The 72,089-nt window shown below is 41.3% G+C and overlaps 3 protein-coding genes across 3 annotated transcripts in view; all 3 read left to right on the forward strand.

The window, feature by feature from the left end:
- The window catches only part of sec63 (SEC63 homolog, protein translocation regulator), a 30,818-nt gene extending 24,997 nt beyond the window's left edge, over positions 1-5,821 (forward strand). Inside the window, exon 20 of the mRNA XM_061900717.1 lies at positions 4,627-5,821. Coding sequence (XP_061756701.1) covers positions 4,627-4,770 — 144 coding nt within the window. The 3' untranslated portion in view covers positions 4,771-5,821. The remainder of the gene's footprint in view (positions 1-4,626) is intronic.
- An 8,252-nt stretch (positions 5,822-14,073) lies between these two features.
- scml4 (Scm polycomb group protein like 4) lies at positions 14,074-46,307 on the forward strand. The gene is made up of 6 exons (XM_061900718.1): positions 14,074-14,200; positions 38,599-38,833; positions 39,454-39,583; positions 42,408-42,611; positions 42,683-42,822; positions 45,416-46,307. Exons 1-6 carry the CDS (start codon positions 14,124-14,126, stop codon positions 45,539-45,541), a joined length of 912 nt encoding a protein of 303 aa, XP_061756702.1. The 5' UTR covers positions 14,074-14,123; the 3' UTR covers positions 45,542-46,307.
- A 2,604-nt stretch (positions 46,308-48,911) lies between these two features.
- LOC133553002 (mitoregulin-like) lies at positions 48,912-54,230 on the forward strand. Its single transcript, XM_061900719.1, has 2 exons — positions 48,912-49,138; positions 53,941-54,230. The coding sequence occupies exon 1, from the start codon at positions 48,966-48,968 to the stop codon at positions 49,134-49,136; it is 171 nt and encodes a 56-aa protein (XP_061756703.1). The 5' UTR covers positions 48,912-48,965; the 3' UTR covers positions 49,137-49,138; positions 53,941-54,230.
- Positions 54,231-72,089: the final 17,859 nt, after the last annotated feature.

Consider the following 72,089-nt stretch of genomic DNA (forward strand, 5'->3'; position numbering starts at 1 on the left):
ATTTTATTGTCGACTAATCTTTGCCGCCATAGTGGGTGAGTGTTGACAGAATGAGGGAGGAAGAGTGCATGTCAAGTGTGAGGGAATGGTGGTGTAACAGGGCTAGTGTCTGAGAATGAGCTAGTGAGTGGAGAGAGTGTGTAAGTGGAGGACATTGAAAACAGCAAAAGAAAGTACAGTGGAACCTCGATTTATGAATTTAAGTGGTTCTTGAACATGGTTTGTCCATCCAAAAGTTTGTATAGTGAAGTAAAGTTTCCCATAAACAACATAAATATGAATGAGTTCCAGCCTTGACAAAATTCCATATTTTAGTGAAGGTTTGTACACAATATAAAGTGCTATACTGAAGTATATATCAACGACACATAACAAGGGTGTGATGGATCAACTTTCTATTTAATAACAATTGAGCTGTGCTTTAAAAAAGTAAAATCAACCACATTAGCATTGTCAAAAAGGAGCTTAGGAGGTCGGGACAGACAGGGAAATGAGCGAGCAAGCGAGCCTTCTGTGTGTGCCTGTGTGTTTTTTATTGTGCTGGTGGAGAGGAAATATTCCCCCACCCAGCAGTTAAGTCTCCTCTGGCACAGTTTTCTACTAAAGTCCAGTCTCTTCACAATCAAAACTTGCAGTGGCACTGAGGCTGCTTCCTTAAAGGCCTACTGAATCCCACTACTACCCACCTGGCAGTCTGATAGTTTATATATCAATGATGAAATATTAACATTGCAACACATGCCAATACGGCTTTTTTAGTTTAATAAATTGCAATTTTAAATTTCTCGGGACTTTTTTCTTGAAAACGTCGCGTAATGATGACGTGTACGCGTGACGTCACGGGCGGTTAGGAATATGAGTATGGCGTCACATTAGTGCCAAAAATCCAAGCGCCTAAAAACTGTTATCACGCGCTGATTCTCCACTTCGCGGGCGCGTGTGTTGTGCCTTAGCACGCGCGTGCGGTGCCTATATGTGCGCGTTTCGTCTCGATCTGGCATCGCTCCTCGCGCTCTCATGTTTGTTTTGGCACTTTGAGGGCGGGAATGGTTAGACGGCCCATTCTTTCTGATTGGCTCTGAGCGCTGTCAGTCAATGGCAACGTGGCGGCCATCTTACCTCAGGCAGCTGGCCACGCCCAGTACATAGTTTTCAAGGAACATGTACTATTTAAATAACCATAACTTGCTCAATTTTCAACTCATTTCCAAACGGTTTGATTTGTTATAAATGTCAGGTTTTCATGGGGCTATCATGGCTGAACAAGTAAGTCTTACACTATTATCTCTCAGATTTAATTTGCCTAATGTATGGAGCTAGCTTTTTTGTTGTTTTTTTAAATACATATTTTTAACTCTGCCATCTGTACTGATCTGGGCTGATATCTAATTTTCCATAGTTTGAGTTGTTTGCAGAAGCGTAAATACTTTTTACAGTAATATTAAAACAATATTCATTAATTGTAGTGTTAACCTGTCATTCATTATTCTACTAAAATAGTAATTGCAATCATAACATCAATAATTAGGTCCATATGCTAATAATGGGTTCCTGATATGAAGTACGCATTGATAAGTGGGTTCGGGTAGACTGGTGTAAACTTAAAGTAGATAGAGGAAAGAAAATTAATAGTCCCCCATTGTGGCATATTTACAAATATTAGATGAATAAAAATATTTTTTTAAACAGACAAGAGAAGAAAGAAAACATATTTGAAAATATAGTTTCCATCATTGACTGACATCTGTGGACTGGTTGTATGTGTATGAAAAGAGATTGATCTTGACACTTCGTTAACTATGTGATGTTCTCTCAACAGATGAGACATTACCTTCTTCAAAGACTTTTAGAATTTGTTTGTGTGAAGATCAATATTTCTCTTTTCATACACATACAACCAGTCCACAGATGTCAGTCAATGATGGAAATTATATTTTCAAATATGTTTTCTTTCCTCACTTGTCTGTTTTAAAAAAATATTTTTATTTATTTAATATTTGTATATGTAAATATTGAATGTATGCCACAATGTGGGACTATTCATTTTCTTTCCTCTATCTACTTTAGGTTTACACCAGAGTCTACCCGAACCCACTTATCAATGCGTACTTCATATCAGGACCACATGATTAGCATATGGGCCTAATTATTGATGTTATGATTGCAATTACTATTTTAGTAGAATAATGAATGACAGATTATCACTACAATTAAGTAATACGGTTTTAATATTACTATAAAAAGTATTTAGGTTTCTGCAAACAACTCAAACTATGGAAAATTAGATATCAGCCCAGATCAGTACAGATGGCAGAGTTAAAAATATGTATTTAAAAAAACAACAAAAAAGCTAGCTCCATACATTAGGCAAATTAAATCTGAGAGATAATAGTGTGAGACTTACTTTTTCAGCCATGATAGTCCCATGAAAACGTGATTTCCTTTCTTTTTAATCCCAGGGAACTGCCATTGATTGATTGATACTTTTATTAGTAGATTGCACAGTACAGTACATATTCCGTACAATTGACCACTAAATGGTAACACCCGAATAAGTTTTTCAACTTGTTTAAGTCGGGGTCCACGTTAATCAATTCATGGACCTTTCATCATAGATATAAATAAACACTCCATGTTTCTCCAGCGTAGCGGCCATCTTACCTCGGACAGCTGGTCCCCATCATTTTATTGTTGTCAATGGTACATGTACTTTTTAAATATACACACACATACATACAATACTCTGACATTTATAACAAATCGAAAGGAGGAAAGAAAATTAATAGTCCCACTTTGTGGCATACATTCAATATTTACATATACAAATATTAAATAAATAAAAATATTTTTTTAAACAGACAAGTGAGGAAAGAAAACATATTTGAAAATATAATTTCCATCATTGACTGACATCTGTGGACTGGTTGTATGTGTATGAAAATAGAGATATCTTAAAACTTCATTAACTATGTGATGTTCTCTCAACAGATGAGACATTACCTTCTTCAAAGACTTTTAGATAAAATTCAATTGGCATTTTCCACAACTCCACTAAATTTGGACTTTTTAGAATTTGTTTTTCGACAAGAGCTGTATTATCTTGATACATATTGACGATGACCCGATCTGCTATACTTCTGATTGGCCCTGAGCGATTTTCGCCTGACCAATCAGAAAGGAGGGGCCATGTAAGAATAACCGCCCACAAAGTGCCAAAACGAAGACAGCGAGCGCGCACATAGGCACCACACGCGCGCAAAAGGGTGTCACGCGCGCGCACGAAGTGGAGAAATAGCGCGCGATAACAGTTTTTATGCGCTTGGATTTTTGGCACTAATGTGACGCCATATATGAGCGCTGCACACACACACAGCTAAAAGTCGTCTGCTTTAACGGCATAATTACACAGTATTTTGGAGATCTGTGTTGCTGAATCTTTTTTCAATTTGTTCACTTAATATTGGAGAAGTCAAAGTAGAACAATGAAGTTGGAAAGCTTTAGCCACACAAACACACGGTGATTCCTTGTTTAAAATTCATGGAGTTGAAACTTTACTATGGATCACAGCGGACATGGATCCCGACCGAATGTCAACCAGCAGGTTTCAGGGAGAAAATTGTGGTTAAAAAGTCGCCACTTACCGGAGATCAGCTGAGCTTGCGCCTCCCGTACAGCTGCCGTCGACTTCCCTGAGACACTGCGCGTCAACACTCGGTCCTGGACGTACACTTCCGACTATCAAGTACTGTTAATCTCACTAAAACACTAGCAACACAATAAAAAGATAAGGGATTTCCCAGAATTGTCCTAGTAAATGTCTCTAAAAACATATGAATCCGTCTCAATGCAACGCGATTGCAGTCGCGTTTTTTTTTTTTTTTCTAGTCCGTCGCTTTTTCATCCTCGCTCAAATTAATGGGGAAATTGTCGTTTTCTCGGTCCGAATAGCTGTTTTTGTTGGAGGCTCCCATTAAAATCAATGTAAATATATGAGGAGCCATCAACATGTGACGTCATCTTCTGCGACTTCCGGTAGAGGCAGGGCTTTTCTCCAGTTGCGAACTTTATTGTGGATGTTCTCTACTAAATCCTTTCAGCAAAAATATGGCAATATCGCGAAATGATCAAGTATGACACATAGAATGGACCTGCTATCCCCGTTTAAATAAGAAAATCTCATTTCAGTAGGCCTTTAATCTTTCCCAATACCGGAGTCCTTGTTTAATTGCCACTCTGGTCTGTTGACTTTGTGGGACTTAAAACGAGTTAGCAAAATAGAAAATAACCCCAAAAAGTGCCCACAAAAAGAGCTGAGATGTAGAAGTGAGTGGAGGGCTCTGCCACCTCTTCAATGTGAACCCTGCATTTTGCCTGCCAGGCGTTTTTGCGAAAAGACACAGTTCGCTGACGGAGGCGTACGCAGCTCGTACAAAACGTCTGTTAATCAAAACCTTTGGTAAAAGAGAAGTTTGTAAATCGAGTTTCCACTGTAAGTCCGTGTTGGAGAGAGAGTGTCACGTGATAAACGAAGTGTTAGAAAACAAGTGTGTGTAATTAAATGTTGGTTCATGTGAGTACGTAATGATCATGTGCGTGTGTTTTAACGTGTGATATGTTGTGTGCAGCTGGAGGTGCACGAGGCCAAGGCCATGTTGGACAACCATCCCCAGTGGGACATCCCTGACACAGAAGAGGAGGACGAAGAGCAGGAAGACAGCGACGGCATCGAAGAGAGCGATGACGACGACGATGATGATGACAACGACTGAACACGCACACAAACACACACGCACACTAACAGCGACACACTTTCTCACACACTACCGCGCACCTCCTTACACACGCCCATGTCAGACTGGCCACCTCCTACGTCCTCCTACAACACTCTCTGACAAAGACTCAGCTGGGACATTTGCTCGCCTCTTTTTTACTCTGACATTTACAGCCGCGTGCGTGCGTGTGTATGTGTGTGTGAAGGGTGTTTCTAATAACCTTGTCAACGTTTGTACAGGTGTGACAGTTGGTGTGGACTGGACACGACCCCATGTCAGCTTATATGTGCAACAACAAGCTGTGTTCCTTTTGCCTCAAGTTGTCACAATCACCCGACAACAATTAATGATACTTTCTATGTACGCTTCAAGCTGCACACCCTCTTAGCCATGTCCAGAGTGGCTGCACACCACTTCAACAACTTAGCAAGTGAGCCCTATCACCTCCTGTTTTCTTGTAGCACATTCCAGTGTGTGGTCATGTGGTCCTGGTCCACAGAAACCTTACTTTATAAGCCAACAACGTCCACTTGGGTGCCATGCATCCACCATTCTTTCTGCTAGCAGTATTGCTTCTTTTGTGTGTGCGTATGGACCTCTGGTGTCCCCCTGAGGGTCAAAGTCACTGCTTGCAGTGTGCAGTTGATTGAACATTAAAAGTTTTTTGTTTTTGTGTTAGAAATACACTTCCTTCTCTATTCATAATGCAAAACGCCAGTGTTAATCTGACCTTTTTTGGGGGGTTTTAACAGCTTCACTCGTGTTCCATTGAGATACTACGCTAGCAGGCGACCGTAGTGTGTGTGTATACAGTAAGGCTGCACAACAGAATGTAGCATCAACAATTTTTGACGCCGTGTGGACAAAAAGCTCAGTGAGGTTAAAAAAAAAAAAGACCACGAAGACTCACTATAGTGACAGACCCTAAAAGTACTCGACTATCTTCTATCTGCCACTCTTGTTTACAAAGAACTGTCATTGTAAATGAAAAAAAATATATTATTTGTATTTAAAGTCATTTCAAATAAAATCTTTTAAATGATGAAAAGCAGATAGTCTCTCTTTTGTGGTGTGGAAAATAAAATGTATGAAAATATGGTTCACAACCGGTACAGATTCAGGACAATAAAAATGTTTCTCTTAAAAAGAACATTTGCACTATTTATAAAAAAAAATTGTATAATTGAAAATGTATTAAAATAACTACAAAAAATATAAATGTATATGAAATATGCAAATTATGTGAAAATGGCCTGAAAAAGAAAAGTATGGGGGAAAATAGAAGTAAATGTATTAAATAATATATACATACATATACATATTTACACACATATATACATGTGTACATACATAGACATCATATATATTAACATACATATATAAACATGTATATACACATATTTATACATCTATACACACAGATATATAGTATATGTATATATACATATGTATATGTATATATTTTTTTATAAATCCAACAAAACAATACACAGCAATACCCTAACAATGCAATCCAATTCCAAAACCAAACCTGACCTAGCAACACTCAGAACTGCAATAAACAGAGCAATTGAGGAGACACAAACACAACACAGAACAAACCAAAAGTAGTTAAACAAAAATGCATATTATCAACAACAGTATCAATATTAGTTATAATTTCAGCATAGCAGTGATTAAAAATCCCTCATTGACATTATCATTAGACATTTATAAAAAAAAAAAAAAAAAAGAATAGTGTCAAAGTAGTGGCTTACACTTGCATCGCATCTCATAAGCTTGACAACAAATTGTGTCCAATATTTTCACAAAGATAAAATAAGTCATTTTTGGTTTGTTTAATAGTTAACACAAATTTACATTATTGCAATCAGTTTTTAAAACATTGTCCTTTACAATTATAAAAGCTTTTTTTTTTTTAATCTACTACTCTGCTAGCATGTCAGCAGACGGGTAGATCCTGCTGAAATCCTATGTATTGAATGAATACAGAATCGTTTTGAATCGGAAAAATATCGTTTTTGAATCGAGAATCGCGTTGAATCGAAAAAATCGAGTTATAATCGAATCGTGACCCCAAGAATCAATATTGAATCAAATTATATACTGTATATATGTGTATATATATATATATATATATATATATATATATATATATATATATATATGTCTTGATTGGATTATCCGGAGAATAGTGCTCGATACCGTGGTAGAGCGCAATATGTAGGTGTGGGAAAAAATCACAAGACTACTTCATCTCTACAGATCTGTTTCATGAGGGGTTCCCTCAATCATCAGGAGATTTTAATGGAAGCATTCACATACAATTGTTTATATAGAGCACAGAGTGGGTGGGTACAAGCAGGCGTAGGGTGTGGTGATTGGCTCATGTGTTACCTAGGAGGTGTTTCCGTCTATGGCGGCATGTTGAAATGATTTCACTGCGCTTGTTGAGGGATGATAGATCTGGATGATATATAATAAACAGTTTCTCTTTTAAGCATAGGTTGCATCTTTTATTACCACTGTTGTAAGGTGTGCTGGATGCAAGAATTTGCCATGTTATTGAATATTCAACATTATTGTCTTTGAGGTTCCAAATGTGTTTGCTGAGTTCTGTAGAATTCTGCAAAGTCTGGTTTCTAAAGGAGGCGTTGTGATTATTCCATCTTGTTTTGAACGCTCCTTCGGTTAATCCTACGTATGTGTCGGATGTGTTAATGTCCTTGCGTATTACCTTTGCTTGGTAAACGACTGATGTCTGTAAGCACCTTCCGTTGAGAGGGCAATCAGGTTTCTTGCGACAGTTACATTCATTATTGGTTTCAGAGTCGTTTAGTCTGGGGGTAGGCAGTCCTTTTGCAATTGCTTTGTTGTGGTTTGAAATGATTTGTTGCATGTTATTCATACAGCTGTAGCTCAATTTAATGTTGTTCTTGTTGAATATTTTTCTTAGGGTGTTGCCTTTGGGGAAGTGTTTGTCGATCAGAGTGAGGAACTTGCGGCCGATGTTGGTTGAGACGTCTTTGCTGAATGGCGGATTATACCAGATGATGTTGTTTCGTTTTCTGCTCTTTTTTGGTTGGTTTCCTGGGGTGGGTTCATAGGTGAGGGTGAAGTTGTATCCGCTTTCATCAAGTGCTTTCTGGTACGGGGGGGTTGCTTGGTCAAATTCAGCTTTGCTGGATGACAGCATCGATAGCATTTTATTAATTCCGGTAGGTATTCTTTTCGTGGTGGTGGGTGGGTGGTTGCTGTCGTGGTGCACGTATTGGAGTGTTGTGTTGGGTTTCGTGAATGGTTGGTAGCTGTTATTTCTCAGGTTGAAAGTGACGTCGAGGAAGTTGATCTATCATCCCTCAACAAGCGCAGTGAAATCATTTCAACATGCCGCCATAGACGGAAACACCTCCTAAGTAACACATGAGCCAATCACCACACCCTACGCCTGCTTGTACCCACCCACTCTGTGCTCTATATAAACAATTGTATGTGAATGCTTCCATTAAAATCTCCTGATGATTGAGGGAACCCCTCATGAAACAGATCTGTAGAGATGAAGTAGTCTTGTGATTTTTTCCCACACCTACATATATATATATATATATATATATATATATATATATATATATATATATATATATATATATATATATACATTATATATATACAGTATATATATATACAGTACATCCATCCATCCATTTTCTACCGTTTATTCCCTTTCGGGGTCGCGGGGGGCGCTGGCGCCTATCTCAGCTACAATCGGGCGGAAGGCGGGGTACACCCTGGACAAGTCGCCACCTCATCGCAGGGCCAACACAGATAGACAGACAACATTCACACTCACATTCACACACTAGGGCCAATTTAGTGTTGCTATACAGTATATATATATTTATATATATACATCTATATATGTATATATAGATGTATGTATAAATATATATATACTGTATATATATATAGAGAGAGAGGGATACATACATAGAAAAATATATACGTATATACAGTGTAGATATACATATAAAAGTACACAGACAGCGTAACATTTTTGACTGTTTCATTGTAGCCATTTGCTAAAATCAAAACAATTAATTTTATTTCTCATTAGTAAATGCTCAGCCCCCCCATCTTGACAGAAAAAAGTTCAAATGTAGCAGGGACAAGGGGTAGAAAAATGGATGGATGGAAATTTTAGTTAATTTATTAAAAAAAAAAAAATCCCATGTACCGTATTTTCTTGGGATGCAACTCAGTATTCTTCTTCCTCCAAACACGACGAGTTGAGTTTATACCAAAAATTATACATGGATGATACAGCAGAGGATTGGGAGAATGTCATGTGGTCAGATGAAACCCAAATAGAACTTTTTGGTATAAACTCAACTCGTTGTGTTTGGAGGAAGAAGAATACTGAGTTGCATCCCAAGAACACCATACCTACTGTGAAGCATGGGGATGGAAACATCATGCTTTGGGGCTGTTTTTCTGCTAAGGGGACAGGACGGTTGATCCGTGTTAAGGAAAGAATGAATGGGGCCATGTATCGTGAGATTTTGAGCCAAAACCTCCTTCCATCAGTGAGAGCTTTGAATGGTTGACCAAATACTTATTTACCACCATAATTTACAAATACATTCTTTAAAATTCCTACAATGTGAATTCCTGGATTTTTTTTTCACATTCTGTGTCTCACAGTTGAAGCGTACCTATGATGAAAATTACAGACCTCTGTCATCATTTTAAGTGGGAGAACTTGCACACTCAGTGGCTGACCAAATACTTTTTTGCCCTACTGTTTGTATATACAAGGCCACCGCTGCTGCCCACTGCCCCCCTCACCTCATAGGGGGTGATCAAGGGTGATGGGTCAAATGAAGAGAATAATTTCGCCACACCTAGTGTGTGTGTGTGTGTGTGTGACAATCATTGGTTCTTTAACTTTAACTTAACAATATGTATACAATACATACATTTGTATCTCTGTTAATAAAACCCAGTTGGAGCTGAGACCTGTTATTTTTAATCTCCTTTTTAATTAGTTGAATTGTCTCAGTAAAGAATTGCATAAAGTCATCAGCTGAGCGGGTGGAAAAGTCATCATCATCATCATCATCATTTCTTTTTATTCCTTTCATGAAAATGCATACCGGTATATACAGGCCATGTACATTTCACACTTTCATTGTTTTTTGTTTTGTTGTTGGGTTAGCGATGCAACTGTGTTAAACAAATATTTAGGATTGTTTTTTGCGGCCTTTTTCTAGCCTTATACTTATAGTATCAACGGCGTTGCGCAGAGCACCCTTAATGTTGTTAGTGAGGCTATCCATAGAGCCCACATCATTTAGGAATGGGGCCATTTTTGAGGGTAGTAGGCCAGCAAGGGTCCTAGTTGTGGCTGCGTTAATGTTACGGCTGCAAACGCATTGGTTATTAGTAGCTTATTGACAATGAGTCAGAACTTCATCCATCCATCCATTTTCTACTGCTTGTCCCTTTTGGGGTCGTGGGGGGGTGCTGGAGCCTATCTCAGCTGCAGTCAGAACTTCGAATTTTATAAGGTAGTGATCGGAAATTACTTTAATGTACGGAAGTACCATAACTTTAAAGTTTGTGAAACCTCAAACATGGACTAGATTTATCATATTACCGTTGATTGAAATGAGTGGGTTGGGTTCGCTGGGTGGCTGGGGCCGCACTCTGGCTCCCACGCACACTGGGAGTCAAATATATTGTACATAAAAACACACATATACTCACACACACACACACACCGTTATTCATACACACAAACATACATACATAGGTACCTACGCTCCCACATACATACACAAATACAGTACATACCTACATACACGTACTCCAAGTTCGTCCATCTACGCGCACATTCACGGTACAAACATACATACACACATTCTGTTCATATACAATTACATATACATACATACACTCATGCACATTTCATCAAACATATATCAACGTTGTTACCCTAGAGCAGTGGTTCTCAAATGGGGGTACGCGTACCCCTGGGGGTACTTGAAGGTATGCCAAGGGGTACGTGAGATTGAAAAAAAAACATTCTAAAAATAGCAACAATTCAAAAATCCTTTATAAATATATTTATTGAATACTACTTCAACAAAATATGAATGTAAGTTCATAAACTGTGAAAAGAAATGCAACAATGCAATATTCAGTGTTTACAGCTAAACAATTTTGTGGACATGTTCCATAAATCTTGATGTTAAAGATTTATTTTTTTGATGAAGAAATGTTTAGAATGAAGTTGATGAATCCAGATGGATCTCTATTACAATCCCCAAAGAGGGCACTTTAAGTTGATGATTACTTCTATGTGTAGAAATCTTTATTTATAATTGAATCACTTGTTTATTTTTCAACGAGTGTTTAGTTATTTTTATATCTTTTTTTCCAAATAGTTCAAGAAAAAACACTACAAATGAGCAATATTTTGCACTGTTATACAACTTAATAAATCAGAAACTGATGACATAGTGCTGTATTTTAATTCTTTATCTCTTTTTTCTCAACCAAAAATGCTTTGCTCTGATTAGGGGGTACTTGAATAAAAAAAAATGTTCACAGGGGGTACATCACTGAAAAAAGGTTGAGAACCACTGCCGTAGGGGAAACTGGGTAACACATGGCATACTGACAAAGCTTAACCCATTGTTACTATAACAATCTACAAGATTAATATAGGTTGCCTCTCTCTCTTCCCCTCCATCTTTCGGTATTCCTTTTTTTTTTCTTTTTTTTTTATTTCATTTATTTTTTTAAATTATCTTTCTAGCTATCATTATGTATACGTATTGTTGCATTTGAACAACTGCATTGTTGATAATAGTGGTAAACTATTGGTTTTGTTCATGATCAATAGCTCCAGTTGTAGTGAAAAATGCTCATTGTCATTTCTATATTATTATTTATTTCACTAACAGCTTCATTGCTATCACTTTTCCGATCATATTTGTACATATCGTAAGTGCTGGTGTTCTATTGTTGTTGTTGTTTTTGTTTTTGTTGTTGTTGTTTTTGTCTCTCTGTCTAATCCCCCTCTTATCCCCACAATTTCCCCCTCTGTCTTCCTTTTTTTCTCTTTCTATCCCCTCCTGCTCCGGCCCAGCTGCACCAAATAATGATATAAATACATTTAATAAAGTCAGATTCAAATAAGGCAACAATAGAAGTACCCTACACTTCTCTTTTGTAAATTAAATCTGAACAGCCGATATGGGCATCTACATCAAATATATGATTTGCCTGAGAAGCTGAACAGAACAAAAAAAAAAAAAAGAGAGATGTGTGGGTATACGTATTATTTGTGTAAAACCACTGCGGTCAATTATAGTCTGGAGCGCCACTCACGGAGGGTCTGACGGGATATTTATATGGATATCAAAATCCCTATTATAATTATATTATCTGCGTATGTGATGGGACACAAGTAGGGGATTTAATTTTTTTATGTTTCATTGCCATGCATGTCTTAGAGCAGACCTGGGCAAAGTAAGGCCTGGGGGCCACATGCGGCCCGTTGAGCTTTTCAATTCTGCCTGCCGGACATTCCCAAATCATTTTTTTAGGTCTTTAAGATGGAATGTGTAGTTGCCATTATGATGTGCAGTGATGTTTTCTAATGACCGCAAGTCTTCAACTATACAAAGTATTTCAATACTTGGAATTTGTGCTTATGGATGATACACTAGTTACTATGGTCATCAAATTAGTTGCTATGGTCATCTAATTAGTTACTATGGTCATATAATTAGTTACTATGGTCATCTAATTAGTTACTATGGTCATCTAATTAGTTACTATGGTCATCTACGTCACAGCAGCTCAGACGAGGCACCAAGCAGGGGCAGGAAGCGTTTCCATAGACACGGAAGGAGATTTTTACAACAAAGTTCTAATGCTTAGTGATATATACAATAGAGTATAATAAAATAAAAAGTACTTTAAAGTAGAAAGTACCCATCTGAGGGTTGGGGAGGAGACGCTGCCCCAAGTGGAGGAGTTCGAGTACCTGGGAGTCTTGTTCATGAGTGAGGGAAGAGTGGATCGTGAGATCAACAGGCGGATCGGTGCGGCGTCTTCAGTAATGCGGATGCTGTATCGATCCGTTGTGGTGAAGAAGGAGCTGAGCCGGAAGGCAACGCTCTCAATTTACCGGTCGATCTACGTTCCCATCCTCACCTATGGTCATGAGCTTTGGGTCATGAACGAACGGACAAGATTAAGGGTACAAGTTTCCCCCGCCGGGTGGCGGGTCTCTCCCTTGGAGATAGGGTGAGAAGCGCTGCCATCCGGGAGGAGCTCAAAGTAAAGCCGCTGCTCCTCCACATTGAGAGGAGCCAGATGAGGTGGTTCGGCATCTGGTCAGGATGCCACCAGAACGCCTCCCTAGGGAGGTGTTTAGGGCATGTCCAACTGGTAGGAGGCCACAGGGAAGACCCAGGACACGTTGGGAAGACTATGTCTCCCGGCTGGCCTGGGAACATCTCGGGATCCCCCGGGAAGAGCTAGACGAAGTGGCTGGGGAGAGGGAAGTCTGGGCTTCCCTGCTTAGGCTGCTGCCCCCGTGACCCGACCTCGGATAAGCGGAAGAAGATGGATGGATGGATTGGATGGAGAAAGTACTTTATTGATCCCTGGGGGAAATTCAGCACATATCAGATGTATCAGATTGTAGTTGGGTTTATTTTGTTCCCCTTGCGTTCATGTTTCACCATTTGTTGCATTTTTTTGTGTTTCACTTTATTTCAAAATACATTGATCGAAAGGTGGTGTGATGTTCATGTGTAGTCAAAATTCAGTGTTTTATTCTTCATAGAAAAATAAAAAATCCCATTGTGTTTCTCTAAGGCGGTCTGTCATAACGTTTTTAGCATTCAATCCGTCATTATTGTGAGGTTTTGTATTAGTGTTCCTAAAAATCCGATATACCGGCCCCGGGACATATTTTTTTCTCTAAATTTGGCCTCTGAGTCAAAATAATTGCCCAGGTCTGTCTTAGAGTGTTTTTATTGCCGTGGGTTTTAATTGCATGTTTTTACACTTTTTGGAATTTGATTGTATTTTTAATTGCATGTTTTTATTCCTTGTGGACTTTGCTTGTATTTTAAGACCTTGCCCCTTTTTAGCTTGTTGCCCCTAACAATATAGTACATGTCATTTTGCCCAATCGAACGACACCTGAAATCAGATGCACCTGTGGAGCATTAGGACTGCACACATTTAAAAGGAGAGAACAGGCAAGGCAGGGGAGAGGATCGACAGGTTTTGACAAGAGCGACCGGGTGGACACACGCAGGCTGGGAATGAATCCCCAGGACTACACAACAGACCCCGCAGACTACCTGAGCGAACCCCAAGAAGCCCACAACATGCCTCCAAAGTAAGTGTCGTGCATTGTGGATCTGTGGGGGTGTTCAACTGCCTTGGGTTACGGGTTGCGGGCTTGTGTGGTTCTGTGGGAAGGAGCGATCGGGACCCAGAGACCTGCGGTGACCCCCTGGAGCGACCGATTGTAATAAAGTGTGAACAAGCATAATTATCTATCCTTATTTTGGGACGATTGCTCTCACTACATTGGGCTCTTAATACTTATACCGTATGTCCTTGAATTGCCGCCGGGGCGCTAATTAATTTAAAACCTCTTCTCACTCCTGCGCTTACCAAAAGCATGCGGTAAAAGTAAGCATGCGCTAATTATTTTAAAACCTCTTCACGCTACGGCACTTACCAAAGGTATGCAGTAAAAATTTGAGTGTGATGTAAGCTTGGACCTTAAATCCTACTGAATAGCTCTTAATCTTCTTCTTTTTATGCGATTTCAAATTACCAGTATTGAAATCAGCCTCCTCCATTTTGAAAATGATGAAGTCCACTTCCAAAGACATGCACCTGGGGATAGTTTGATTGGCAACATTAAATTGGCCCTAGTGTGTGAATGTGAGTGTGAATGTTGTCTGTCTATCTGTGTTGGCCCTGCGATGAGGTGGCGACTTGTCCAGGGTGCACCCCGCCTTCCGCCCGTTTGTAGCTGAGATAGGCACCAGCGACCCCAAAAGAGAATAAGCAGTAGAAAATGGATGGATGGATGGATGACAGGGGAAGTGTTACTCTTGACGTCACGAGTTTGACCAGGCGGTAATACTAAGCATGCGCTAATTATTTTGGGAAGCGAGTTTGACCCGGCAGTAATTCAAGGCAAGCATATACTATATGCCCTGCGGCAATTCAAGGAAATACGGTATTTGTTTCAAGCAAAATTTTATTACATTTTAATATTCTACCACTCGGGTCCATTACAGGTGCATCACAAGATTAGTAACAAACTCAGATAATTCGCTGATAAAGTCCGAATAGGACCCATGGGGACGATAGATGGAGAAAAGCCAGATGGAGAGGTAGCGGTGTAACAACCCTCATAGTAAGCACCTCAAATTACTTATATTTAGTACTTAGGTTAAGGTTTTCATTGGATATTAGTGCGGCCCTCTGCCACTTTTTAAAGGCACCCGCAATATGTGCACTCGTATAGTTAGGAGCAGATACCTTGTTGAAGGCCTACTGAAATGAGATGTTCTTATTTAAACGGGGATAGCAAGTCCACTCTATGTGTCATCCATCCATCCATCCATCCATCATCTTCCGCTTATCCGAGGTCGGGTCGCGGGGGCAACAGCCTAAGCAGGGAAGCCCAGACTTCCCTCTCCCCAGCCACTTCGTCCAGCTCTTCCCGGGGGATCCCGAGGCGTTCCCAGGCCAGCCAGGAGACATAGTCTTCCCAACGTGTCCTGGGTCTTCCCCGTGGCCTCCTACCGGTTGGACGTGCCCTAAACACCTACCTAGGGAGGCGTTCGGGTGGCATCCTGACCAGATGCCCGAGCCACCTCATCTGGCTCCTCTCGATGTGGAGCAGCAGCGGCTTTACTTTGAGCTCCCCCCGATGGCAGAGCTTCTCACCCTATCTCTAAGGGAGAGCCCCGCCACCCGGCGGAGGAAAGTTATTTCAACCGCTTGTACCCGTGATCTTATCCTTTCGGTCATGACCCAAAGCTCATGACCATAGGTGAGGATGGGAACGTAGATCGACCGGTAAATTGAGAGCTTTGCCTTCCGGCTCAGCTCCTTCTTCACCACAACGGATCGATACAACGTCCGCTTTACTGAAGACGCCGCACCGATCCGCCTGTCGATCTCACGATCCACTCTTCCCCCACTCGTGAACAAGACTCCTAGGTACTTGAACTCCTCCACTTGGGGCAGGGTCTCCTCCCCAACCTGGAGATGGCACTCCACCCTTTCTAAGTGTCATACTTGATCAATTCGCGATATTGCCATATTTTTGCTGAAAGGATTTAGTAGAGAACTTCCACGATAAAGTTCGCAACTTTTGGTGCTGATAAAAAAGCCTTGCCTATACCGGAAGTCGCAGACGATGACGTCACACGGAGTGAGGGCTCCTCACGTCCTCACATTGTTTATAATGGGGGCCTCCAACAAAAAGTGCTATTCGGACCAAGAAAACGACAATTTCCCCATTTAATTTGAGCGAGGATGAAAGATTTGTGGATGATGATATTGATAGTGAAGGACTAGAAAAAAAAAAAAAAGGCAATTGCATTGGGAAGGATTCAGATGTTTTTAGACACATTTACAAGGATAATTCTGGTAAATCCCTTACTATTGTGTTGCTAGTTTTTTAGTGAGATTAAAAAGTACCTGATAGTCGGAGGGGTGTGTCCACGGGTGTGTTGACGCCAGTCTCTAAGGGAAGTCGACGGCAGCTGCATGGACGGCACAAGCTCAGCTGATCTCTGGTAAGAGGGGACTTTTTACCACAATTTTCTAATAATAATAATAATGATAATAATGGATTAGATTTATATTGCGCTTTTCTATTGTTGGATACTCAAAGCGCTCACAGAGAAGTGGGAACCCATCATTCATTCACACCTGGTGGTGGTAAGCTACATCTGTAGCCACAGCTGCCCTGGGGTAGACTGACAGAAGCGTGGCTGCCTGTTTGCGCCTACGGCCCCTCTGACCACCACCAATTATTCATTCACCAGTGTGAGCGGCACCGGGGGCAAAGGGTGAAGTGTCCTGCCCAGGGACACAACGGTGGGGACTTTGATGTCAATAGGTGGGAAGCAAACCTGCAACCCTCACGTTTCTGGCACGGCCGCTCTACCCACTACGCCATGCCGCCCCTTGCCGGTTGACAAGTGGTCGGGAACCATTTTCGCATGACCGCTCTGATCCATAGCAAAGCTTCACCTCCGGGAAATTTTAAATGCGGAAACACCGTGTGTTTGTGTGGCTAAAGGCTAAAGCTTCCCACCTCCATCTTTCTATTTGACTTCTCCATTATTAATTGAACAAATTGCAAAAGATTCAGCAACACAGATGTCCAGAATACTGTTTAATTGCGCGATGATAAGAGACAAGTTTTAGCCGCAAATGGTGCTGCGCTAATATGTCCCCTGCAACCCGGGACGTCACACGCACGCGTCATCATGCCGCGACGTTTTCAACAAGAAACTCTGCGGGAAATTTAAAATTGCAATTTAGTAAACTAAACCAGCCGTATTGGCATGTGTTGCAATGTTAATATTTCATCATTGATGTATAAACTATCAGACTGCGTGGTCGGTAGTAGTGGGTTTCAGTGGGCCTTTAAAGCGGAAAAAATTAATCTGGTTTGAGCAAAGTCTCACTGAGACCAATGACATTTAGATTCTCGTCTCTAATAACCTCATTAACTAAAAGCTCTCTGGAAGACAATGATCTGATGTTTAAACATCCCATATTATAGGTGTCAGGATGGGGGGGGTCGCAGCTTACTGCGGGGTCGTTCTCCCAGGAAGGTAGACGGATTACTCGGGACATGGCGTGAAGGTGAAAACATGATTTAATTTTAACACTAACAAAGTACAAACCCTGTTTCCATATGAGTTGGGAAATTGTGTTGGATGTAAAAATAAACGGAATAATTGATTGATTGATACTTTTATTAGTAGATTGCAAAGTTCAGTACATATTCCGTACAATTGACCACTAAATGGTAACACCCGAATAAGTTTTTCAACTTGTTTAAGTCGGGGTCCACGTTTATCAATTCATGGTAAAGGAATACAATGATTTGCAAATCATTTTCAACCCATATTCAGTTGAATATGCTTCAAAGACAACATATTTGATGTTCAACTGATAAACTTTTTTTTTTTTTGCAAATAATCATTAACTTTAGAATTTGATGCCAGCAACACGTGACAAAGAAGTTGGGAAAAGTGGCAATAAATACTGATGAAGTTGAGGAATGCTCAACAAACACCAATATGGAACATCCCACAGGCGTGCAGGCTAATAGGGAACAGTTGGGTGCCATGATTGGGTATAAAAGCAGCTTCCATGAAATGCTAAGTAATTCAAAAACAAGGATGTGGTGAGGGTCACCACTTTGTAAGCAAATTGTTGAACAGTTTTAGAACAACATTTCTCAACGAGCTATTGCAAGGAATTTAGGGATTTTACCATCTACGGTCCGTAAAATCATCAAAAAGTTCAGAGAATCTGGAGAAATCACTGCACGTCAGCGATTATATTACAGACTTTTGATCCCTCAGGCAGTACTGCATCAAAAACCGACATCAGTGTGTAAAGGATATCACCACATGGGCTCAGGAACACTTCATAAAACCACTGTCAGTAACTACAGTTGGTCGCTACATCTGTAAGTACAAGTTAAAACTACTAACAAAGCCAAACCCATTTATCAACAATATCCTGAAACGTCGCCGGCTTGGCTGGGCCTGAGCTCACCTATGATGGACTGATGCAATGTGGAAAGGTGTTCTGTGGTCTGACAAGTCCACATTTCAAATTATATTTGGAAACAGAGGACATGGTGTCCTCTGGAACAAAGAGGAAAATAACCATTCGGATTGTTATAGACGCAAAGTTCAAAAGCCAGCATCTGTGATGGTATGGGGGTGTATTTGTGCCCAAGGCATGGGTAACTTACACCATTAATGCTGAAAGGTACATACAGGTTTTGGAGCAACATATGTTGTCATCCAAGCAACGTTATCATGGACGCCCCTGCTTATTTCAGCAAGACAAGTGTTACAACAGCGTGGCTTCGTAAAAAAAGAGTGTGGGTACTTTCCTGCCCCGCCTTCAGTCCAGACCAGTCTCCCATGGAAAATGTGTGGCACATTATGAAACGTAAAATACGACAGCGGAAACCCCGGACTGTTGAACAACTTAAGGTGTACATCAAGCAAGAATGGTGAAGAATTCCACTTTCAAATCTTCAACAATTAGTTTACTCAGTTCCCAAACGTTTATTGAGTGATGTTAAAAGAAAATGTGATGTAACACAGTGGGTGAATATGTCCTTTCCCAACTACTTTGGCACTTGTTGCAGCCATGAAATTCTAAGTTAATTATTATTTGCAAAAAAAAATAAAGTTTATGAGTTTGAACATCAAATATCTTGTCTTTGTAGTGCATTCAATTGAATATGGATTGAAAAGGATTTGCAAATATTGTATTCCGTTTATATTTACATCTAACACAATTTCCCAACTAATATGAAAACGGGGTTTGAATATGTATGTCTATATATATATATATATATATATATATATATATATATATATATATATATATATATATATATATATATATATATATATATATATATATATATATATATATATATATATATATATATATATATATATATATATATATATATATATATATATATATATGCATGCATGCATGCATGTATTTTAATTACAGCAAGGTGGTCTTGCCGCTGGGCCTTAGGCCTGTCGCACCTCCACCGGTGCCTGTGGTGGACTGTGCATGGTAGGGGCGTCCTCTTCCCTGAGGCAGGCCTAAACCTGATCGCATACCAGAAAAGGTTTTGCTGCAGGGTCTTCACCTGGGGACCACCTCTCATTGATGTTTCGACCCTTCGCCCAGAACATCTCCCGGTGGCGGGGCAGTGAACAGGGACGTCTCCCTGACACCCCCTGCAGCAAAACCTAATTAGATGTTGCTCTCCAAGCCTTGTCGCGTCGTTTCAGCCAGAGCCAGTGGCTAGCTTTCTCTGCTGCTTCTGAAAGCTCCTTGGTGGATCTGCTCAGGGTGGCTCCACGTCGTCCCAAGTCCTTGAGCAGGCGTGGTGTTGTTCTGCCCACAAAGCCTCTGGCTCCCATCTCCACCGGATACAGCCTCACACTCCATCCACTTTCTCTATACTCCGCGACCAGGTCTGCATACTTTGCCTTCTTTATCTCGTAAACAGCTTCCAGCCCCTCCTCCAATGGCACTGTCAGCTCAATCATTACTACTGATTTCACAGCTGCAGACCACAGCACCACATCTGGTCTTAAGGTGGTGCTGCATATCTCCTGTGGGAACTGGAGCTGCCTACCCAGGTCAACTTCCATCTTCCACGACGCCCCTGGTGTTAATAATTTGGAGGATGGTCTCTTGCTGGAATGTGTCACAGGTTCCCCCTGCCTTTGGAAGTGGATCCTGCATTGGCACTCTGCTGGACTCTGGTTGTTTGCCTGCTGACGACTTTTCTCCAGCATCTCTGCCAGCTTGCTGAGCACTTGGTCGTGCCGCCATCTAAGCCGACCCTGTGTCAGCGCCATTTTGCAGCCTGACAGAACATGCTGGAGTGAGGCATTGATGGTCCCGCAGAGGTCGCAGGATTGCTCTGTGCCAAGCCATTGGTGGAGGTTTTTACGGCTCGGGAGGGTGTCGTATGTCGTCCTGATGAGAACACTGAGCTGAGCCTGTGGTAGTTTACAGAAATCTTCCCAGCTGATTGCTCGGCTCGAGACACCTTCCCAGGTTGTCCACCTCCCCTGCTGCCCTTGTGCCACAGACCTTACTCTGAGCTCCTCTTGCTCAATCCTGGTGACCTCAGCAACAATAAGGTCCTTCCTCTCCTTCCTACCTGCCTTGGACCATAGGATTGGTGGATCGGTCCATCTAAGGCCTGCCCGGCCTGTCTGGACCATGCCCACGACTTCTTGGTGTTGCAGTCTCCCCATTGCCTTCTGGACGTCCTCCTTGGCCCTCCATTTCCTTTCAGTCTCGACTCTGGCATTTCCATCCGCCACTGCCCTGTCGGAGGAGTCTCTTAGCTCCATCACCAGCCTTACCTTCTCCTGCCTGTAGCCCAGGGTGATAGATTTCAGGGGTAGCTGGAGTGAGTTCCATCCATAAAGGCCAGCAGCTGAGAAGCACCGTGGCAGGCCAAGCCATTTTCGGATGAAAGAGTTGGCTTTGGCTTCCATCCGGCTTACAGCTGATGACGCTACTTCGCACAGCTTCACAGGCCACATCATCCTTGGGTACAGGGTGAAGTGGTAACACCACACCTTGTATTTCCCAAGTAGCTGGCTTGCATCGATCTTAGACAGGCCCTCTGAAAGCTGCTGGAGGATGATTTTTCCCATGTCCTTGTCTGAGAAACCAGGTGTATATAGTCTTCCCAGGCTTCGGATGGGCTGATCCACGATGCGTGGGATGTCTTCTCGGCTGATGGTGAAGGTGACTCTGTCGTTTCTCTCCCCCTTTCGCATTGAGAGGCTCCTTGACTTCTGAGGCTTGAACTTCATCCTGGCCCAGGTGATCGGCTCATCCAGCCTCTTAAGTAGCCTGGAAGTGCATGGGGCGGTTCGTAGCAGGCAGGTGATGTCTTCCATATAGCTCCTAAGGGGCGGGAGCCTCTGGCCTGCAGGCAGCCGGACACCACCCACCACCTGCCTTTCCCCGATCAGGATGACCTCAAAAGCTGCCACAAAGAGGATGGGGGAAATGGAGCATCCAATGGTCACCTTCTTCAGTGCAAAGCACATGTGCATGTCCTGGAAGTAGATCTTAAACATGGTCCTGATGTAGAAGGATTCCGTGGCATAGTCTATGAGCATGTGTGGCACTGAACCATAGGCATTGGCTATATCTAACCATATGATGTGCAGATCTTTCTTCTCCCTCTTAGTGGTCTGGATCTGTTCCCAAATCATTGACCCATGCTCTACGCAACCAGGAAAACCTGGAATCCCGGCTTTCTGGCAGCTGGTGTCAATGTAGTTGTTCTTCGTGAGGTAGGTAGTCTTTCTTCTAGCCATCACAGAAAAGAAGACTTTTCCCTCCACATTCAGTATGGCTATGCTCTTAAACTTCTCGATGGTCTTAGGGTTCTGTTGTTTGGGAATAGAAACTGCCACTGCCCTCTGCCATTCGGATGGTATGGTGTGCTTAGTCCAGGCAATTCTCATCAGGGTCCATAACAGCTTCAACACTCCAGGGCAGTTCTTATACAGCCTGTACAGTATTCCGTCCAGTCTTGGTGTTGAAGCAGATCTTGCCCGCTGGATCACCTGCCTGACCTCGCTGAGCTTGGGTGGTGCTGTATCAAACATGGCTGATGGATCTGAGGGTCTGGGAACATACCCTGGGGAGCCTAGCGGGTTGTTCCTTGCTGGGTCACTGTACTCAGTGCAGATGTGCTCCTCTAGTTATTATTTGGAGATATCAAGGGTTCCACTTGTCTTCTCCGCAAGGAGCCCGCGTGCATGCCTAAATGGATTCCTGAAGAAATTTGATCTTTAATTCTCTTTCCTTTTTCTCCGTCTTCTGATACGTTCTGCCCTCCAGAGGTTAGCAAGGCGTCTTCTGATCTCATCCCAGAGAGGTATCAGGCCCTCCTTCTCAGACTCCTCTGCTTTCCTCCAACACTTACGTAGCTGCCTTCTGTTTGCCACCAGGTCATCAATTTCTTTCTCCCTCCTGCTCTTTGATCTTATTGTGGCCTCTCTGATGGTCACCTCGCCATACCTGTTGCTGCATTCTTCATAGAGGATTTCCACAAACAATTTTTTACTTGGGTACCACTGACCCGCGCTTCGCATTTTGCAGCAGCCCGCTGAGATGTTCATCCAACTTTCTCCACTCCCCGGTCTCATTGGCCTCTGGCCACTTGATCTTGTTCCTTCGGAGTGGGTTCTTCAGGTTCCTGGCCGTTTGACTTGACTCTATTCTTAGGTCGCTTGGGGGTGCTACTGGGTTCACTTCTTGGGGCTCGTTAACATCCCTTTCTCCTTCCTCCCTCCTTTCCTCCTGCTCTACCTCTGCAACATTGGGCCCTTTGGCACTGTGGTTGCCTACCCGTCCTTGGATCCCATTCTTCTGACCTGCCCTTGCCGGGGCAGTGCAGGGTTGCATCAGGCACCCACCACCACACTTCATTTTTCCCATGTGGATGTGAAGCCCTCTTAAAGTTGTTGTTTTCTCCCAGCCACACCCACATTTCCTTGGGATCTTCTCTTTTGCCGATATCCTTGCGGTCGTTACCGTGTGATCCGTCCTTGTTGGCCCTTCTTCCATCCCGCCTCTCGGAGGCCCACCGGGTTGTTTTCTCTGTTTTGTCTTCGTAGTATGCTTTGGGTGTCTTCCTCTTGGAAAACTAGAGGGTAGGGTTATTATGTATGTATGTATATATATATATATATATATATATATATATATATATATATATATATATATATATATATATATATATATATATATATACATACATTAAATTATATTATATAATATTTTATAATATATGACAAAAATCATAAGTCAAATATTAAGGTATTCCATTTCTGAATAAGGCTGTAATATAACAAAATGTGGAAATGCACTGTGTAAGTATATATATATATATATATATATCTATCTATCAATCTCCATATCCATTTATTACCGCTTGTCCCTTACGATGTCACAGGGGTTGCTGGAGCCTCTCAGCGGCACACGGGCGGAAGGGCAGGGTACACCCTGGACAAGTCGCTACCTCATCACAGGGCCAACACAGATAGACAGAAAACACTCACAGTCACACACGAGGGCTAATTTAATGTTGCCAATCAACCTATCCCCAGGTGCACGTCTTTGAAGGTGGGAGGAAGCAACCCACGCAGTCATGGGGAGAACATGCAAACTCCACACAGAAAGATGATAGATCCCGAGCTCGGGACCTTCATTATGTGAGGCACTAACCCCTTTGGCACCGTGCTGCATATATATATATATATATATATATATATATATATATATATATATATATATATATATATATATATATATATATACACAAACACACTTATATTTAACTTTAGATTTATTGTCATCTACCAACCTATTGTGGATGTCTTTCAATTCCACGTTTTTGCAGATATTTCACATGTCTAATATATTATATGATAGAAAGTATATTCTTGCATGTTTTCACAGAATATTTTTTGTGTGAAACCTACTTGAAGAGCTGTTTATTCATTCCTGGTGTGTCAAATGACTTGGCTCTCGTTCTCGTCTGTTGCCATGACGATGCCCTGCCTGAGCTGTAAATACATTCAGGAGCTTTTTGCTAGAATTAAACATTGATTGGAAAACATGCATTTACACACAGAGACATACGCTACATATGACATACACAATGTCTACTTACTGTATCTATTGAATATTGATCAGAGAGTGAACAATTTTATGTGACTTATTATTAACTTGAAGTCATGTGAAAGCAGATGCAAAGCTGTCTCCCCTGAAGCTAATCATGAACTTAATTATAATCACTGCTCATCAGCAACAAATCAACATGTCTCAAATGTGCTGTGCAAATGGCAGCCCTCCAACCCCCCTACCTCCTCAAGGTAAAAACCATAATGCTCCTCCTGCCCCCTGAACTTCAGGTTGTGTAATTATTTTGTTAGATGTATGATGTTCACACACACACACACACACACACACACACACACACACACACACACACACACACACACACACACACACACACACACGCGTGCACAATGAATGCACACACATTGGAATTTTGTAAATTGTTTACTGTATTGAAAAGACTTATCATACACAATGCCCCTCCTCCTACACACAATAATCCATCCGTCCATCCATCTTATTTTGCTCATCTCGCGTTGGGGGGCGGGGGCAACAGCCTAAGCAGAGAAGCTCAGGCTTCCCTCTCCACAGTCACTTCCTTCAGCTCCTCCTGGGAAATCCTGTGGCATTCCCAGGCCAGTTGGAATTCATAGTCTCCCCAATTTACTCCTGAGCTCCTACTCAGCAGAGCTTCCCACCTATCTCTAAGGGAGAGGCCCGCCAACCGACAGAGGAAACGTATTTTGGCCGCAGGTACCCTTTCGGTCACGAAACAAAGCTCATGACCAAAAGAGAGAATGGGAACATAGATTCACCAATAAATTGAGAGCTTTGCTTTCCAGCTCAGCTCCTTCACCACGACAGATCAACACAGGGTCTACATCACTGCAGATGCCGTACCAATCCGGCTGTTGATCTCACAAACCACTCTTCCCTCGCTCCTGAACAAGACTTTGAGGTACTTGAACTCCCCCACTTGGGGCAAGATCTTCTTCGTAAACCGGAAACGGCCACCCTTTTCTGGGCAAAAACCACAGACTGGAGGTGCTGATTCTCATGCCAGTCACTTCAAACATGGCGGAAAACCAATTTAATAAGACCTGAATATCCTGGCCATATGAACCCAGCAAACATCATCTGCAAAACGCAGAGACCTAATCCTGCAGCCACCAAACTGGATACCCTCAATGCCCTGCCTGCGCCTTGAAATTCTGTCCATAAAAGTTATGAATAGACTTGGTGACAAAGGGCAGCCTTGGCGGAGGCCAACCCTCACTGTAAAGGGTTCCATCTTTCTGCCGGCAATGCAGACCAAGCTCTGACAACGATCATACAGGGAGCGGACCGCCACAATCAGGCGGTCCAATGCCCCTACTCTCTGAGCACTCCTCACAGGACTTCTCAAGGGACAGGGTCGAATGCCATCTGCAAGTTCACAAATCATATGTAAGACTCGTTAGGAAAACTCCCATGCACCCTCGAGGACCCTGCAGAGAGTATAGAACTGGTCCACAGTTCCACGACCAAGGCAAAAACCATAATGCTCCTCTTGCCCCCTGTACACCTGCAAAGACCTTGCCGGGAAGTCTAAGGAATGTGATCCCACAATTAGTGGAACACAGCCTCTGGTTCTCCTTATTAAAGACAAGAACCACCACCCCAGTTTGGAAATCCAAAAGCAGAGTCTTGTCTTGTCAACAACAAAAAATGCCAAGCTTTAAGGATCTCCGGGTGGGTCTCCTCCACACCCGGGTTCTGGAATTAGCGCCATGACAGGCACCAATCACCAAGAGGCTAAAGTTCCAATCAACTGTATATAGAGGAATGGAACATGGTCCACTTGGACTCAATGTCCAGTGCCTCGCTTGTGACATGTTCAAAGTTGGAATTGAAACTCTTTTTGATGGGAGACTGCTCGATGTTACCAGCAGACCCTAAAATGCGTTGGGGCCTGACAGTTCTGAATGGCATCCTCCCCCACTCCTCACAACTCACAACCAGGTGGTCAATGGTTGAAAGCTTCGCCCCTCTCTTTACTTGAGAGTCCAAAACATTAGACCGCAAATCCGATGACACAACCACAAAGTCGATTATCGATCTGCGGCCTAGGGTGTCCTACTGCCAAGTACACATATGGACACCTTTATGTTGGAACATGGGGTATGATATGGATAATCTGTGACAAGCACAAAAGTGCAATAACAAAACACCAACCGGGTTCAGGTCCGGATGGCGGTTTCTCGCAATCACGCCTTTCCAGGTTTCACTGTCATTGCCAATGTGAGCATTCAAGTCTCTAAGTAGAAGCCTCGTAGTAGCCCCCCTAATGAATCCAAAAAGGGCGACTACTCTTTACTACTATTTTGTACGTAGGCGCAAACAGTCAGGACCCATCACTCTACCTGGAGGCATAGGGAAGATACCCTCTCGTCAACTGGGTTAAACTCGAACGTACAGGCCCCGAGCCGCAGGGCAAAAAGTACTGCTTGTCAGCCTCTCTCAAGAGGACTGGAACCCTTGCTGTGCGTCGAAGTGAATCCGACTAGATCCAGTCAGAACTTCTCCACGTCGCGCACCAGCTTAGGCTCCTTCCACACCAGCGCGGTGATGTCTCAAGAGCTGGCTATTGTAGCCGAGTATTGGACAGCCAAGCACCCTGCCGTCTGCTGCCGCATAGCTCTTGGTATCTTTTCGTAAAAGTCTTCGAACTGCTCTTTGTCTGGTCCCTCACCTAGGACCAGTTTATCTTGCGAGGCCCTACCACGGGGCAAATAAGCCCCAAAACAACATAACTCCTTGTATCTTTGGGACACTCAAACACTTCAACCACGATAAGGTGGTAGCAAGGCGTGTGTCGCTAAAAATCACCTATAAAGTGTAGCAGACTCCCAGCTCTAAACGTAACATAAAACCACAACATAGGACATAGGGCAACTTAAGAGTCGCGTAATGCGAACAGTAGACCCGCACTTAAGCATGACTGTGACGGGTATAGATAAGGGTAATGATCAGTGATACAGATGAACAACCAGTTTGAGTCCCTGTAGGTTGTATTCACCTGACGTGATGTCGGGCTAATTAAACATGTGACACTCGAAGTGGTGGCCCAGCAAGCGTCTGTTGTCAAAGCGTTCTGGGCTGAATTTTGCCTTTCTCAAAGAAAATTGCATTTTTTTAGGCTCTTGAATACATTAGTAATGCGAAAAGGATAAGTTTCATTGGAGTTGCTCAAGACCTAATAAAGAAGGGTGAGAAAAGTGCAAGATTTTTCGAAAAACAGCAAGAAAACTGGCATGCACTCCAGTCCAAGGGAGCAGACCGAACCGAAGAACGCATACATTTGCAGTGATCACTTTGTTAAAGTTTTGTTTAAAATACTTGTAACGTTTACTATTTCCCATTTTAGTATTATCTTGATATTTTGTATTGTATCTTGTTTCAGAGTTCTTAAAACGCATTTTTGCTACAATTGTTTCGTAAACCAACAACTCGGCGAGTCTAAATAAAAGAAATAAAAAATGTAAACATAACCTAAAAGAGTAAAGCTTTTACCAAAGGTAGCCATCATATATGAAGCTTTTAGCACATACACAATGTTGAGCTCTATAGTTATATTTTGATAAAGACAGGGGAAAACATGCGTATCCCTAAACAGTGCGTGCAACAACAATGAGACAACCAACATAGCAGTGGACACTAAGTTAAATCAGGAAATGCAACCCTCCTAGAGCAAAACCTATGCATAAATCCGGAAGAGTCTCGATACCAATTTACTTGACCCAGCCACAAACAAATAAGTTGTAGACCTCAATGTTTTTCCAAGTTTTTATCTATTTTGTCGTGAAGAATGTCTGGAGCACCAGATAGTTTGATATGTCTGGGAACACGACCGACCAATAATCCTTGAGGTCACTCGACAAATCTTTTTTTGATAATGAATAGGGATATACAGTGGGGCAAAAAAGTATTTAGTCAGCCACTGAGTGTGCAAGTTCTCCCACTTGAAATGATGACAGAGGGATGTAATTTTCATCATAGGTACACTTCAACTGTGAGAGACAGAATGTGAAAAAAAAAAAAATCCAGGAATTCACATTGTAGGAATTTTAAAGAATTTATTTGTAAATTATGGTGGAAAATAGGTATTTGGTCAACCATTCAAAGCTCTCACTGATGGAAGGAGGTTTTGGCTCAAAATCTCACGATACATGGCCCCATTCATTCTTTCCTTAACACAGATCAATCGTCCTGTCCCCTTAGCAGAAAAACAGCCACAACGCATGACGTTTCCACCCCCATGCTTCACAGTAGGTGTGGTGTTCTTGGGATGCAACTCAATATTCTTCTTCCTCCAAACACGACGAGTTGAGTTTATACCAAAAAGTTCTATTTGGGTTTCATCTGACCACATGACATTCTCCCAATCCTCTGCTGTATCATCCATGTATCCATTTGGGTACAAACTCAACTCGTCGTGTTTGGAGGAAGAAGAATACTGAGTTGCATCCCAAGAACACCATACTTTCTGTGAAGCATGGGGGTGGAAACATCATGCTTTGGGGCTGTTTTTCTGTTAAGGGGACAGGACGATTGATCCGTGTAAAGGAAAGAATGAATGGGGCCATGTATCGTGATATTTTGAGCCAAAACCTCCTTCCATCAGTGAGAGCTTTGAATGGTTGACCAAATACTTATTTTCCACCATAATTTACAAATACATTCTTTAAAATTCCTACAATGTGAATTCCTGGCTTTTTTTTTCACATTCTGTCTCTTACGGTTGAAGTGTACCTATGATGAAAATTACAGACCTCTGTCATCATTTTAAGTGGGAGAACTTGCACAATCGGTGGCTGACTAAATACTTTTTTGCCCCACTGTATTCTATCGCATTGTTTGATTATTTCGCTTTTGGTTTGGTGGCCCACCACTTTGTTTAAGTCACATGACGGACTACAACATATTGCCCAAACGGAAGCCGGTGTAAAGGGTTTTATTACCTGAATTGGTTTTCACCTCACAGGTGTGCTTGAAGCTCATCGAGAGAATGCCAAGAGTGTGCAAAGCAGTAATCAGAGCAAGGAGTGGGTATTTTGAAGAACATATAATATAAAATATGTTTTCAGTTTGGGGGGTGAGGGTGTGGTCAGAGTGCTGCAGGAGCAAAAGGTCACCGTCTCAGTCAATGGTGTTGAGGGCGGAGCACCATTGACTAGGGGCGGGGCATGTGACAGTAAGACACAGCTGGCAGGTGATTAGATTTCACAGGTGGTACGTGTTAATCTAATCAGCTGTCTTTTACAGTGAGCAGCCAGCGAAGGAGAGGGGTAGGAGAAACTGGAGAGAGACATCTGAAAAGAGTGTACTGAAAAGATTGTGCACTAGGTCATATGCTGATTAAAACTCTGTTAAACAGCACACCTGACTCCTGTGACGTGGTATCCGTGGAACCGGTAGGGAATAACCTCTACACTGTTATTTCACCTTTTTTTGTTAAGTACATGACTCCACATGTGTTCATTCATAGTTTTGATGCCTTCAGGGACAATATACAATGTATATAGTCATGAAAATAAAGAAAACCCATTGAATGAGGAGAAGGTGTGTCCAAACTTTTGGCCTGTACTGTATGAATATATGTATATATGTATATATGTATATATATTTATATATATATATATATATATATATATATATATATATATATATATATATATATATATATATATATATATATATATATATATATATGGTGGAAGAGGGGTTAGTGCGTCTGCCTCCCAATACGAAGGTACTGAGTAGTCCTGGGTTCAATCCCGGACTCTGGATCTTTCTGTGTGGAGTTTGCATGTTCTCCCCGTGACTGCGTGGGTTCCCTCCGGGTACTCCGGCTTCCTCCCACCTCCAAAGTCATGCACCTGGGGATAGGTTGCTTGGCAACACTAAATTGGCCCTGATGTGTGAATGTGAGTGTGAATGTTGTCTGTCTATCTGTGTTGGCCCTGCGATGAGGTGGCGACTTGTCCAGGGTGTACACCGCCTTCCGCCCGATTGTAGCTGAGATAGGCACCAGCGCCCCCCGCGACCCCAAAGGGAATAAGCAGTAGAAAAAATGATTCCCGGCCGCTACTGCTCACTGCTCCCCTCACCTCCCAGGGAGTGATCAAGGGGATGGGTCAAATGCAGAGGACACATTTCACCACACATAGTGTGTGTGTGACAATCATTGGTACTTTAACTTCATGTAGGAGGTACTTTAGCTAGTTTATAATATCAAAAGTTAAAGTTTATAGGAGCCATATGAGACTGATCGCAGTCCATATGTGCATTCGCAGTTCATACAGCCACACGGATTGGCGTTATGGATATGGCAGTTTGTAGTGAAAGTTCAGTTTATGGGCAGGTTGTACTGTAGCATAAAAAGTGCAGATGGCCTTAAAACGCCATAATACTTTCAGTTCAGTTCAGTTTCAGTCTAACAAAAACATATTCAAACATGGAACACGATTCAAAAATGAATAACATGACTGAAACAGGCAGAAGCAAAAAAGCTTATATGCCCAACATACATTTTTTTACATTCAATTAAGTTACCTTTTCTAATAATTTTGTAATACAAAAAGAAATATAGTCATTCAGCATTTACATTTAAGTTGCCCATTAACAAATAATACAAAAATATGTACTTACACACATGCACTTTTTTGTAAATAGATAAACATACATACCTTCTAAATACAACATTTAACCAAACAAACATACATTTCTAGTTCACATAACTTTTTAAAATACATTGTGACATGTTCTTTTTGGCCACCAGGCGCTCGCCATCGGGACTGTTCCCATGGGGCCCGGCCGGGCACAGCCCGAAGAGGCAACGTGGGTCACCCCTCCAATGGGCTCACCACCCATAGCAGGGGCCATAGAGGTCGGGTGCAATGTGAGCTGGGCGGCAGCCGAAGGCAGGGCACTTGGCGGTCCGATCCTCGGCTACAGAAGCTAGCTCTTGGGACGTGGAACGTCACGTCACTGGGGGGGGAAGAGCCTGAGCTAGTGCGCGAAGTCGAGAAATTCCGGCTGGATATAGTCGGACTCACTTCGACGCACAGCAAGGGCTCTGGAACCACTTCTCTCGAGAGGGATTGGACCCTCTTCCACTCTGGCGTTGCCGGCAGTGAGAGGCGACGGGCTGGGGTGGCAATTCTTGTTTCCCCCCGGCTCAAAGCCTGTACGTTGGAGTTCAACCCGGTGGACGAAAGGGTAGCCTCCCTCCGCCTGCGGGTGGGGGGACGGGTCCTGACTGTTGTTTGTGCTTACGCACCAAACAGCAGTTCAGAGTACCCACCCTTTTTGGGAACACTCGAGGGAGTACTGGAAAGTGCTCCCCCGGGTGATTCCCTTGTCCTACTGGGAGACTTCAACGCTCACGTTGGCAACGACAGTGAAACCTGGAGAGGCGTGATTGGGAAGAATGGCCGCCCGGATCTGAACCCGAGTGGTGTTTTGTTATTGGACTTTTGTGCTCGTCAGTTTGTCTATAACGAACACCATGTTCAAACATAAGGGTGTCCATATGTGCACTTGGCACCAAGACACCCAAGGCCGCAGTTCCATGATCGACTTTGTAGTTGTGTCATCGGATTTGCGGCCTCATGTTTTGGACACTCGGGTGAAGAGAGGGGCAGAGCTTTCTACCGATCACCACCTGGTGGTGAGTTGGCTGCGATGGTGGGGGAGGATGCCGGACAGACCTGGGAGGCCCAAACGCATTGTGAGGGTCTGCTGGGAACGTCTGGCAGTCTCCTGTCAGAGAAAGTTTCAATTCCCACCTCCGGAAGAACTTTGAACATGTCACGAGGGAGGTGTTGGACATTGAGTCCGAGTGGACCATGTTCCGCACCTCTATTGTCGAGGCGGCAGATCGGAGCTGTGGCCGCAAGGTAGTTGGTGCCTGTCGGGGCGGCAATCCTAAAACCCCTTGGTGGACACCAGCGGTGAGGGATGCCGTCAAGCTGAAAAAGGAGTACTATCGGGTCCTTTTGGCTCATAGGACTCCGGAGGCAGTGGACAGGTACCGACAGGCCAAGCGGTGTGCAGCTTCAGCGGTCGCGGAAGCAAAAACTCGGACATGGGAGGAGTTCGGGGAAGCCATGGAAAACGACTTCCGGGCGGCTTCGAAGCGATTCTGGACCACCGTCCGCCGCCTCAGGAAGGGGAAGCAGTGCACTATCAACACCGTGCATGGTGCGGATGGTGTTCTGCTGACCTCAACTGCGGATGTTGTGGATAGGTGGAAGGAATACTTCGAAGACCTCCTCAATCCCACCAACACGTCTTCCTATGAGGAAGCAGTGCCTGGGGAATTTGTGGTGGACTCTCCTATTTCTGGGGCTGAGGTCGCTGAGGTAGTTAAAAAGCTCCTCGGTGGCAAGGCCCCAGGGGTGGACGAGATCCGCCCGGAGTTCCTTAAGGCTCTGGATGCTGTGGGGCTGTCTTGGTTGACAAGACTTTGCAGCATCGCGTGGACATCGGGGGCGGTACCTCTGGATTGGCAGACAGGGGTGGTGGTTCCTCTCTTTAAGAAGGGGGACCGGAGGGTGTGTTCCAACTATCGTGGGATCACACTCCTCAGCCTTCCCGGTAAGGTTTATTCAGGTGTACTGGAGAGGAGGCTACGTCGGATAGTCAAACCTCGGATTCAGGAGGAACAGTGTGGTTTTCGTCCTAGTCGTGGACCAGCTCTATACTCTCGGCAGGGTTCTTGAGGGTGCACGTTAATCCATGAATGGATTAACGTGGACCCCGACTTAAACAAGTTGAAAAACGTATTCGGGTGTTACCATTTAGTGGTCAATTGTACGGAATATGTACTGTACTGTGCAATCTACTAATAAAAGTATCAATCAATCAATCAAAATGGGAGTTTGCCCAACCAGTCTACACGTGCTTTGTGGACTTGGAGAAGGCATTCGACTGTGTCCCTCGGGAAGTCCTGTGGGGAGTGCTCAGAGAGTATGGGGTATCGGACTGTCTTATTGTGGCGGTCCGTTCCCTGTACGATCAGTGCCAGAGCTTGGTCCGCATTGCCGGCAGTAAGTCGAACACATTTCCAGTGAGGGTTGGACTCCGCCAAGGCTGTCCTTTGTCACCGATTCTGTTCATAACTTTGATGGACAGAATTTCTAGGCGCAGTCAAGGCGTTGAGGGGTTCCGGTTTGGTAACCGCAGGATTAGGTCTCTGCTTTTTGCAGATGATGTGGTCCTGATGGCTTCATCTGACCGGGATCTTCAGCTCTCGTTGGATCGGTTCGCAGCCGAGTGTGAAGCGACCGGAATGAGAATCAGCACCTCCAAGTCCGAGTCCATGGTTCTCGCCCGGAAAAGGGTGGAATGCCATCTCCGGGTTGGGGAGGAGACCCTGCCCCAAGTGGAGGAGTTCAAGTACCTAGGAGTCTTGTTCACGAGTGAGGGAAGAGTGGATCGTGAGATCGACAGGCGGATCGGTGCAGCGTCTTCAGTAATGCGGACGTTGTACCGATCCGTTGTGGTGAAGAAGGAGCTGAGCCGGAAGGCAAAGCTCTCAATTTACCGGTCGATCTACGTTCCCATCCTCACCTATGGTCATGAGCTTTGGGTCATGACTGAAAGGATAAGATCACGGGTACAAGCGGCCGCAATGAGTTTCCTCCGCCGTGTGGCGGGGCTCTCCCTTAGAGATAGGCTGAGAAGCTCTGCCATCCGGGAGGGACTCAAAGTAAAGCCGCTGCTCCTTCACATCGAGAGGAGCCAGATGAGGTGGCTCGGGCATCTGGTCAGGATGCCACCCGAACGCCTCCCTAGGGAGGTGTTTAGGGCACGTCCAACCGGTAGGAGGCCACGGGGAAGACCCAGGACACGTTGGGAAGACTATGTCTCCCGGCTGGCCTGGGAACGCCTCGGGATCCCCCGGGAAGAGCTAGACGAAGTGGCTGGGGAGAGGAAAGTCTGGGTTTCCCTGCTTAGGCTGTTGCCCCCGCGACCGGACCTCTGATAAGCCGAAGATGATGGATGGATGTTCTTTTTGAAATTAAATACTGAGTCACTCATTTTTATTTATTTACCAACAGAATTCCACAAATTAACACCGAGAACAGATAAACATCTACGTTTAACAACTAATCTTGCTTTTGGTAAAATAAACTTAGATTCATCTCTTAGATTGTATTTGCTGGTCTGTAGAGAGAAGTATTTTTGAATTCCTTCTGGAAGAGTGTTTATTTTAGCTTTGAACATTATCTGTGTTATTTTATAATAAACAATATCTTGAAATTTCATAAGTTTTGATTGAACAAATAATGGATGGGTATGGTCATAATATCCTGCTTTGTTTATTAGCCGTACAGCTTTTTTTTTTTTGCAGCAAAACAATATCATTAATTATGGTTTTAAAAGTGGTTCCCCAGAGTTCTACACAGTATGTCATGTATGGAAGTATCAAAGTATAATACATTGTTAACAAAAAATTATAATTAAGTAATTCTTTAGTTTTATACAAAACACCAAGTGTTTTTGATATTTTTGTTTTTATATAATTTACATGTTGTCTCCATGATAATTTATAGTCAATTATAACTCCCAAAAACTTAGTATCAAAGACACGCTCAATTTTATCTCCATTTATTTTAATATTTACTTCATTACATACCTCAGTTTTGGTACCAAATATCATAAATTTAGTTTTAGCAATATTAAGTGATAATTTATTCATATCAAACCAGTTTTTAAGCACTGTCATTTCTTGTTCTGTTTTTACCAAAAGTTCATTAACATTTTTTCCAGAACAAAGGATGGTTGTATCATCAGCAAACATAAAAAATGTTAAGAAACTTGATGCATCACAAAAATCATTAATGAAAATTGTAAATAACTTAGGACCAATTATAGAACCCTGAGGAATTCCACAAACTATATTTTTAAATCCAGATATTGTATTATCCACCTGAACACATTGTTTTCTATTTTCTAGATAGCTCTTGATCTGGCCCTCGGATGCCGTACTTATCCAACTTATTTATTAACTGTCTGTGGTCAATGGTATCGAAGGCTTTTTTAAAAAATCAATATAGATGGCTATTGTAAATTCATCATTATCCATAGCAGTGCTAACCTCCTCTAGCATATGCATTACTGCATACGTAGTTGTTCGATTTTCCCTAAAACCATACTGCTGCTGCTTAAGCAAGGTGTTTTTTTCCAGAAAATTATTTAACTGTTTTGTAAAAAGCTTTTCTAAAATTTTTGAAAATTGAGTGTGTATTGAGATCGGTCTATAATTTTCCATAAGATGCTTATTTCCGTTTTTAAAAACAGGAATAACCTTTGCTATCTTCATATCATCTGGGAAGTATCCACACTGGAATGATTGATTACATATGTGAGCCAATGGCTTAACAATTAAATGAATACATTCTTTAACAATTACCATATCTATGTGATGCATGTCTGTAGATGTTTTACTTTTAAAGGCTCTTACTGTTTGAATTATATCCACTTCTGTTACTCCACTCAAAAACATTGATTTTAAATTAGGGTTTATTGTGTTTTTAGTCAAGCCTGTGTCCTCATAAACAGGTATTTTTTCTGCAAGTGCAGGGCCCATATCAACAAAATAGTCATTAAATTCTTCCACTATTATTTATTTTTTGTTTGGTTTTATATTATTATCATTTATAAAGTAGCTCGGAGCCTCATGATTTTTACATCTATTACCTAAAACCTGGTTGATTGTGTTCCACGTTTGTTTAATATTATTTTTGCTATCTTCAAATTTCTCGTTATAATAACTATTCTTTTGATTTCGTAGAATAGAAGTCATCTTATTTTGATAAATTTTATACTCCCTTTCATTTTGTTCAGTTTTATTTTTTAAGTAACTCTCATACAGAGCATTTTTTCTATTGGATGCCTTTACTAGACCCTTCGTCATCCAAGGCTTATTTTTACTCACTTTCTTTGGTGTGGACTTCACGACTGGACAGCAGGAATTATAAAGTTCTAACCATTTAAACAGAAATGCCCTGTATGAATCATTACAATTTTCAACATACACCCCTTCCCAGAAACATTTTGAAAGCTCATTCTTAAATGCTTGTATTCTTTCAGGTGTCCTTAATCTTGTTAATTTGAACAATGTTTTTTGTATTATATTATTTACAATCATACTTTGAATATTCACAAACACTGGAAAATGATCTGTGATGTCACTAAGGAGTATTCCACCTGTAGTTATGTCATGGATATTTGTAAAAATATTGTCAATGAGGGTAGCACATTCTCGCGTTATTCTGCTTGGTTTATCAATTATTGGTTGCAAACCATAAGTAAACATTTCATTCATAAGGTCATTAGTTGGTTTATGGGTTCTCCATTTTAATAAATCAAAATTGAAATCTCCACACACAAAGACACATTTCTTGTTAGCTCTTTTCCAAGTACTTTTAGTAGGCTGTCATGGAAAAGCTCTACATGTGACCCAGGTGTCCTATAAATACAACTCAAATATGCACTACATTCGTTGTTTATTTGTATTTTTATAGTCATACTCTCCATAACATCATCTATAACTAGACTGTCGATAATTTCACAGTAATATTTTTTTTGTGCAGTCATCAAAAGAGCCACATCTGGCTCTAGAGCCATAGGTTACCTACCCCTGATATAAACCATTTATGAACATCTTTGTCCAGGATTGTACCAAAATGTGACTACTGTATTTCCTTGAATTGCCGCAGGGCATATAGTATGCGCCTGCCTTGAATTACTGCCGGGTCAAACTCGCTTTGCAAAATAATTTGTGCATGCTTAGTATTACCGCCTGGTCAAACTCGTGACATCACAAGTGACCCTTCCCTTGTCATCATTTTCAAAATGGAGGAGGCTGATTTCAATACCGGTAATTTGAAATTGCATAATGAGAAGAAGATTAAGAGCTATTCAGTAGGATTTAAGGTCCAAGCTTACATCACACTCAAATTTTTACTGCATAGCTTTGGTAAGTGCCGGAGTTAGAAGAGGTTTTAAAATAATTAGCGCCTGCTTAGTATTACCGCCAGGTCAAACTTGTGACGTCACGAGTGACACTTCCCCTGTCATCATTTTCAAAATGGAGGAGGCTGATTTCAATACCGGTAATTTGAAATCGCATAAAGGGAAGAAGAATAAGAGCTATTCAGTAGGATTTAAGGTCCAAACTTACATCACACTCAAATGTTTACTGTATACCTTTGGTAAGTGCTGGAGTGAGAAGAGGTTTTAAAATAATTAGCGCATGCTTACTTTTACCGCATGCCTTTGGTAAGCGCAGGAGTGAGAAGAAGTTTTAAATCAATTAGCGCCGCGGCGGCAATTCAAGGAAATACGGTACTTAAATTTGTAGTTTGGGCCGCTTCACAATGAAGTATTTTTAGAATGAGTAAGCCTCTCATACAACAAATCAAAATGATTATTTATATTATGATATATATTCCATTCTATTGATGTATCTTTTTCTACGCAGCTGATCTTTACACCTAATGTTTTGTCTTATGAGTGCCAAGTATGTTGAACACATTTTATCGAAATCAATCTGAGGAGAGATGAAAATTGTTGTTTTCTTAGGAAAACATGCTGAGACTCAGCAACTCTAATTACCACACACACACAGACGTCTGCTGTGGGATGTTAGAGGCGTGTTGCCATGGCAACCGAAAGGGAACAGGGTGGGGGGGAAGTACGACAGAGAGAGAGGGGAAAGCGAGTGAGTGTGGCGGGGAGGTGCATCTTGCCGGTGTCTTGACAGCAGACAGTTTTTTTGGGGGGGGGGCAGCGTAGAAGGGCAGCACCGTTGTTCGAGAGCTGCTGCTGCTGGCCGAAGCACACGGCGACCACCGGGAGACCTGGTGAGTGCTGGGTGGAGCTTCCACTGATCATTTTTTGATGCTAGGAAATTAATTATTATGAATATTGATGTCTTTAAAAGTAACTTAATTTCTAATTGACAATTGTCTGAATGTGTGTGTGTGTGTATATGAGATTTATTTGTGTGTGTGTGTGTGTGTGTGCGTGTGTGTGTGCTCGCTAACAATATTTATTGCACTGCTTGCAGCAGCAGCAGCAGAAAGATGGGGGAGGGTACTCTGAAGTACAAAGCATTATGCGGCTTTGTTTGGGGTATTTACTACAGTTGTGTAAGTGGGGGTGGTGGTTGGGGGGCTTGGGGCTGGGGGACTTGCCTGCACATATGTATGTGTCTGTACCTCATGTGTGTGAACGTTTGTGTGTCTCCTACAGGCGTGCACACCTTTATGTGTCTACCTCAGGTCTGATGAGCGGCCTGTCAGAAGCTGCGGAGATGCAGACTCCAGCTCTTGGCGCCCAGTTCCCAGCGGCGGGGCCCCTGGGTAAGGTGACTGGCAGGAAGAGGGGGCGGCCCCCCAGCCGAAAGATAGACTTTCAGGACCTTTACGTGGCATCTCTGTCGGCCCTCAAGATGCCTAAGAGGAGAGGAAGGAAACCAGGCTTTAAGGTGGATCAATCAAATTTATTAATGATTGATACAAAACTGTAAATACCCTAATTACTATTAACCTATTCAATGAAGTTTAATATATTTGCCGTGTTAGTGCTCTACAAAAAACTAACATTAGCAGCTGCGGCTGTAGGAAACCTCCTGATGTAGTTTTAAAAACTACCATTGGTGGTCTGTTTGCACTTTGCTGTACTGTTAGTATTTATAATGAATTACTATTTATATATATATATATATATATATATATATATATATATATATATATATATATATATGTATATATATATATATATGTATATATATATATATATATATATACATATGTATATATATATATATATATATATATATATATACATATGTATGTATATGTATATATATATATATATATATATATATATATATACATATGTATGTATATGTATATATACATATATATGTATATATATATATATATATATATATATATATATATATGTATGTATAATATGTATGTATATATATATATATATATATATATGTGTATATGTATATGTATGTATATATGTATATATATATATATATATATATATATATATATATATATATAAAAACATGAATATTTTCTGTGTGTGTAGCTGAAACCGAGGATGGTGATGTCCCCTCTAGCTCGCTCACCTCCCAGCAGCACACCACAACCAGAGCTGGGCTCCCTCCCGCAGGACGCCGCCATCGTGCCACACTCAGCAACGCCACAGGTCCTGACAGGTAACAACAACATTATTTACGTATATTTGCTGTTTTCATACGTGTCTGCATCACTTGTTTTTGTTGTTATGCTGAACAGATATGATTCAAAGCAAAAACTGTATTGTATGTACATGAATGCATGTTGTGTCAAAGCAACTCAATACAAAAGCGTATGTTTGCATGTTTACCATCATGGATATTGCCTTACAGTCCACCTGTCAAAATATGTCAACATGAGAATTCAAGATGGCCCCCAGAGCGTTCAGATGCTTTGTGTTGTTATAAGAAGTGTGTGAATCTGCGCGCACACACACTAACTGTAAATGTAGGTAAATCATCCGTTCGGTGAAACATATCAGTGTTTATATAAATCAGGGGTCGGCAACCTTTACCACTCAAAGAGCCATTTTGACCCGTTTCACAAAATAAAGGAGATAATGGGAGCCGCAACCATTCTCGCTAATACCTGCTGATGGTCACCCAGATAACAATAATAAGGACGTGCTACAAAGCCATTGCCTTTGACGCCTTCTACAACATGTCCAGACAGCTTGCAAGCCCAGTAACACGTTTTACATGACTTCCGCTGACACACGTACACGACTGCAAGGCATATAGTCAACAGCCATACAGGTTACACTGAAAGTTGTGATATAAACAACTTTAACACTCTTACTAATATGCGCCACACTGTGAACCCACACCAAACAAGAATGACAAACACATTTCAGGAGAACATCCTCACAGTAACACAACATAACAATTACCCAGTATCCCATGCATCCTTGACTATTGCAGGCTTTATTGTGCACCCCGCTAGCATCCCCCCCCCCATCCGTGCCTCGGTTGAGGTAGGCGGGGTTGGGGGTGCGGGGGTGTATAATATAGCCTGGATAAGTCATGGATGCATGGGATTCTGGGTAATTGTTATGTTGCGTTTATGTTGTGTTACTGTGAGGATGTTCTCCCGAAATGTGTTTGTCATTCTTGTTTGGTGTGGGTTCAATGTGTGGCACATTTAAGTAAGAGTGTTAAAGTTGTTTATATCACAACCTTCAGTGTAACCTCTATGGCTGTTGAGTATATGCCTTGGAATCTAATACTAATAGCAGTAGAAATATAGATGTAATTTACTGTATACTCATAGTATTATGTTTTCCACTGTATACTAATAGTAGTAAGATGCATTTTATTGTACACTATTAGTAGCAGTATATACAGTGTGTAATTTACTTTATAATAATAACGGTATATTTTTCACTGTTTACTAACATTAGTATATACAGGAATGCATTTTACTGTAGACTAGTAGTAGTAGTATATATATCATATTAATAGTGCATTGTACTGTACTAGCCTAATAGTAATAGTATATATGAATTTTACTGTAAACTGATAGTAGTAATATACACTTTATGCTTTTCACTGTATACTAACAGTAGTAGTATTGATGGATTTACTGTATACTAATAGCACTAATATACTGTAGATGCATTTTATTGTATACTAATAGTAGTAGATATACAGAAGTAACTTACTGGATACTTATAGTAGTATGTTTTCCTCTGTATACTAGTAGGACTAGTATATATGCATTTTACTGTATACTCATAGTAGTATTATTCCTGTATTTTACTTTATAAATAGTAATATGGTATGTTTTTTTACTGTATACCAACATTTGTATAGATGTTTTCACTGTATACTAATAGTAGTAGCTATATTATTTTCACTGTATACTAAATATTATACATTTACTATACTGATAATAATAGTACATCATATATGATTTCTATTGTATGCCAATAGTAGTTGTATACAGTATATGCTTGTATCTACTAATAGTAGTACCATATGCTTTTTACTGTATACTAAATACCGTATTTTTCGGACTATGAGTCGCAGTTTTTTTCATCGTTTGGCCAGGGGTGGGTGCGACTTATACTCAGGAGTGACTTATGTGTGAAATTATTAACACATTACCGTAAAATATCAAATAATATTATTTAGCTCATTCACATAAGAGACTGGACGTATAAGATTTCATAGGATTTAGCGATTAGGAGTGACAGATTGTTTGGTAAACGTATAGCATGTTCTACTGTATATGTTTAAGTTATTTGAATGACTCTTACCACATGTTACGTTAACATACCAGGCACATTCTCAGTTGGTTATTTATGCGTCATATAACATACACTTGGGCAAGACACTTGTGTGGGGCGGTATAGAGTGGCCGTGCCAGCAACTTGAGGGTTGCAGGTTCGATTCCCGCTTCCGCCATCCTAGTCACTGCCGTTGTGTCCTTGGGCAAGACACTTTACCCACCTGCTCCCAGTGCCACCCACACTGGTTTAAATGTAACTTAGATATTGGGTTTCACTATGTAAAGCGCTTTGAGTCACTAGAGAAAAGCGCTATATAAATATAATTCACTTCACTTCACTAATTCAGCCTGTTGTTCACTATTCGGCTCGGTTATTATACTGGTTACGGAACGTAAATCAAGTATTGTTGCCGTTTAGATCCCTTTTCAAAGTGATTTAGATTGCTGCCTATTTGCTGTAGAACGAGCCGATTATTACAAATTCGAATAAGGATTGTGAATGATACGCAAAATTCCGAAAAAGTGCAGGTCCCCTTTAATACTCAAATGCATAAGCAAAAATATCATGAAACAAACTCTACATCTGAGTACAGCCATTACTGCGATGTGGATCTCTACGAAATCGAGTTTGACACCCCTGTGTTATTATGGTCATTACACACCTTATATGACACGATGCTGAGAACAAAACTACAAAATATGAAGAATAAAATGCATTCGAATTTCCTTTTCTAGCAGAAACATCTGTGCCTGACGACTTCTTGTGTGACCCCTCGCTGGACACCAAGCGCTACAACTCCACTTTTGGGGCGCTGACATCGCCGTACAACCCTAAACACAGATACCGTGGCAACGGTAGTGGGTGTGCGACATCACTGGGCTTGTGCAGACAGGCGTCCAGCCCTGGGAGGTCCCAGGAGGGCAACAGGAACGGCCACGGTGAATTGTTCACTTCCACTGTTACGATCGTCTCAACAAGCGAAGTATGTGATTCTGTGTGTGTGATGAAGCTTACAGTGCCGTGGCCGAGGCGGTAGACCATCCTGCGGGGAAAGACCCGTCCAGCTGGGGCATAGATCAGGTTGTCTGGTTCATCAAAGAGGCAGACCCTCAGGCTCTGGGACCTCACGCAGAGACCTTCAGGAAACACGTGAGCACAAATAATAGCGTCATCATTATCAGCACTAGGGCTGTGAATCTTTGGGTGTCCCACGATTCGATTCAATATCGATTCTTGGGTCACGATTCGATAATATATCGATTTTTTTCGATTCGATTTGATTCTCGATTCAAAAACAATTTTTTCCCGATTTAAAAGGATTCTGTATTCATTCAATACATAGGATTTCAGCAGGATCTACCCCAGTCTGCTGACATGCTAGCAGAGTAGTAGATTTTTTTTAAAAAGCTTTTATAATTGTAAAGGACAATGTTTTATCAACTGATTGCACTAATGTAAATTTGTTTTAACTATTAAACGTACCAAAAATATGACTTATTTTATCTTTGTGAAAACATTGGACACAGTGTGTTGTCAAGCTTATGTGATGCAAGTGTAAGCCACTGTGACACTTTTTTTTTGTTAAGTGAAGTGAATTATATTTACATAGCGCTTTTCTCTAGTGACTCAAAGCGCTTTACATACTGAAACCCAATATCTAAGTTACATTTAAACCAGTGTGGGTGGCACTGGGAGCAGGTGGGTAAAGTGTCTTGCCCAAGGACACAATGGCAGTGACCAGGATGGCGGAAGAGGGAATTGAACCTGCAACCCTCAAGTTGCTGGCACGGCCGCTCTACCAACCGAGCTATGCCGGTTGGTAGAGTGGTTTTTATAAATGTCTAATGATAATGTCATTGAGGGATTTTTAATCACTGCTATGCTGAAATTATAACTAATATTGATACTGTTGTTGATGATATCAATTTTTGTTTCAATACTTTTGGTTTGTTCTGTGTCGTGTTTGTGTCTCCTCTCAATTGCTCTGTTTATTGCAGTTCTGAATGTTGCTGGGACAGGTTTGGTTTTGGAATTGGATTGCATTGTTATGGTATTGCTGTGTAGTGGTTTGTTGGATTGATTTAAAAAAAAAAAATCTATTTTTTTAAAAATTAGAATTGATTCTGAATCGCACAACATAAACGATTCGATTCATATTCGAATCGATCTTTTCCCACATCCCTAATCAGCACCATCAAATGTTTTGTATTCCAACTACAGCGAAACCTCGGAAATCACAGGGGGACTCCCAAGTGGATTAGTCTGTACCAGGGTTGAGCTGTGGCAATAACAATGTATTTATTAAAACTCTGCATGCAAAGTCTAAAGTCCCATTTGAACTTTCACAACCACAAAAGTTAAAATCAAGTATAATTACCCCGACACGCTGAAGGCATTTGCAGGAGAGTGCTGCCACCTAGTGTCCTTTTATAGGTACTGTCGAAACAAATTGTGCTGCTACACTATATTGCCAAAAGTATTTGGCCACGCATCCAAATGATCAGAATCACGTGTCCTAATCACTTGCCCCGGCCACAGGTGTATAAAATCAAGCACTTAGACATGGCGACTGTTTCTACAAACATTTGTGAAAGAATGGTCCCCTTTCAGGAGCTCACTGATTTCCAGCGTGGAACTGTCATAGGATGCCACCTGTGCCACAAATACAGTCGTGAAATTTCCTCGCTCCTGGATATCCCAAAGTCAACTGTTGGCTTTATTATAAGAAAATGGAAGAGTTTGGGAACAACAGCAACTCAGTCACAAATTGGTTGGCCACGTAAACTGACAGAGAGGGGTCAGTGGATGCTGAAGGGCATAGTGCAAAGAGGTCGCCGACTTTCTGCAAAGTCAGTTTCTACAAGGCTCCTAACTTCATGTGACCTTCTAATTAGCCCACGTACATTACGCAGAGAGCTTCATGGAATGGGTTTTCATGGCCAATCAGCTGTGTCTAAGCCCTACATCACCAAGTCCAATGCAAAGCGTCAGATGCAGTGGTCCCCAACCACCGGCCCGATTGCTACCGGGCCGCAGAAGAATTTTTTATTAATTTTTATTAAAAATAAATAGATATATATATATCCATCCATCTTCTACCGCTTATTCCCTTTTTGGGGTCGCTGGCGCCTATCTCAGCTACAATCGGGCGGAAGGCGGGGTACACCCTGGACAAGTCGCCACCTCATCGCAGGGCCAACACAGATAGACAGACAACATTCACACACTGGGGCCAATTTAGTGTTGCCAATCAACTTATTCCCAGGTGCATGTCTTTGGAGGTGGGAGGAAGCCGGAGTACCCAGAGGGAACCCACGCATTCACGGGGAGAACATGCAAACTCCACACAGAAAGATCCCGAGCCTGGATTTGAACCCAGGACTGCAGGAACTTCGTATTGTGAGGCAGACGCACTTACCCCTCTGCCACCGTGAAGCCTAAATATATATATATATATATTTTATTTATTTATTTATTAAATCAACATAAAAACACAATATACACTTACAATTAGTGCACCAACCAAAAAAACCTCCCCTTTTCATGACAAAAACGTCCCTTTTTCATGACAAAGAAAAAAAAAAAAAAAGGATTCTTCCCCCCATATATATACTGTATGTTGGTTATTGTCACAAAACCACAAAAAGTGAAAGAAAATGCAAAACACAGATGATATAATTTAATATATGATGATGTACACATATACAGTATATATATATATGTATATTTATCTATGTTTTAGGAGATTGATGGCGACGCCTTGCTGCTGTTGAAGAGTGAGATGATGATGAAGTATTTAGGACTAAAGCTGGGCCCGGCTCTCAAACTATGCTACCACATAGACCGGCTCAAACAGAACAGCTTATGATCCTGCCAAAACCTTTTGACTGTGCTACGTTGAGTTGGCATCTGCGGCAGACATGTACCGGGAGTCCAAACAGCTGGCAGCTTCTGTAGAAGTGACTCTTCTGTACACAACCAACTTGCAGTATCTTTTTTTTTTAGCTGCACTTCCAACAACACTGGTGGCAAACAGCTGCAGCGTCTCACATTTATCATTTTTTCTCAAGCGACAATGCAACTGAAATGAAACTCATGACTCAAACTGTACACAGGCTACTCTAAAGCATTTGAAAGTTTCATTGAGAAAACAAAATACTGTAGTAAAAATGACACTTTTGTGACTGTACACAGACTAAAATCTGTCCATGGTGCTTATACCTCAGTATGAATACGACACGACAGCCCTGCTGCAGTTTTGCTTTTGTTATTATGATTTTGAAAGGAAAAAGCAGCATGTAGCAAAGTTATCCAACTTCCTGTCACTGCCTCTTGTACATTTTAATGACAGCACTATGACACTTAAAAAAACCCATTATATGATTATTGTTGACTTAACAAATATTGAAGCATTGTTCTTTTTAAATTATATTTGATGTGTAAATTAATTCCAGAAAATTAATTTCCAATTGAGATCATGCTTGTAAATGCAACAATGAATCAATAATTTGTCAATATGTGTGTTTTCTCCACTTTTTTTGCCCCATGTTGGAACTTTTGTAAAATATTAACCTGTTTTGATCATATGCCATTAATTGAAGTAATGGCATGACAGCATTAAACTATTAATCACATGGCCTTCGTCAGTCGTTTATAATTATCAATCAATCAATGTTTATTTATGTAGCCCTAAATCACAAGTGCCTCAAAGGGCTGCACAAACCACAATGACATCCTCGGTAGGGCCCACATAAGGGCAAGGAAAAACTCACCCCAGTGGGATGTAGACAATGATGCCTATGACAAACCTTGGAGAGGACCGTATTTTTTTTACTTCTCCAGTGCTTTCAATACTATACGGCCTGGGCTACTGGGTGTGAAGTTGGAGAAGATGCAGGTGGAGGCACCCTTGGTGTCCTGGGTTGTAGATTACCTAAATGACAGACTACAGTAGATTCGACCGCAGGACTCTGTGTCTGACAGGCTGGTCAGCAACACCGAGGCCCCGCAGGGCACAGTCCTCTCTCCCTTCCTCTTCACCATTTACACCACCGATTTCCACTATCAATCAGAGTCCTGCCACCTTCAGAAGTTTTCTGATGACTCTGCGATAGTGGGGTGTATTGAGGATGGTGATTATGAGGAATACAGGGCACTGGTGGAGGACTTTGTCACATGGTGTGGAAAGAACCACCTCCAGCTCAATGTGACGACGACCAAGGAGCTGGTTGTGGACCTGGGAAGGAGGAGTACTCTGGCGACCCCTGTTTCCATCAGGGGGGTCAATGTGGACATGGTTGAGGATTATAAATACCTCGGAGTACACATCGACAACAAGCTGAATGGGTCAAAACACGCTGAGGCCCTCTACAAGAGGGGGCAGAGCCGCCTCTATTTCCTCAGGAGGCTAGGATCCTTCAACGTCTGTACAAAGATGATGAAGATGTTCTACGAGTCGGTGGTGGCGAGCGCTTCCTTGTATGCGGAACGACACAGGAGCTCCTTTATACCGACAGCCATCAGACTGTATAATGCATATGTTCCTTCTTGACTGCACTTAAATGTAGAATATATGTAGAATATATTTATAATATTCATATATTATATATATATAATATATGTCATATGTATTATTTATTATTATTATTGTTTATTGTGAGCGAACTGTGGTTCTGAATTTCCCCCAGGGATCAATAAAGTACTTTCTATTCTATTTCTATTCTATTCTATATGTGGGCAACCCCCCCCACCCCCCAGGGGACCGAAACCAATGGATGTCGAGCGGATCTAACATGATATTGTAAAAGTCAGATCCATTGTGGATCTAACGTAACCGTGAGAATCAAGTCCAAAGTGGATCCAATATAGTAATGAGAGTCCCATCCAAGGTGGAGCCAGCAGAAAACCATCCCAAGTGGAGGCGGATCATCAGCGCAGGGTTGTCCCCAACCGATACACAGGTGAGCTGTCCATTCTGGGTCCCGACTCTGGACGAGCGGTCCATCCTGGGTGCCGACTCTGGACAGCCAGTACTTCATCCATGGCCACCGCAAGGGAGGGGGGGACATAGGAGAAAAAATAAAATAAATAATATTCTATAATATTCTTTAATTATCTAGCTTTTTTTGACAGTTAAAGGTGGAATATGTAATGTTTATAATTGAGGTAGGTTGTTGTGTTGCATCCACTCAAGGGCACTTTCTATTCATTTGTTTTGAGACAGCTAAAAAAAGCGAAGGAGTCAGAATGAAAAATGGCGGTTAACAAGAGAACGGTAAACAGTAGTGCAGATTTACAATTTATTGATACTTTTATTAGTAGATTGCACAGTTCAGTACATATTCTGTACAATTGACCACTAAATGGTAACACCCGAATAAGTTTTTCAACTTGTTTAAGTAGGGGTCCACGTTAATCAATTCATGGTACAAATATATACTATCAGCATAATACAGTCATCACACAGGTTAATCATCATAGTATATACATTGAATTATTTACATTATTTACAATCTGGGGGTCGGATGAGGAGCTTTGGTTGATATCAGCACTTCAGTCATCAACAATTGCATCAACAGAGAAATGGACTTTGAAACAGTGAAGGTCTTACTTAGTAAGATATGTACAGCCAGCAGAGAAAATAGTGAGTTCAGATAGCATAAGAACAAGTATATACATTAGAAGTACATTTGATTATTTACATTAGGTTATTTATAATCCGGGGAGATGGGATGTGAATGGAGGAGGGTATTAGTAAAGGGAGGAAGTTGCTTGGAAGTGTTGTTTTAGAGTGGTTTTGAAGGAATATAGAAATGCACTTACTTTTACACCTGTTGGGAGTGCATTCCACATTGATGTGGCATAGAAAGAGAATGCCTTAAGACCTTTGTTAGATCGGAATCTGGGTTTAACGTAGTTTGTGGAGCTCCCCCTGGTGTTGTGGTTATGGCGGTCATTTACGTTTAGGAAGTAGATTGACATGTACTTCGGTATCAGTTCAACAAGTTCAATATAAAAGCTAAAACGGCTTCGTGGTTTCAAGTTTCATTCCTATAACTTAACATGATATTCAAAGCGAAATATATATCAGTATAAAAAAAATATAACAAATGTTATATTTCGACACACCTCGGTTCAGTGCCGTTTTCGACTTCCGCCTTTTATTTTGAAGCCTGCGTTGCTATCTAAGCAGGCGAGTTTAACGTAGACTGAAATATCGCGAGATCTCCACCTGTGCCCTTTTTTTTTTCAACTTACGACATTCGGGAGAAGAGGAGGTGAAACAAGCGAGCATGGCGGACTTCTCGGAGAGGTCAGTACAAGCCGCCGTCGTTGTTTCCTTCCTGGCGGGCTTCGTAGCTGGCTGGCAGGCCAACAGGATGCGGAGAAAGTTCCTGGACTGGAGGAAGAGGAGACTTCAGGATAAACTGACGGAGACACAGAAGAAACTGGACTTGTCGTGAAGGTAAAATGAACTGACGTAAACGTAGCAGCTATCTGTTTAAACCTAGTGAAATGTTACCAAAATACTTCTTGTTTAAGTATGTTTTTTGTATTAACTTAACAGTGTTTATTGTTTTAGTCCATCATACATATATATTTTTAATGCATTAAAACAAAAACTTAAAAACTCTAAACTATGAATGGGTTCTTTTAAAGGAGCCGATTCTTTCGGGGCCTCAAACACACCCTTTATTTTTACATTATGAAATTAATTTATTTCTGAATTAATTAGGAACGTCGTGTGCAAAATGACGATACCGTATCAACCTATTATTTCATGTTGCATAATAAATGAGCTGTGAGACGTGACGTCACTACTCTAAACCACTGCAGACAAAATACAACCTTTTTGAAAAAAAAAATACAACTTTTTGTTATTGTTATAGAACAGGGCTTCTTAACCTTTTTGACCTCGTGGGCCAACTTTTCCTTTGCATCAGGGTTGGGCAATACATTTTTACTGGGGGCCGTGTTGTAAGCACAATACCAATAAGCACAATTTGCAAAATGCGCAACCGCATTTTGCAAATTTAATGTCAAATCAAATCAAATGTTTATTGGATTCATCACTATACAGTGTACATCCATGACTAAACTACTACAACAACTTGGCTTACTATTTATAAAATATATTAATGTAGGGTTACCTGGAACTTGAAATAGGCCCCCCGGCCTGAATCCACACTTCCCTCGCCAAACACCTTCGTTTCCCAACCCTCACGCTTGAATAAATAAGCCTTGATGTCATCTACGCAGTGTTGGGAGACTATTTTGCTGTTAGATCGTGTCCAAATATACAAAGTGCGCAAGATTGGTGAAATGCTTACAACATCCGCATGAGCAACCCGAGCACTGCTGGAGGGCCACATCGACAATATTTCAATTAAATTTTGCTTACTATTATTTTTGATACACCGTAACATAAAAAAAAAAAATAATAATAATTAATAATAATAATAATATTAATTTCATTTAACCTAACTTAACTTTATACCAAAGGGGATTGGTTTTGATGGTTTTATTTTTAACACTGTCTTACACAACACTTCCTGACATATAATACAATGCAGAAATGTCAATTTCTAGACACAGGGTTAATTTCTGTCATTTTATTCTGCATCCTCTTTAAAAGTCCAACATTTTCCCCGTCAGATTTGGACGACCATCTGTTGTCACACCTGCCAGCTTGACCCATTTCAGTCCTAACATGTCCAAACGCATTTACCTCTGTGAACAAATCTTTACCTGTGGTTGTCCCTTTTAATTGACTGCATGGCTGCCAGCTCCTCCGTGATTTGAAAGTCTGAAGTTATCCCACGTAAGAAGATGAGCAGCTGGGCGGTGTCACGTACATCGCAGCTCTCATCCAAAGCCAGGGAAAACCAATCAAAGTCGGCCGTTTTGTTTTTCAGCTGAATCTCCAAGTTTCCAGCGATGGTCTCAACCCGCAACGTTAAAGTGCGTCGGGAGAGTGACACATTCTCAAATTCACCCCTCTTCTCCGGGCATATCAGCGCAACAGAGTCCAATAAGCTCTCCTTAAAGGCCTACTGAAATGAGATTTTCTTATTTAAACGGGGATAGCAGGTCCATTCTATGTGTCATACTTGATCATTTCGCGATATTGCCATATTTTTGCTGAAAGGATTTAGTAGAGAACATCCACGATAAAGTTCGCAACTGTCTGTGTTAAGAGAAAAGCCCTGCCTCTACCGGAAGTCGTAGACGATGACGTCGCAAGTGTGGGGGCTCCTCACCTATTCACATTTTTTTTAATGGGAGCCTCCAACAAAAAATGCTATTCGGACCGAGAAAACGACAATTTCCCCATTAATTTGAGCGAGGAGGAAAGATTTGTGTTTGAGGATATTGATGGTGACGGACTAGAAAAAAAAAAAACGAGTTATAAAAAAAAAAAAAACACGATTGCGTTGGGACGGATTCCAATGTTTTTAAACACATGTACTAGGATCATTTTGGGAAATCCCTTATCTTTCTATTGTGTTGCTAGTGTTTTAGTGAGTTAGATAGTACCTGATAGCCGGAAAGATGTCTCCACGGGTGTCTTGACGCGCAGTGTCTCAGGGGAGTCGACGGCAGCTATGGACGGCACAAGCTCAGATTTTCTCCGGTAAGGACTGACTTTTTAACCACAATTTTCTCACCGAAACCTGCTGGTTGACATTCCGTCTTGATTCATGTTCGCTTGACCGCACTCTGATCCATAGTAAAGTTTCAGCTCCGGGAATTTTAAACAAGGAATCACCGTGTGTTTGTGTGGCTAAAGGCTAAAGCTTTCCAACTCCATCTTTCTACTGTGACTTCTCCAATATTAATTGAACAAATTGCAAAAGATTCAGCAACACAGATCTCCAAAATACTGTGTAATTATGCCGTTTAAGCACACGACATTTAGCTGTGTGTGTGCGCAGCGCTCATACTTTCTAAAAACGCGTGACGTTACACAACGTTTTCAAGACGAAACTCCTGGGAAATTTAAAATTGTAATTTAGTAAACTAAAAAAGCCGTATTGGCATGTGTTGCAATGTTAATATTTCATCATTGATGTATAAACTATCAGACTGCGTGGTGGGTAGTAGTGGGGTTCAGTAGGCCTTTAATAAACTCTGTCAGAAAACGCCTTACTTTTTGTGGCGATTTTTGTGAGAAATGACGAAACTCGTCCTGACGGCTGCATTTATGGGGGTGTAAAATTTGGCAAAAAGTCCTTGTTGGGTTTGCAGTTTTACCATCAATTCATCAGCCTCCCTTGGGCGCTCTTAATCAGACAGATTCCGGTATTTTTCCTCATGCTTTGTCGTGTAGTGGCGATTCAAATTATATTCTTTAAACATAGCAACCTGTGTACCACAAATTAAGCACATGGTTTTACCTTTAATTTCTGTAAAGAAATACTTGGCAGTCCATGTCTTGTTGAAAACACGGCACTCGTCATCAACTTTTCTTTTTTTAGCGTCTCGGTGGTTACCGGGCATGACTTGTTCATCTTCACTCACAGGTTACACACGGGCATACTCCATAAATAACACTTTTCAAAATAAAAGCAGCACAGTTGTATTGCACGCACGACATAGATTTTTTTTTTTTTAAAGTTGTAATTTGTAATTGCTGCTGTTCACATTCACTCACAATCACGCACGCGCATACGTGCACACGAACGTAATACAAATAACTCTTTCAAAACAAAAGCAGCACTGTTGTATTGCATACTCAACATAGATTTTTTTTTAAATGTATTTTATAATTTATGATTGGCCTTACACGGGCGGACAGGCTCGCGGGCTGCAGAAGGCCTAGTTCTGCTTTACATAGACAACCGGAGCTCATGCAAACATTAAAACTAAATTAGTCATCTTATTCTCAATGTTAATCATGTTCAATTGTTACATTTAATGCATTTACAGTTTTACAGGTTAACAGGTTTTCATATTCTCTACTGCTCGCTGGTGTTAACATATCTGAGTTATTGTGTGGAAATATGGGGAAATAACTACAAAAGTACACTTCATTCATAAACGGTGTTACAAAAAAGATCAGTTAGAATAATACATAATGTTGAATATAGAGAACATAGAAACCCTTTATTGAATCAAAAATACTGAAATTCCACGACATCGTGAATTTGCAAACAGCTAAAATGATACACAAAGCAAATTATAACCTGCTACCCAAGAATATACAACTATTCTTCTCAAAAAAATAGGAGATATATAATCTTAGAGAAAATGTAATTTGTAATATTTGTATGCACATACAACACTTAAGACCTTCAGTATATCAGTATGTGGAATTAAATTATGGAATGGATTAAGCAAAGCAATCAAGCAATATACTAATATGATCCACTTCAAGAAACTCTTCAAACTTAAAGTGCTTACGAAGTAGAAACATGATAAGCATTCTGAATTTATTTAATCAATTAATTCATTCTCAAAATAATCTGACTCATCTCATCACATGAAATATAACTTACTTCACCAAGTATTTATTTAATTTTTATTGTGATTACTTATACAGTATATTATGAATAAATTAAGAGCAGGAAGTGAACGAAAGTTTTAGCAACTGTTATGTAAAAGAAAAGGGGTGGGATTAAATAAGCTCTGCTTCTTCCTACTCATTTTCGAACATATTGAAAAGAGAAACTGGAAATTGTGATGTATCATGTTGTATGTTTGAAATAAACTCAAACCTTGTAAGATATGAAAGCATGTGTCAATCACAAAGGTTATTATATTGACACATAAACCTCAGGATTAGTTCAGGCTGATTTACAAAAATGTGTACTAACCAAAAATATTGAAGAAGGGACTCATAAATAACTGATGACAAAAATAATAACATACAATTAGGTAATGCTAAAATAAACTAAATTAATAATAATGTTTCTTAACTGAACAGTTTATAAAATTAAATTAAATTAAAGCTACAACACTTCAGTCCTAATTTTTGCGCTTAAACTTTTGTAGACTTGACTTCTTCTTTTTGCTTATGATTGTCATTACTGCCGCAAGTGGTGGAAAATTCTATCGCAACTGGGTACTGCTGTGAATCATATGGACCACAGCTGAGAAACATAATTTTTTGGCGGCCCTCCTGGAGTTGCTCGTGGCCCAACAATGAGCCCCGGGCTCAACACACTATTCTAGAACAACAGAAATATTTGAATTTCATTGCCAGTCATTTTATAATTGTGTTTATCTTAATTCACTACTGTTTTTTTTTATTGACTCTTTCGTCAGCTGTGCGACCACTTCCTTCCTAAGGACACATGATGGACACCCTTGGTATGCTACTGTAGAAGAGCAGGAGTGTCCGCCTGGATGAGTCCTCTACTTTTTGAAATTTCCCAAATTGGGACAGAAACAAAGAGACTTCTCATTTATGTGACTTTTTTTAATGTGTCAAATGAACGTTCTTTGTCTCACAACATGACAAAGTATCAACAACCTATGCACTATGCAAATATTCACAATGTGTTACTGACAAAACCATGTCAGTTTGAATAAATCTACTTGTGATACTTTAAAAAGATTTCAATTCATTTTACTGTATTACATATTTCTCTGTCGGTTGCCAGTAGCATAATTAAAACACAGTTTCAATGCTTTCAGTTTAACGACAATAATATCTACAATCACAAACATACGGTTCATTTTTAATACTTGTGAAATGATTAGAAAATGTACAAAAAATAAAAAATAAATGTTGAATAAAAGGAAATTTGCAATGTGTAAGAAAAAAGTTGGACCTTTTTTTTTTTTCGGAATTTTTAATTTGTTTTTAATAAAGCTGAGATTTTACATGAAAATAATTCTGGGGGGACAACATATGAGAAATGGGTTGTAAATTCCAAGGATGAAGATGTAATTTTACAAAAATAAAACATTTAAAAGATAAAATCTGAGATCCATCCATCCATCCATTTTCTACCGCTTGATATGATGGGGGACAGCGTGTCGAAGTTGGTAGAGTGGCTGTGCCAGCAATCTGAGGGTTACTGGTTCAATCCCCACCTTCTACCATCCTAATCACGTCCGTTGTGTCCTTGGGCAAGACACTTCACCCTTGCTTCTGATGGGTTCCTGGTGAGCGCCTCGCATGGCAGCTCCCATTGTCAGTGTGTGAATGTGTGTGTGAATGGGCGAATGTGGAAATACTGTCAAAGCGCTTTGGGCTCCTTTAAAAAGGGTTAGGGAAGCGCTATACAAGTACAACCAATTTACCATAAGAAAAAGTAAAAAAAAAAAAAAGTCAGATGTTGGATAAATGTTGATAGTCCAAGCTATGGAGATATCTGTTGAAAAAAATTTATTTAGTTTAGATAATGAGTCATATATTGGAAAATGGGATGCATTAATTAAGTTTGTTTTAACTATTAAATGAACCTAAAATATGACTTATTTTATATTTGTTGTCAAGCTTTTGAGATGTGATGCAAGTATAAGCCACTGTGACACTATTGTTCATTTTTTAAATGTTTTTAATATTTTATTAAGGGCTGTGATGATAATCTAAATGAGGGATTTCTACTAAGTGCTATGTTGGTATTCTTATTAATATTGATACTGTTGTTATTCATTTTTGTTTGACTGCTTTTAGATTGTTTTGTGTCATGTGTGTGTATCCTCAATTGTTCTGTTGATTGCTGGGCCGGGTTTGGTTTTGGAATTGTAATTGTAATATACTATTGTGTATTATTTTGTTGGACTGTCCATCCATCCATTTCCGACTGCTTATTGCCTTCGGGGTTGCGGGGGGTGCTGGAGCCTATCTCAGCTACAATCGGGCGAAAGGCGGGGTACACCCTGGACTAGTCGCCCCCTCATTGCAGGGCCAACACAGGTAGAAAGACAACATTCACACACTAGGGCCAATTTATTGTTGCCAATCAACCTATCCCCAGGTGCACGTATTTGGAGGTGGGAGGAAGCCGGAGTACCCAGAGGCAACCCACGCAGTCACGGGGAGAACATGCAAACTCCACACAGAAAGATCCCGAGCCCGGGATTGAACTCAGGACCTTTGTATTATGAGGCAGATCAAGGCACTAATCTTTCATTCACCGTGCCCCATTGTTGGACTGATTAATTAAAAAAAAAAAAAAAAAGTCAAGAAACAACCAACCAATTAATATCTTGATTAAGAAAATCAAGATATTGTAGCAAAACATTAATTTCTTTATTTTAGCAACGTTACAAGAAAACATAAAAAAAATCAGGATATTAGAAGACATTTCCATTCAGAATATAGGTGTTTTTTTTCTGGAAAAAAGTGCATTTTGGGGAAGCAAACTTGATTATAATTATTTAATTTTACAAGGAATAACAGGGTTATTACGACACAACTGAAACCATAACCATAATGAAGTAGATTTAAACAAGAGGTTTTCACTTTGTGCGATGACGCCCTCTGCTGGATAACCGAATAATCACAAACACAATCTCCCCTATTCTTTTCCAGCATTATATGTATACAAATATATCCAATCTGACGTTACAACGACAATAATGCTCCCTTTACTACAAAGTGAGGCCACACAGATTATAATATTTGAAAAAGCAGATTTCATGTTCTCGAGAGTGCAGGTGACCAATTTAGAAAAATAACAATCTTATTTCTTCCTGTCTATGGGTGGCGCTGTGCACTTCAGGATTGAATGCGCTCACTTTTTCCATTAACGCTGCTGTAAAAGGCCAATTACTGGTGAGAAGATATGAGAAAAGCTGTTGCATGTCATTAGAGAATGGAGCATGAATCAGGAGATGTCATTTAATAACGCGAATAAGGAGTCTAAAGTGCAAATATCAAATATGACAACAGTTAAAGAGCTTTATGGGACTTTTCATTAGTTAATATAAAGTGCTTAGTCAGAGGGGAAATAAAGTGCAGATGCTATTTAATTATACGTCCATTTGTGAGTCTCACATCAGTGTAAATGCATTTTTTACAAGGTAATTTCAAAGTGTTTCATTAAGTTGTGTCAGCATCATTGGCGTCGTTAGGCCTATTGTAGGGGGGCTCTGGCCCCCCTAAAATCTTCCTAAACCCCCAAATAATTTGGTGTTATATTTTCTTTTTTTTTTCTTTTCTTTTATTACAAATACATGCCAACATATTCATTATAAAGTAGCCCGAATATGAGTTTCAATAAATAATTATATAATCCATACTTGCCAACCCTCCCGAATTTTTTGGGAGACTCCCGAAATTTAGCGCCTCTCCCGAAAACCTCCCTGGACAAATTTTCTCCCGAATATCTCCAAAAATTCAGGTGGAGCTGGAGGCCACGCCCCCTCCAGCTCCATGAGAACCTGACTCAGCAATGTTGTGACCCTCTTAAACAGGACAATACTGGCATCTACTGTACATAGAATATAATAGAATGTAAATAAATACATTCTACATATATTGTACATTTATGTGCAGTCAAGGAACATGCATTAGGGAGTCTGTTCTGAAGCCCACAGTAAAGAGACGTAACTTCATCACGTCGCCTGGTTATTGACTCCAACCCAATATATTACACCGTCGACGAGTAAAATGAAGAAATACGCTTGCAAGTTCCAGAACGATTGGAAACAAGAATTTCAGTTCTTCCAAGAGAGTTCGAAGGGGAAAGGGTATGTTGCCTGTAAATTTTGTAGAACAGACTTCTCCATTGAACACGGCGGCCGGACGGATATACTCAGCCATGAACTTTCAGCGAAGCACAAAGCGTCCCGATGGTGTAACTTATGCTAAGACAAAGATGGCTATGCTGATAGCTGGAAGCAACATCCCGTTCTAATTTGGGGATGTCTACAAGAAATCCCTGATACATGTTCCCGGATTCGGAGATCGCTCGCCAATACACAAATGGCAGAAAAGATGTTACTCAAATAGTGAAATATAAGTGTTATTTTTTTTTTAGTAATCAGCAAGTACAGTACAGTTAGTAGAACAACTGTGTTTTTATTACTGTGTATTTGAAATTAAACTATTTAATTTATTTATATATATAATAAAATATATATAGATAAAATTCACATAAAGTCAAGTATTTCATATATATATTTTATATATATTAAATATATCTGAAATACTCGAATTGGTGAATTATACCCCTCCCCTCTTAGCCACGCCCCCCGCCTCAACCACGGCTCTGCCCCACTCCCGACCACGTCCCCCCACACCCCACCTCCCGAAATCGGAGGTCTCAAGGTTGGCAAGTATGATATAATCTGTCCTTATTCACTCAAAAACGTCACTTCCTGTTAATAAGAAAGGACGCAAAGAAAAAGGCTCCGCTTCTGCTACCGGAGTTTTTGTTAAGTCTGAAGATTTTGACCACTGATTTGCGATCACAGCCACAGGAGAGGGACCTGGCATCTTCGACCTGATTTTGGTCAGTTGAGAGGTACGGATACGCTGAAATAAGGAAAGTTGGAAGAGCCGTTAGCCTCAAGTCATCTGCGCCTTACCGCAATTCAAAGCGGTTGCCTAGCAACCAAAAGCTACGGCGAGTTTACAGCTGTTTTAAAGTGCTTCCAACGTCGCAGAGTGATATAAGTTGACGGACTGATACCTCAAATTGATCCGTGAATGGTGCAAGGTACAAATTTGTTGAAACAAAGATGTTAAAAGTGCCGCAAGTTGCTAAAGCAACTCTTGTTTAAGACAGAGGCACTGACGTCATCGACCTGCCGCGATGCCAAAAGCTAAAGGAAAGACTGAACTCCCGTAACGTTCGGTGTCAGCTGACACAGGACACAACTGGGAACAAGATTTGAGACTGGACACAGGACAGGATGGGAATCAAGAAGGGGTACTACAAAAAAATACTCCATGAATTTAAAGAAGAAATGAAAGAATAATGGAAAGAAATGATGGGTGGATGGATAAAAGATATGACAGAAATGAAAGAAGAAATTAAAGAAATAAAAAAAGATCTGAGGAAAGTAACAACATAACACAAACAAGATGTGAAAAGTCTGCAGTAAAATATAGAAAGTCTGCAAACTCAGAACAACACCAGAAAAAATGAAGTCGCTGATATGCGCCAACAAATGAAGACCCTTCAGGAAGACAATTACATGCTGTGGAATATCATAGATGAAATGGAGCAGGATAAACAAATTAATGATATCATCGTGACAGGGCACCGAATTAAACCAAGATCCTATGCGAAAGCTGTGAAAAATGAAAGTGAACCAGATAAAATGGATATTGTCTCAGCAGAACAGCAAGTGGTCAACTTCCTGCAATCAAAGGAAATTGAAATCGACATTTAATTCCATCGAAACATGCATCCCACAACAACACCACAACAGTCGTGCTCGTGTATAACTCGTAAACAGAAAATCTAAAATGGCAATGCTAAGACAGGGAAAGAAGCTGAAGGGAACAAATGTGGACATGAATGAGCATTTCACAAAACGTAATGCTGGCATCGCCAAGAAACCACGCAACTTGATTAAGCAGGGAAAAATCCAGGGAACTTTGAGCGCCAACTGTAAAATCTACATCAAACTGAATGGAGGTCCAGAACCAAGAGAGTACTTGTTGTCAATGACATCAAGGACCTGGACAATTTTTAAAGTTTACACAGCTTCCACAACAACGATGATAATGGACCCTCACAGAAAACGAGCACCTAAATTCAACATGAACACTACTATGCTCCAAGGGACGACTAAAAAAGAAGACCTAGATTCAGGATTGCATTCATCTACACTTATCGAGATTATTGAAACAACATCAAAAGATTGTTGAACAAGACAATATGGAACTAAAAAACTTCTACAACAAAGATCACAAAAACCAGGATTTGGAAAACGATATACCGGTAGATCCAAATACAAATTTTATCAGTAATAATTGTTTTTATTACACAGATGAGCAATATAATAGCAACATTAAATGTGATAACAAATTGTAGTTGAAAGCTTTAATAATTACTTTGTAAATATTGGACCAAAATTGAAAGAAATAATTCCGGACCCAGTTTCAATTGAGGACTATAATGATACCATAGAGCGAAATGCCAAGTCCATATTCCTCAGTGATGTGACACAGGAGGAAATAGTTACAATCGTGAAAAAATTTAAACCTAAGACTTCAACTGATTGTAATGGAATTGATATGGAAACGATAAAAAAGGTTATTGAAGAGATATCAGGACTATTAATGTCTATTAGTAACCTATCATTTCAAACAGGTACATTTCAAACAAAATGAAAATAGCTAAAGTTGCAGCAATTTATAAGACTGGAGACAAACATCTATTTACAAATTACAGACCTGTTTCTTTACTTCCACAATTTTCTAAAATCATTGAAAAACTGTTCAATAACAGATTAGAGAGTTTCATAAATAAAAATAGAATACTCGTAGAGAACTCATATGGATACAGAGCTAATGTCTCAACTTCAATGGCTTTAATTTAAATTTCAGAAGAAATTACCAATGCAATAGATAGTAAAAAATGTGCGGCAGCAGTGTTTATGGATCTAACTAAAGCGTTGGACACAATTAATCACAATATTTTAATCAAACAACTACAACGATATGACATCAGAGGGTTAGTCTTAAACTGGATGAAAAGTTATCTAACTAACAGGAAACAACACGTGAAGCTAGGCGAACACACTTCTACAATGCCAAATATATCCTGTGGTGTACCTCAGGGATCAACACTAGAACCTAAATTATTCAATCTCTATATAAATGACATTTGTAAAGTTACAAGAGATTTTAAAGTTAGTTTTATTTGCGGATGATACAACAGTGTTTTGTTTGGGAGAGAACACACAGAAGATAACACATATAATAACAGAAGAAATGAACAAATTTAAAAAATTGTTTGACAAAAACAGACTATCGTTTAATATCAGTAAAACTAAAATAAAGTTATTTGGTAACAGTAGAAGGGAATGTCAAACACAAATACAAATAGACAGAATATAAATTGAAAGAGTAAATGAAATCAAATTTCTAGGTGTAATGATTGATGATAAATTGAACTGGAAATCTCATGTAAAAAATATACAACATAAAGTAGCAAGAAATACGTCAATAATGAATAAAGGTAAATATGTTCTAGACCAAACATCACTTTATATTCTCTACTGCTCACTAGTGTTACCATATCTGAGTTACTGTGTAGAAATATGGGGAAATAATTACAAAAGTACACTTCATTCACTAACAGTGTTACAAAAAAGATGAGTTAGAATAATACATAATGTTGGATATAGAGAACATACAAACCCTTTATTTATTGAATCAAAAAATACTGAAATTCCACGATATAATGAATTTGCAAACAGCTAAAAATATACACAAAGCAAACTATAACCTGCTACCAAATATATATATATATATATATATATATATATATATATATATATATATATATATATATATATATATATATATATATATATATAAATATAAATATATGTGTGTGTGTGTGTGTGTATTTCATTCATTTGTATTGAAGTAGAAAGCACTGAAAGGATAAATACTTTGGGAGGGGAAAAACAAACAAACAAACAAACATTTTTGACACTACAAGGTCGGGATATCGGAAAACCTTCACTTCTGTTGGGATTTATGAGCAGAGAACATAACAAGCTGATGTTGCCTGCAGGCTGCAGTTTGACACTTGACTCACATTTCATAAAAAATAAAATAAAACAAAAAAGTATATATCTATATATATATATATATATATCCATCCATCCATTTTCTACCGCTTATTCCCTTTCGGGGTCACGGAGGGCGCTGGCGCCTATCTCAGCTATATACAAACTCCGTTTCCATATGAGTTAGCAAATTGTGTTAGATGTAAATATAAACGGAATACAATGATTTGCAAATCCTTTTCAACCTATATTCAGTGGAATATGCTACAAAGACAAGATAATTGATGTTCAAACTCATAAACTTTATTTTTTTTGGAAATAATAATTAACTTAGAAATTCATGGCTGCTACACGTGCCAAAGTAGTTGGGAAAGGGCATGTTCACCACTGTGTTACATCACCTTCTCTTTTAACAACAGTCAATAAACGTTTGGGAACTGAGGAAACTAATTGATGTAGCTTTGAGAGTGGAATTCTTTCCCATTCTTGTTTTATGTAGAGCTTCAGTCCTTCAACAGTCCGGGGTCTCCGCTGTCGTATTTTACGCTTCATAATGCGCCACACATTTTCGATGGGAGACAGGTCTGGACTGCAGGTGGGCCAGGAAAGTACCCGCACTCTTTTTTTACGAAGCCACGCTGTTGTAACACTTGTATTGCTGAAATCAGCAGGGGCGTCCATGGAAACGTTGCTTGGATGACAACATATGTTGCTCCAAAACCTGTATGGACCTTTCAGCATTATTGGTGCCTCCACAGATGTGTAAGTTACCCATGCCTTGGGCACTAATACACCTACATATCATCACAGATGCTAGCTTTTGAACTTTTTGCCTATAACAATCTGAATGGTTTTTGTTCCGGAGGACACCACGTCCTCTGTTTCCGAATATAATTTGAAATGTGGACTTGTCAGACCACAGAACACCTTTCCACTTTGCATCAGTCCATCTTAGGTGACCTCGGGCCCAGCCAAGCCGGCGGCGTTTAAGGATATTGTTGATAAATGAGTTTGGCTTTGCATAGTAGAGTTTTAACTTGCACTTACAGATGTAGTGACCAACTGTAGTTACTGACAGTGGTTTTATGAAGTGTTCCTGAGCCCATGTGGTGATATCCTTTACACATTGATGTCAGGTTTTGATGCAGTACTGCCTGAGGGATCAAAAGTCGGTAATATCATCGCTTATGTACAGTGATTTCTCCAGATTCTCTGAACTTTTTGATGATTTTACAGACTGTAGATGGTAAAATCCCTAAATTCCTTGCAATAGCTCGTTGAGCAATGTTGTTCTAAAACTGTTTGACAATTTGCTTACAAATTGGTGACCCTCACCCCATCCTTGTTTGTGAATTACTTAGCATTTCATGAAAGTTGCTTTTATACCCAATCATGGCACCCAACTGTTCCCAATTTGCCTGCACACCTGTGGGATGTTCCATATAAGTGTTTGATGAGCATTCCTCAACTTTATCAGTATTTATTTCCACCTTTCCCAACTTCTTTGTCACATGTTGCTGGCATCAAATTCTAGAGTTAATGATTATTTGCCCCCCAAAAAAAGTTAATCAGTTTGAACATCAAAAATGTTAACTTTGTAGCATATTCAACTGAATATGGGTTGAAAATGATTTGCAAATCATTATTTTCCATTTATATTTACATCTAACACAATTTCCCAACTCAAATGGAAACGGGGGTTTCTTTATGAGTATTTATATACATTGTACATTGGGTCAGGAAAAAACATAGGCTATTTTAGCCTGTTCCCTGCTCTTTAGGGGAGTTATATATATATATATATACACGTATGTATGTATATATATATATATATATATATATATATACACGTATGTATGTATGTATGTATATATATATATATATATATATATATATATATAAATATGTATATATACATACATATATGTATGTATGTATGTTTACAAACAGTGTTTACAAACAGTGTTTGGGGCGAAAGGAGGGGGTGACAACATAATTGTTTTAGAGAATAAAGCATTACATTTTTGACAGTTTTCAAATCTTTTATTTCACAAGAACAAAGTAGTTACAAAAAATGTAAATCAATTGAATCACATTTTTTTTTACAATTTAATATGATTGAATTTGATTAGAAAAAGCTGTATTTCCCCCCCCCCAAAAAAGAAACATTGAGGGTAAAAGTTGAAATAGTGATATGAAAGTTTTTTTTTAAATATTATTGTTATATCGTAATAATGCATATTGGTGTCACATCCGAGATATGCCCTGAAAATTTGGCAGCAAGAAGCGAACAAAGGCGTCCTCAACGCAATGTAGCATTTTAGCAAGTGGCTCACGTCCCACCACAGTGCAAAGCCACTCCTAAGTCGGCAAAGTTTGCCTCCATTGTGGCAAACAAGCTACATTTCTTATATTTATACTTGCCAAGCTTGAGACCTCCGATTTTGGGAGGTGGGGGGCGTGGCTAAGAGGGGAGGAGTATATTTACAGCTATCCATCTATCCATTTTACTACCTCTTATTTCTTTTCGGGTTGCGGGGGGCATTGGTGCCTATCTCAGCTACAATCGGGCGGAAGGCGATGTACACCCTGGACAAGTTGCCACCTCATCGCAGTATTTGTAGAAATCTTTATTTATAATTGTATCACTTGTTTATTTTTCAACAAATTTTAAGTTATTTTTAGATCTTTTTTCTCCTCTCTGATCTGCCACCTTATCGTGGTAGAGGAGTTTGCGTGACCCAATGATCCTAGGAGCTATGTTGTCCGGGGTCTTTATGCCCCCTGGTAGGGTCTCCCAAGGCAAACAGGTTCTAGGTGAGGGATCAGACAAAGAGCAGCTCGAAGACCTCAATGAAGAAGACAAAACATGGACCCAGATTTCCCTCGCCCGGACGCGGGTCACCGGGGCCCCCCTCTGGAGCCAGGCCCGTAGGTGGGGCACGATGGCGAGCGCCTGGTGGCCGGGCCTGTTCCCATAGGGCCCGGCCGGGCACAGCCCGAAGAGGCAACGTGGGTCACCCCTCCAATGGGCTCACCACCCATAGCAGGGGCCATAGAGGTTGGGTGCAATGTGAGCTGGGCGGCAGCCGAAGGCAGGGCACTTGGCGGTCCAATCCTCGGCTACAGAAGCTGGCTCTTGGGACGTGGAACGTCACCTCACTGGGGGGGAAAGAGCCTGAGCTAGTGCGCGAAGTGGAGAAGTTCCGGCTGGATATAGTCGGACTTACTTCGACGCACAGCAAGGGCTCTGGAACCACTTCTCTCGAGAGGGACTGGACCCTCTTCCACTCTGGCGTTGCCGACAGTGAGAGGCGACGGGCTGGGGTGGCAATTCTGGTTGCCCCCCGGCTTAAAGCCTGCACGTTGGATTTCAACCCAGTGGACGAAAGAGTAGCCCCCCCCCGCCTTCGGGTGGGGGAACGGGTCCTGACTGTTGTTTGTGATTACGCACCAAACAGCAGCTCAGAGTACCCACCCTTTTTGGGTACACTCGAGGGAGTACTGGAAAGTGCTCCCCCGGGGGATTCCTTGTCCTACTGGGGGACTTCAACGCTCATGTTGGCAACGACAGTGAAACCTGGAGAGGCGTGATTGGGAAGAATGGCCGCCCGGATCTGAACCCGAGTGGTGTTTTGTTAATGGACTTTTGTGCTCGCCACAATTTGTCCATTACAGACACCATGTTCAGACATAAGGGTGTCCATATGTGCACTTGGCACCAGGACACCCTAGGCCGCAGTTCCATGATCGACTTTGTAGTTGTGTCATCGGATTTGCGGCCTTATGTTTTGGACACTCGGGTGAAGAGAGGGGCGGAGCTTTCTACCGATCACCACCTGGTGGTGAGTTGGCTGCGATGGTGGGGGAAGATGCCGGACCGACCTGGCAGACCCAAACGCATTGTGAGGGTCTGCTGGGAACGTCTGGCAGAGTCTCCTGTCAGAGAAAGTTTCAATTCCCACCTCCGGAAGAACTTCGAACATGTCACGAGGGAGGTGCTGGACATTGAGTCCGAGTGGACCATGTTCCGCACCTCTATTGTCGAGGCGGCTGATCGGAGCTGTGGCCGCAAGGTAGTTGGTGCCTGTCGGGGCGGCAATCCTAAAACCCCTTGGTGGACACCAGCGGTGAGCGATGCCGTCAAGCTGAAGAAGGAGCCCTATCGGGTCCTTTTGGCTCATAGGACTCCGGAGGCATTGGACAGGTACCGACAGGCCAAGCGGTGTGCGGCTTCAGCGGTCGCTGAGGCAAAAACTCGGACATGGGAGGAGTTCGGGGAAGCCATGGAAAACGACTTCCGGACGGCTTCGAAGCGTTTCTGGACCACCGTCCGCCGCCTCAGGAAGGGGAAGCGGTGCACTATCAATACCGTGTATGGTGCGGATGGTGTTCTGCTGACCTCAACTGCGGATGTTGTGGATAGGTGGAAGGAATACTTCGAAGACCTCAATCCCACCAACACGTCTTCCTATGAGGAAGCAGTGCCTGGGGAATCTGTGGTGGACTCTCCTATTTCTGGGGCTGAGGTCGCTGAGGTAGTTAAAAAGCTCCTCGGTGGCAAGGCCCCGGGGGTGGACGAGATCTGCCCGGAGTTCCTTATGGCTCTGGATGCTGTGGGACTGTCTTGGTTGACAAGACTCTGCAGCATCGCGTGCACATCGGGGGCGGTACCTCTGGATTGGCAGACAGGGGTGGTGGTTCCTCTCTTTAAGAAGGGGAACCGGAGGGTGTGTTCCAACTATCGTGGATCACACTCCTCAGCCTTCCCGGTAAGGTTTATTCAGGTGTACTGGAGAGGAAGCTACGCCGGATAGTCGAACCTCGGATTCAGGAGGAGCAGTGTGGTTTTCGTCCTGGTCGTGGAACTGTGGACCAGCTCTATACTCTCGACAGGGTCCTTGAGGGTGCATGGGAGTTTGCCCAACTAGTCTACATGCTTTGTGGACTTTGAGAAGGCATTCGACCGTGTCCCTCGGGAAGTCCTGTGGGGAGTGCTCAGAGAGTATGGGGTATCGGACTGTCTTATTGTGGCGGTCCGCTCCCTGTACGATCAGTGCCAGAGCTTGGTCCGCATTGCCGGCAGTAAGTCGAACACATTTCCAGTGAGGGTTGGACTCCGCCAAGGCTGTCCTTTGTCACCGATTCTGTTCATAACTTTGATGGACAGAATTTCTAGACGCAGTCAAGGCGTTGAGGGGTTCCGGTTTGGTGGCCGCAGGATTAGGTCTCTGCTTTTTGCAGATGATGTGGTCCTGATGGCTTCATCTGACCGGGATCTTCAGCTCTCACTGGATCGGTTTGCAGCCGAGTGTGAAGCGACCGGAATGAGAATCAGCACCTCCAAGTCCGAGTCCATGGTTCTCGCCCGGAAAAGGGTGGAGTGCCATCTCCGGGTTGGGGAGGAGACCCTGCCCCAAGTGGAGGAGTTCAAGTACCTAGGAGTCTTGTTCACGAGTGAGGGAAGAGTGGATCGTGAGATCGACAGGCGGATCGGTGCGGCGTCTTCAGTAATGCGGACGTTGTACCGATCCGTTGTGGTGAAGAAGGAGCTAAGCCGGAAGGCAAAGCTCTCAATTTACCGGTCGATCTACATTCCCATCCTCACCTATGGTCATGAGCTTTGGGTCATGACCGAAAGGATAAGATCACGGGTACAATCGGCCGAAATGAGTTTCCTCCGCCGTGTGGCGGGGCTCTCCCTTAGAGATAGGGTGAGAAGCTCTGCCATCCGGGAGGAACTCAAAGTAAAGCCGCTGCTCCTCCACATCGAGAGGAGCCAGATGAGGTGGTTCGGGCATCTGGTCAGGATGCCACCCGAATGCTTCCCTAGGGAGGTGTTTAGGGCATGTCCAACTGGTAGGAGGCCACAGGGAAGACCCAGGACACGTTGGGAAGACTATGTCTCCCGGCTGGCCTGGGAACGCCTCGGGATCCCCCAGGAAGAGCTAGACGAAGTGGCTGGGGAAAGGGAAGTCTGGGTTTCCCTGCTTAGGCTGTTGCCCCCACGACCCGACCTCGGATAAGCGGAAGAAAATGGATGGATGGATGGATATTTTTTTCCAAATAGTTCAAGAAAGACCACTATAAATGAGCAATATTTTGCACTGTTATACAATTTAACAAATCAGAAACTTATGACACAGTGCTGTATTTTGCTTCTTTATCTTTTTTTTTTTCAACCAAAAATGCTTTGCTCTGATTAGGGGGGTACTTGAATTAAAAAAATGTTCAGAGGGGGTACATCACTGAAAAAAGGCTGATAACCACTGCTCTAAAAGCCGTAGATGTTATTGTCACATTTGCATGTACAGTAGATGGCAGTATTGTCCTGTTTAAGCGTGTCACAACATTGGTGTCTACAGCAGACGAACTGCTTTACAGTAGACGAAAACGTGACTGCTGTTGTTGTGTGTTGTTACCGCGCTGGGAGGACATTAATGAAACTGCCTAACAATAAACCCACATAAGAAACAAAGGACTCACCCTCGATCATTCTACAGTTATAACCTCATTGGGCACACATGCTGTTTTTATTTTGGGAAAGGGGACGTGAAAACAGGATGTCCCCACTCAGGTCCACATGGAGCGGGAGGGGTCGTGGCCTCCAGCTACGCCTGAATTTCGGGAGATTTTCGGGAGAAAATTTGTCCAGGGAGGTTTTCGGGAGAAGTGCTGAATTTCGGGAGTCTCACGGAAAATCCGGAAGGGTTGGCAAGTATTTTTCCTAATATCACTGGAAGATGACCACAGAACTTTCCTCCAGAAGGTCTTATCTTTGCCCATGTGATGTCAGATGAAACAAAAATTGAGTTGCTTGGCCACAATACCCAGCAATATGTTTGGAGGAGAAAAGGTGAGGCATTTAATCTGAGGAACACCATGCCTACTGTCAAGCTTGGTGGTGGTAGTGTTATGCTCTGAGCCTGTTACGCTGCTAATGTAACTAGTGCTTTACAGACAGTAAATGGGACAATGAAAAAGGAGGATTACCTCCAAATTCTTCAAGACATCCTAAAATCATCAGCCTGGAGTTTGGGACCTGGGCGCAGTTCGGTGTTCCAACAGGACAATGGCCCCAAACACATGTCAAAAGTGGTAAAGGAATGGCTAACTCAGGCTAGAATGAAGGTTTTAGAATGGCCTTCCCAAAGTCCAGACTTAAACATGTGGACAATGCTGAAGAAACAAGTCCATGTCAGAAAACCAACATATTTAGCTGAACTGCACCAATTTTGTCAAGAGGAGTGGTCAAAAATTCAACCAAAAGTTTGCCGTAAGCTGGTGAAAGGCTACCAAAAGCGCCTTATTGCAGTGAAACTTGCCAAGGGACATGTAACCAAATATTAATATTGCTGTATGTATACTTCTGACCCAGCAGATTTGGTCACATTTTCAGTAGACCCATAATAAATTCATAAAAGAACCAAACTTCATATTGTGGCCAAACAGCAATTTTTTTTTTCATCAGACCACAGAACTTTCCTCCAGAAGGTCTTATCTTTGTCCTCATGATCAGCCTCAAACTTTAGACGAGCCTTAAGGTGTCGCTTCCGGAGCAATGGCTTCCTTCTTGCATGGTAGCCTCTCAGTCCATGGTGATGCAAAACACGGTTGACCGTGGACACTGACACCTGTGTTCCAGCAGCTTCCAATTCATTGTTGACCTGCTTTTTGGTTGTTCTCGTTTGACTCTTCATCAGCCTGACCAATTTTCTCTCAGCAGCAGCTGATAGCTTGTGTTTTCTTCCTGATTGTGGCAGTGACAAAACTGTGCCATGCACTTTATACTTGCAAACAATTGTCTGCACGGTTGCTGTTGCGGCGATCTGTCCGGGGAGGTTCGCCTGTGAGCGTGTGCTGATGACATCAGCCTCACATCTCCACAGTGGAGAGCACAGGTGAGCACAATCAGGCTAATTGGCAGCTCACGCCAGTACACTATAAACATTTGGCTTTCTTAGAACTTTGTCCAGTGGTCTTGCAGAGCAACTGATGGCAGCAGGACAGCGACATCTCGTGCTTAATCATTGGACTAAACGCATGGGGAAAAGGAAATAATCAAAGAGGCTACCGGTAAGCTTGTGTCTTTTTACTGGGCCGAAACAAACTGTTTGGAACACAGAAGCCCTGGTCTGTGCTAATAGATAAAACAAATTATATGTATTGCTTTGTTAAATGTGTTGCCTGTTGAGAGGTTAAAAGATCACGCCGTATTGACTGCTTGGCAGTTGTTAAATTGTGTGCTTATTTGATTATTAAGCTATTTTAAGTAAATAATATTCATACAGTTATTTGATTGACCAAAGTAAATTGAAAAGTACAAATTCTGCTTCGACATATAATATGATCCTTAGTTGGTATTTAAAACTGTGAGCAGCAGGGTCATTTGGACATCATTGGGCTGTTGAATAAGAAGTAATTTGAATGATCATATTGTAGAATGAATATGTCAAATGATCTTGGCAGCACGGCAGAAGAGGGGTTAGTGCGTCTGCCTCACAATACGAAGGTCCTGAGTTTTCGGGATCCTTCTGTGTGGAGTTTGCATGTCCTCCCCGTGACTGCGTGGGTTCCCTCCGGGTATTCCGGCTTCCTCCCACCTCCAAAGTCATGCACCTGGGGATTGGTTGATTGGCAACACTAAATGGTCCCTAGTGTGTGAATGTGAGTGTGAATGTTGTATGTCTATCTGTGTTAGCCCTGCGATGAGGTAGCGACTTGTCCAGGGTGTACACCGCCTTCCGCCCAATTGTAACAAAGGGAATAAGCGGTAGAAAATGGATGGATGGATCTTGGTTAAGGTTAAAAGCAGGTTAATTTAACGGTATGGGGCGGTATTGCATAGAGCAGTGGTTCTCAAATGGGGGTACGCGTACCCCTGGGGGTACTTGAAGGTATGCCAAGGGGTACGTGAGATTTTTTTAAATATTGTAAAAATAACAATTAAAAAATCCTTTATAAATATATTTATTGAATAATACTCCAACAAAATATGATTGTAAGTTCATAAACTGTGAAAAGAAATGCAACAGTTATTCAGTGTTGACAGCTAGATTTTTGTGGAATATTGATGTTAAAGATTTATTTTTTTTGTGAAGAAATGTTTGGAATTAAGTTCATGAATCCAGATGGAACTCTATTACAATCCCCAAAGAGAGCACTTTAAGTTGATGATTACTTCTATGTGTAGAAATCTTTATTTATAATTAAATCACGTGTTTATTTTTCAATATGTTTTTAGTTATTTTTATTTTTTCCAAATAGTTCAAGAAAGACCACTACAAATGAGCAATATGTTGCACTGTTATATAATTCAATAAATCAGAAACTGATTACATAGTTCTGTATTGTACTTCTTTATCTCTCTTTTTCAACCACAAATGATTTGCTCTGATTAGGGGGTACTTGAATTAAAAAGATGTTCACAGGGGGTACATCACTGAAAAAAGGTTGAGAACCACTGGCGTAGTGAGTAGAGCGGCTGTGCCAGAAACCTGAGGGTTGCAGGTTCGCTCGCCGCCTCTTGACATCCAAATTTCTGCCGTTGTGTCCTTGGGCAGGACACGTCACTCTTGCCCCCGGTGCTGCTCACACTGGTGAATGAATGATGAATGAATGAAAGGTGGTGGTAGAGGGGCAGTAAGCGCAAACTGGCAGCATCGCTTCCGTCAGTCTACCCCAGGGAAGCTGTGGCTACAAATGTAGCTTGCCACCACCAGGTGTGAATGATTGATGGGTTCCCATTTCTCTGTGAGCGCTTTGAGTATCTGATAATAAAAAAGTATAATATTAAATGTAATCCATTATTATTGTTATTAGTATTAGTATTATTAGATGGTTCTAAAAATACTGCGATGAGGTGGCAACTTGTCCAGGGTGTACACCGCCTTTCGCCCGAATGCAGTATATTACCAAATAGTAGCCCGGGCGTTTATTTGACAAAATTATTTTTGGAGATGGGCGTTTAAAAGAAGCAGGCGGTTATTTGCACAAGGCTTTTATTCGTTTTTGCACCAGCCTGCAGCAGTCCATTATTTGTTTACAATGGTTACTGTCCAGTATTTTTTTTTTCGTATAAAAAACTTTAAATGTAAAAGCTATTGTAAACATACAAACAAAAAACAAGACTATCAAAAGACAAGAGATCAACGAGGCCTCAACATGGCAGTAGTGCAACAATTGTCAAATAGAATACCAATACTGAAAAGAAATAAAGTTTTTAAATAAAGCAGCCTACCGGGAAAATCAAAACAATGGTATAAAACCCACCATCAAAACAGAACAATAATAGTGTCACTTAAATAAAATAAAGGCTACAGTATTCCAAGTTCTAAATAAAGCAGCATACAGGAAAAATAAAATTATGGTACCAAGTACTCTATAAAACAATCAAAACAATAATACTGCAGTAAACGCAACCCCAAATGCAACTCAAACCCACTCATCATCATCCTCCTCTTCCCCTTCTTCCTGCTCTTCCTGCCCTCACCCCCCCATCATCCTCCTCCTCTTCAATTACAAGTTCATTAAGAAACTGCTGTTCTTCATCACTCTCCTCCTCTTCCTTAACCACAGCAGCACCCTGCTGTCTAGCCCTCAACAGCATCTCTCTGCCTGCCTGACATGGCTGTCCCTCCTTGAGGCAGTAAATGAGCTGGTCCTCACTCCCATCAGCTGCCACCGTCAGCCCACACACCTTGTAGGATACCAGAAAGCAACAATCACCTATGGCTACTGTTTGCAACATACACACAACCAGC

The sequence above is a fragment of the Nerophis ophidion genome, linkage group LG05, assembly GCF_033978795.1.
Source record: "Nerophis ophidion isolate RoL-2023_Sa linkage group LG05, RoL_Noph_v1.0, whole genome shotgun sequence".
In the NCBI taxonomy this organism is placed as follows: domain Eukaryota; kingdom Metazoa; phylum Chordata; class Actinopteri; order Syngnathiformes; family Syngnathidae; genus Nerophis; species Nerophis ophidion.

Coding starts and splice junctions, on each gene's coding strand:
- LOC133553002 (XM_061900719.1), top strand. CDS start 48,966: ATGGCGGACTTCTCGGAGAGGTCAGTACAAGCCGCCGTCGTTGTTTCC.
- scml4 (XM_061900718.1), top strand. CDS start 14,124: ATGAATCCCCAGGACTACACAACAGACCCCGCAGACTACCTGAGCGAA. Junction 38,834..39,453: donor GAAGGAAACCAGGCTTTAAG/GTGGATCAATCA, acceptor CTGTGTGTGTAG/CTGAAACCGAGGATGGTGAT. Junction 42,823..45,415: donor CAGAGACCTTCAGGAAACAC/GTGAGCACAAAT, acceptor TCTATGTTTTAG/GAGATTGATGGCGACGCCTT.